This window comes from Myodes glareolus, chromosome 6, assembly GCF_982192425.1.
Source record: "Myodes glareolus chromosome 6, mMyoGla1.1, whole genome shotgun sequence".
Taxonomy (NCBI): Eukaryota; Metazoa; Chordata; class Mammalia; order Rodentia; family Cricetidae; genus Myodes; species Myodes glareolus.
In genome coordinates, this window is record NC_142031.1 from 43,313,205 (window position 1) to 43,385,293 (window position 72,089).

The following is a 72,089-nucleotide window of genomic DNA, read 5'->3' on the forward strand; positions in this document are numbered from 1 at the left end:
TTGCTCACGTTCTCTTTCCTCCTGCTTCTCGTTTGGACCTAGGGAGTTAAGTCCAGTGTTCCAATGTGGGTCTCTGTCTCTATCTCCATCCATCGCCAGATGAAGGTATGGTTATGGGCCAAGGTGGTTCAGGCACCCTCTCCTCTGTCCAGAGAACAATCCGGGGATCTCTCGTTGGACCTGGGATCCCATTTATAATCAAGTCTCTTGTAAACCCAAAAATGACTCCCTTAGTTGAGATATATTCTTCCCTGATCCCATATCCATCCTTCCTCCCTACCCCCCATCCCAGTCCCCCGAGCTTTCCCCATTCCTCCCCTACTCCCTTCTCTCTAACCCTCTCCCCTTCCAACAACCCTCCCCCCCCCCATGCACCCGAGGTTTCATGGGACTCTTGTCTATTTCCAATCTCCAGGAGGATAACTACATGAGGGGTGTGATCACCCACTGATACAAGGGGACAGATCTAATGAGAGTTCACCAAGGCCAGTTGGACTGGGACTGAATGAGCACGTGATTCAACCAGATTCTCTGAATGTGGCCGGATTCTCTGAATGTGGCTGGCTCAGAGTCTTTCTGAAAAACCATTGACAATGACACTGGGACTTGTTTCCTCTGCATATACTGGATTTTTTGGGATCCAGTCTGTTTGGATACTCACCAAACTCCAGTCTGGACCTGGAGGGAGGGGGGAGGAACTTGAACTTGCCACAGGGCAGGAAACCCTGACTGCTCTTAGGGATAGAGAGGGAGGAGGAGAGGGAGTGGGGGGAGTGGGAGGGTGTTGGGAGGGGGGGCAGAAATGGAAACTTTTATAATTTAATAAACTTTGAAAAAAAAACTTAATAAAATGGGAAAAATTATATCCTGGTCAATGTTGAAATAGAAAAAAAAGTGTTGAAACATCATTGAGAAAAAAAATTAACAGGACTCTAATGTCTAAGAATTTTAGCAAATGAAAAAATAGACCAATACCAAGATTCATAAGACAAATGAAAAATGAGATAAAAACTAAAGAAATAGGGAACATATTGAATGGAATAAGAACAAAAAAATTTGTATCTCTAAGTATTTTTGTAAATACAAAAGATCATTTAATTCCCCAAATTGCAAGCACCAGAGAGAATTTCTTCATGTCATAGACTGTGTCCATAATGTAAATAATGAAATATAAACCATCAATTTCAGAAGATATTATGTAAAAATAACTCCAAAGACAAACGCATCAACATGATACCTGAACTCTATTTCAAAACTTTAAAGACAAAAAAAAATCAAACAATATATTTCATGATAGAAGGTCACTGTCAAATATGTTAGCTATGTCCTACAAAAATCACTTTAGGAAAGAGAACGTGAGCAAGGAAGGCAAGATCAGAGGGAACCTTCATCCGACAATGGATGGCGATACAGACGGAGACCCACATTGGAGCACCGGACTGAGCCCCCCAAGGTCCAAATGAGGAGCAGAAGGAGGAAGAACATGAAAAAGGAAATCTGGACTGCAAGGGATGCTATCACCCACTGATACAAGGGGACGGATCTAATGAGAGTTTACCAAGGCTAGTTGGACTGGCACTGAACGAGGAAGTGATCCAACCAGATTCTCTGAATGTGGCCGGATTCTCTGAATGTGTCTGGCCCGGAGTCTTTCGGAAAAGCCATTGACAATGACACTGGGACTTGTTTCCTCTGCATATACTGGATTTTGGGGATCCAGTCTGTTTGGATACTCATCTTCCTGGAGCTGGAGGGAGGGGGGAGGAACTTGAACTTCCCACAGGGCAGGAAACCCTGACTGTCCTAAGGGACAAAGAGGGAGGAAGAGAGGGAATGGGGGGGAGTGGGAGGGTATTGGGAAGAGGGGCGGAAATGGAAACTTTTATAATTTAATAAAATTACTTTCAAAAAAAATACTTTAAATTGAAAGAGGAATAAGAACATTACAAGAAGATCACAAACTCACGCAGTTCAAGACCATGATGGCAATATTGCAGAAGGTATTATAAAAATACAAATATTATAGACACAGAGAAAAGAAAGATCTTCTCAATCAAGAGAACACAGAAAAAGTTAATGTTATAAGAGGAGTAGATGAATACTTACTATCAAAAAAACAAATATTAGTATGTCCAACAGTATTAGCCAGAAACTTCAATATAGTTCAGGAGTAAGGGAAAAGAAAAACAAACATCAATATAATATACCATGAAACATGACCAAATTATAGAAATTACAGTTCCTGCTCTTGCACTGAGGCTATCCACCCAGAGGGGTGAGTGTGCACCCGCCCAGTAGAAAGGAAGTGCAGGGCACCTTCAGCTCCTGCTGCAGGGGCTTCTTTGCTGCACATGACCCTCCCATCCCCCCAAGATTGCCCTTTTATGTTCAGGGCCCATGGACTTCCAGGTGTCCCTGTCCCTGTGCTGAGGAGAACCATTCAGACCAGTGAGTGAGTGTCATCATGAGGCGGGGTAGACAGTCCAGGAAAGGAGCAAAGGGCACATCCAGCTTCTACTGCAGGGGCTTCTGTGTTCCACACGACCCTTCCTCCCCCAGGCCTGCCCTATTGTCTGACAGGTCCTTGGCCCAGGAACAGTTCCTGCTCCTGCACAGAGGGGATCCACAAAGAGTGTAAGTCACAGGAAAGATTGGACCAAGACACCATAAACCTCCTGGTTGAATTTGAAGGAAGAGATGGGCAGATGCCAATGCAAGAAATTGAGGAGGATACCAGAAAATGGAAAGACCTCCCTTGCTCTTGGATTGGGAGAATAAACATAGTAAAAATGGCAATTGTACCAAAAGCAATCTATAGATTCAATGCAATCCCCATCAAAATTTTTCACAGACCTTGAGAAAACAACAATAATAAACTTTATATGGAAAAACAAAAAACCCATAATAGCCAAAAAAATCTTATACAATAAAGGAACTTCTGGAGGTATTACCATCCCTGACTTCAAACTCTATTACAGAGCTACAGTATTGAGAACAGCTTGGTATGGGCATAACAACAGAGAAGTCAACCTATGGAATCGAATAGAAGACCAGGATATTAACCCACAACCTATGAACACCTAATTTTCGACAAGGGAGCTAAAGGTATACAATGGAAGAAAGAAAACATCTTTAACAAATGATGCTGGCAGAACTGGATGTCACCCTGAAGAAGAATGAAAGTAGATTAATATCTATCACCATGCACAAAACTCAAGTTCAAATAGATTAAAGACCTCAACATTAATCTGACCATTTTGAACCTTTGAACTTTGAGAAAGTGAGAAGTAGTCTACAAGACATAAGCACAGGAGACCACTTCCTAGGTAGAACTCCAGTAGCACGAAAATAAGAGAATCAATGAATAAATGGGACCTACTGAAACTGAGAAGCTTCTGTAAAGCAAAGGACACCGTCAGTAAGACAAAAAGGCTACCTTCTGACTTGGAGAAAATCTTCACCAACCCCTCATCAGACAAAGGTCTGATCTCCAAAATATATAAAGAACTCAAGAAACTAGACACTAAAACTTTAATTAACCCAATTAAAAAATGGGGTGCTGAACTGAACAGAGAATTCTCAACAGAAGAACTTCGAATGGCCAAAAGACACTTAAGGTCATGCTCAACCTCCTTAGTGATCAGGGAAATGCAAATCAAAACAACTTTGAGATACCATCTTACACCTGTCAGAATACCTAACTCAAAAACACCAATGATAGCCTATGCTGGATAGGATGTGGAGAGAGGGGAACTCTCATCCATTGTTGGTGGGAATGCAAACTTGTGCAGCCACTGTGGAAATCAGTATGGTGGTTTCTCAGGAAACTGGGAGTCAACCTACCTCAGGACCTGGCAATTCCACTCTTGGAAATATACCCAAGAGATGCTCTAACATACTATAAAAGCATTTGTGCAACTATGTTCATAGCAGCAGTATTTGTAATAGCCAGAACTTGGAAACAACCTAGGTGATGCTCAATAGAAGAATGGTTAAAAAAGGTGTGGAACATATACACATTAGAGTTTTACTCAGTGGTTAAAAACAATGACATCTTGAGTTTTGCATGCAAATGGATGGTAATAGAAAATGCTTTACTGAGTGAGGTAACCCAGACTCAAAAAGAGGAATATGGTATGTAATTACTCATAAGTGGATTCTAGTCATAATTAAAAGTTTTTGAACCTTTTCAAAATTTTTCGGATTCGTGATCCGAGAGAATCTAAATAAGAAGGTGAACCTGAAGAAAATCATATAGTTATCCTCCTGGATATTGGAAATAGACAAAATTACCAGGCAAACTTGGGTGCACGAGAGTGGGGGGTGGAAGTAAGGGGAGATGGTTAGAGAGAAGGGAGAAGGGGAGGATGGTGGATAGCTTGGGGGAATTGAAGGGGGGAGGGAGGAAGGATGGGTATGGGAGCAGAGAAGTATATATCCCAACTAAGAGAGCTACTTTATGGTTTGCAGGAGACTTGATTCTAGAGGGGTTCCTAGGTCCAAGGAGTGATCCCTAGATTTTTCCCTGGGCAGCAGAGGAGAGGGTGCCTGAACTAGCCTTGGCCCATAACCATACTGATGAATATTTTGCATATCACCATAGAACCTTCATCTGGTGATGGATGGAGATAGAGACAGAGACCCACACTGGAACACAGGACTTAACTACCTAGGTCCAAGAAGAAGCAGAAGGAGGAAGAACGTGAGCAAGGAAGTCAGGATCAGAGGGAACCTTTATCCGACGACGGATGGAGATTGAGACAGAGACCCACACTGGAGCACTGGACTTAACCCCCAAGGTCCAAATGGGGAGCAGAAGGAGGGAGAACATGAACAAGGAAGTCAGGAACGGGAGGGGTGCGTTCACCCACTGATACAAGGGGACTGATCTAATTAGAGCTCACCAAGGCCAACTGAACTGGGAGTGAATGAATATGTGATCCAACCAGATTCTCTGAATGTGGCTGACATGGGGGCTGTCTCAGAAGCCATTGATAATGGCACTGAGACTTGTTTCATCTGCATGTGATGGCTTTTTGGAATCCTAGTCTGTTTGGATGCTCACCTTCCTAGACCTGGAGGTAGGGGTGGAGGATAGTCAACTTCCCACAGGGCAGGAAACCCTGATTCCTCTTAGGACTGGAGAGGGAGGAGGAGAGGGAGTGGGGCGAGTAGGAGGGTATTGGGAGGAGGGGAGGAAGTGGAAATTTTTATAAATTAATAATAAAAAAAAGAATTCCTCCAACAACCTGAAAGGCAACATGACATCACCAGAATACATGGATCATGCAACAAGAAGACTTGAACACCCTATTCCAGAAGAAGTAGAAAAAAATGACTTTTCACATAACATTATGAAAATAATAGAGGACCTTAAACAAGATATAAAAAAAATTACTTTAAAGAAATGAAGAAGACAAACAAGATGGTAGAAGAAATGAATAAATCTCTCAAAAATACCCAAGAAAACCAAGAAAATATATCAAACAGGAAATGGAAACAATACAAGACTTGAAAAATGAAATGGTGGTAATGAAGTATACACAAACAGAAGGAAGGCTGGATATGGAAAATCTGGGTAAATGAACAGGAACTACAGAGACAAGTATAACCAACAGAATACAAGAGATAAAAGAAAGAATATCAGACACAGAAGATACTATGGAATAAATAATCTCATTGACTAAAGAAAATAACAAATACAACAATTTCTTAACTCAAAACATCCAGGAAATCTGGGACACCATGAAAAGACCAAACATAAGAATGTTAGGGGTAGAAGAAGGTAAAAAAATTACAGCTCAAAGGCCCAGAAAATATATTCAATAAAATTATAGAAGAAAATTTTCACAGCCTAAAGGTACAAGAAGTATACAGAACACCAAATAAACTGAATAAAAAAAAAGTCCCCTCACCATATAATAATCAAAACACAAAACATACAGCACAAAGAGAGTACATTAAGAGCTGCAAAAGAAAAGGTCAAGTAACGTATAAAGGTAACCATTCCGAATTACATCTGACTTCTCAATGGAAACCATGAAAGCCAGAAGGTCATGGACATATGTGCTGCAAACACTAAGAGACCATGGATAAAAGCCCAGACTATTATACCCAACAAAGTTTGCATTCACCATTGATGGATAAAACAAGATATTCCAGGATAAAAACATTTTTTTTGTAATTTTATTAAATTATAAAAAGTTTCCATTTACGCCCCTCCTCCCAACGCCCTCCCACTCCCCCCCTCCCTCTCCTCCTCCCTCTTTGTCCCCTAGGGAAGTCAGGGTCTCCTGCCCTGTGGGAAGTCCAAGTTCCTCCCCCCTCACTCCAGGTCCAGGAAGGTGAGCATCCAAACAGACTGGATCCCAAAAATCCAGTATATGCAGAGGAAACCAGTCCCAGTGTCATTGTCAATGGCTTCTCGGAAAGACTGCAGGCCAGCCACATACAGAAAATCCGGCCACATTCAGAGAATCTGGTTGGATCACATGCTCGTTCAGTCACGGTCCATCTGGCCTTGGTAAACTCTCATTAGATCCGACCCCTTGTATCAGTGGGTGATAGTATCCCTCGCAGTCCTTCGTCATTTTCTTCCTCCTTTTGCTCCTCGTTTGGATCTTGGGGGGCTCAGTTCGGTGCTCCAACGGGCCTCCATCTGTATCGTCATCCAACGCCAGATGAGGGATCTATGGTGATAAGCAAAATATTCATCAGTATGGTCACGGGCCAAGGCCGGTTCAGGCACCCCCTCCTCTGTCCAGAGAACAATCTGGGGATCTCTCCTTGGACCTGGGATCCCATATATAATCAAGTTTCCTGTAAACTCTAATATGACTCCCTTAGTTGAAATATATTCTTCCCTGATCCCACATTCATCCTTCCTCCCTTCCCCCCATCCCGGTCAACCGAGCTTTCTCCATTCCTCCCCTACTCCCTTCTCTCTAACCCTCTCCCCTTCCATCAACCCTCCCACCCACCCCCCCCATGCACCCAAGGTTACCTGGGACTCTTGACTATTTCCTACCTCCTGGCGGATAGGTAAATAATCTTCATCAGGTTCGTCTTCTTATTTAGCTTCTCTAGGATCACGAATAATAGGCTCAAAGACCTTTAATTACGGTTAGAATCCACTTATGAGTGAATACATACCGTGTTCCTCTTTTTGGGTCTGGCTTACCTCACTCAGTAAAGCGTTTTCTATGTCCATCCATTTGCATGCAAAATTCAAGATGTCATTATTTTTTACCGCTGAGTAAAACTCTAATGTGTATATGTTCCACACCTTTTTTAACCATTCTTCTATTGAGGGGCACCTAGGCTGTTTCCAGGTTCTGGCTATTACAAATAGTGCTGCTATGAACATAGTTGAACAAACGCTTTTGTAGTATGTTTGGGCATCTCTAGGGTATATTCCCAAGAGAGGAATTGCTGGGTCCTGAGGGAGGTTGACTCCCAGTTTCCTGAGAAACCTCCACACTGATTTCCAAAGTGGCTGCACAAGTTTGCATTCCCACCAACAATGGATGAGTGTTCCCCTCATTCCACATCCCCTCCAGCATAGGTTATCATTGGTGTTTTTAACTTTAGCTATTCTGACAGGTGTAAGATGGTATCTCAAAGTGGTTTTGATTTGCATTTCCCTGATCGCTAAGGAGGTTGAGCATGACCTTAAGTGTCTTCTGGCCATTCGAAGTTCATCTGTTGTGAATTCTCTGTTCAGATCAGTACCCCCATTTTTTAATTGGGTTAATTAGAGTTTTAGTGTCTAGTTTCTTGAGTTCTTTGTATATTCTGGAGATCAGACCTTTGTCTGATGAGGGGTTGGTGAAGATCTTCTCCCAGTCAGAAGGCAGCCTTTTTGTCTTACTGACAGTGTCCTTTGCTTTACAGAAGCTTCTCAGTTTCAGCAGGTCCCATTTATTCATTGTTTCTCTTATTGTCTGTGCTGCTGGGGTCCTACTTAGGAAGTGGCCTCCTGTGCCTATATCTTGTAGACTACTTCCCACTTTCTCTTCTATCAGGTTCAAAGTGGACAGATTGATGTTGATGTCTTTAATCCATTTGGACTTGAGTTTTGTGCATGGTGATAGATATGGATCTATTTTCATTCTTCTACAGGTTGACATCCAGTTATGCCAGCACCATTTGTTAAAGACGCTTTCCTTCTTCCATTGTATAACTTTAGCTCCCTTGTCAAAAATTAGGTGTTCGTAGGTTTGAGGGTTAGTATCTGGGTCTTCTATTCGATTCCATAGGTCGACTTCTCTGTTCTTATGCCAATACCAAGCTGTTTTCAATACTGTAGCTCTGTAATAGAGTTTGAAGTCAGGGATAGTAATGCCTCCAGAAGTTCCTTTATTGTATAAGATTGTTTTGGATATCCTGGGTTTTTTGTTTTTCCATATAAACTTAATTATTGTTCTCTCAAGGTCTGTGAAGAAGTTTGATGGGATTTTGATGGGGATTGCATTGAATCTGTAGATTGCTTTTGGTAGAATTGCCATTTTTACTATGTTGATTCTCCCAATCCAAGAGCAGGGGAGGTCTTTCCATTTTCTGGTATCCTCCTCAATTTCTCTTTTCAAAGGCTTAAAGTTCTTGTCAAATAGGTCTTTCACATCCTTGGTTAGAGTAACCCCAAGATATTTTATGGTGTTTGTGGCTATAGTGAAAGGTGATGTTTCTCTGATTTCCCTCTCCGTTTCTTTATCCTTTGTGTATAGGAGTGCCACTGATTTTTTGGAGTTGATCTTGTATCCTGCCACGTTACTAAAGGTGTTTATCAGCTGTAGGAGTTCTTTGGTAGAGTTTTTGGGGTCGCTTATGTACACTATAATATCGTCTGCAAATAACGAAAGTTTCACTTCATCCTTTCCAATTCGAATCCCCTTGATCCCCTTATGTTGTCTTATTGTTATTGCTAGAACTTCAAGCACTATATTGAAGAGGTATGGAGAGAGTGGACAGCCTTGTCGTGTTCCTGATTTTAGTGGAAAGGCTTTGAGTTTCTCTCCATTCAATTTGATGTTAGCTGTCGGCTTGCTGTATATTGCTTTTATTATATTTAGGTATGATCCTTGTATTCCCAGTCTCTCCAACACCTTTATCATAAAAGGGTGTTGAATTTTGTCAAACGCTTTTTCAGTATCCAATGAAATGATCATATGATTTTTTTTCTTTCCGTTTATTTATATGATGGATTACATTGATAGATTTGCGTATGTTGAACCATCCCTGCATCTCTGGGATGAAGCCTACTTGATCATAATGGATGATTTTTCTAATGTGTTCTTGGATTCGGTTTGCCAGTATTTTATTGAGAATTTTCGCATCGATGTTCATGAGTGAGATTGGCCTGTAATTCTCTTTCTTGGTTGTGTCTTTGTGTGGTTTTGGTATTAGGGTGACTGTAGCTTCATAAAAGGAGTTTGGCAGTGACTTTTCTTTTTCTATATTGTGGAATACATTAAGGAGTATAGGTATTAGCTCTTCCTGGAAGTTCTGGTAGAATTCTGCATTGAAACCATCTGGTCCTGGGCTTTTTTTGGTAGGGAGATTTTTGATAACAGCTTCTAGTTCTTCACGACTAACAGGTCTATTTAGATTGTTCACCTGGTCTTGGTTCAACTTTGGTATATGGTACTTATCTAAAAAAATGTCCATTTCTTTTACATTTTCCAACTTTGTGGCATATAAACTTTTGTAGTAAGATCTAATGATTCTCTGTATTTCCTCTGTGTCTGTGGTTATGTCCCCCTTTTCATTTCTGATCCTATTAATTTGCAAGTTCTCTGTCTGCCGTTTGATTAGTTTGGATAGGGGTTTGTCAATCTTGTTAATTTTCTCCAAGAACCAGCTTTTTGCTTCATTGATTCTTTGAATTGTTTTCTGTGTTTCTATTTTGTTGATTTCAGCCCTCAGTTTGATTATTTCCAGTCTTCTACTCCTCCTGGGTAAATCAGCTTCTTTTTTTTCTAGAGCTTTCAAGTGTGTTGTTAAGTCTCCAATGTGTGCTTTCTCTGTTTTCTTTAGGTGGGCACTTAGTGCTATGAACTTTCCTCTTAGCACTGCTTTCATTGTGTCCCATAGGTTTGAATACGTTGTGTCTTTGTTTTCATTATATTCAAGGAAGGCTTTAATTTCTTTCTTTATTTCTTCCTTGACCCAGGGGTGATTTAGTAGTTGACTGTTCAACTTCCATGAGTTTGTTGGCTTCCTGGGGGTACCATTGTTGTTGAATTCTAATTTTAATCCATGGTGATCTGACAAGACACAGGTGGTCACTAATATTTTTTTGTATCTGTGGAAGTTTGCTTTGTTACCAAGTATGTGGTCAATTTTCGAGAAGGTTCCATGAGCTGCAGAGAAGAAGGTATACTCTTTCCTATTTGGGTGGAGTGTTCTATAGATGTCTGTTAAGTCCATTTGATTCAGTACCTCCAGTAAATCTCTTATTTCTCTGTTAGGTTTCTGTCTGATTGACCTGTCCATTGGTGAGAGAGGAGTGTTGAAGTCTCCTACTATTAGTGTGTGTGGTTTGATGACTGCCTTGAGTTCTAGAAGAGTTTCTTTTACATATGTGGGTGCCTTTATATTAGGGGCATAGATATTCAAGATTGAGACTTCTTCCTGATGAATTGTTCCTGTTATGAGTATGAAATGTCCATCTCCATCTCTTCTGATTGATTTTAGTTTGAAGTCGATTTTGTTAGATATTAGAATGGCCACACCCGCTTGTTTCTTAGGTCCATTTGCTTGGAAAACCTTTTCCCAACCCTTTACTCTGAGTAGGTGTCTGTCTTTGTGGTTGAGGTGTGTTTCTTGTAGACAGCAGAATGTTGGATCCTGTTTTCGTATCCAATCTCTAAGTCTGTGCCTCTTTATAGGTGAGTTGAGACCATTGATATTAAGTGATATTAATGACCAGTGATCGATGACTCCGGTCATTTTTTTTGGGTAGTAGAGTGTATGTGTTTTCCTTCTTTGAGTTGTGCTTGTGGAGGGTCGCTAAATGTCTGAGTTAATGTAGGCAGTGTTGGGAATGTTGGATTCCTTGGGTTGTGATTTTCCTTCTAGTATTCTCTGTAAGGCTGGATTAGTAGCTACGTATTGTTTAAATTTGTTTTTATCCTGGAATATTTTGTTTTCTCCGTTGATAGTGAACAATAGCTTGGCTGGGTAAAGTAGTCTGGGTTTGCATCCATTGTCTCTTAGTTTCTGCAGTACCTCTGTCCAGGACCTTCTGGCTTTCATGGTTTCCATAGAGAAGTCTGGTGTAAGTCTGATAGGTTTACCTTTATAAGTTACTTGACCTTTTTCCTTTGCAGCTTTCAATATCCTTTCTTTAGTCTGAATGCTTTGTGTTTTGATTACTATATGACGAGGGGATGTTTTTTTCTGATCCAGTCTATTCGGTGTTCTGTATGCTTCTTGAACCTTCATAGGAATATCGTTCTTTAGGATGGGAAAGTTTTCTTCTATAATTTTGTTGAGTATATTTTCTGGACCCTTGAAATGCAATTCTTCTCCTTCTTCTACTCCTATTATTCTTAGATTTGGTTTTTTTATTGTGTCCCACAGTTCCTGAATGTTTTGTGATGAGAATTTGTTGGATTTGCTGTTTTCTTTGGACAGAGTGTTTAATTTCTCTATGGTGTCCTCAGAGTCTGAGATTCTTTCTTCTATCTCTTGTATTCTATTGGTTAAGCTTGTTTCTGAAGTCTCTGTTCGTTTACCCAGATTTTCCATAGCCAGCCGGCCCTCGGTTTGTGATTTCTTCATTGACTCCATTTCAGTTTTCAAATCTTGAACTGTTTCTATTACCTGTTTGATTGTTTTTTCTTGGTTTCCCAGAATTTCATTTACGGATTTACTCATTTCTTCAAACTTTTTGGTATATTTCTCTTCCATTTCTTTACTCATTTCCTCAATTTTTTTGTTATACTTATCTTCCATTTCTTTACGGCAGATTTTCACCTCCTGTTTAATTTCCTCTATTATTTTCATAAAGAAGCGCTTAGAGTCAATTTCTTCTATTTCTTCTGGCGTAGGGTGTTCAATTCTTCTAGTTTCGAGCTCCCTGGATTCTGGCGGTGTCATGTTGCCTTTCAGGTTGTTGGAGGAATTCTTGCATTGGCGCCTGCCCATCTCTTCCACTCTGGATGAAACTCCTCAGCACTTTCTGGATAGATCCTCAGCACTCTCTGGGTAGGACTTCACAGCACTCTCTGGATAGAGCTCCTCAGCCCTCTCTGGGAAGAACTGCTCAGCAGGGCAACAGGGCTAGCTGGTCTTCCCAGGACTCAGGAGACAAAGGGCCCGCAGCAGTGGGGGGAGGGGAGGGGTCCCTTGAAACACCAAAGACCCTGCTGCAGATGCTGGGGGGGGGGCTGTGCTCTCTTCCTGGGCAGTGGTGAGCACCCACTCACCTCTCTGGGAAGAACTGCTCAGCAGGGCAACAGGGCTAGCTGGTCTTCCCAGGACTCAGGAGACAAAGGGCCCGCAGCAGTGGGGGGAGGGGAGGGGTCCCTTGGAACACCGAAGACCCTGCCGCAGAAGCTGAGGGGGGGAGGGCTGTGCTCCCTTCCCAGACAGGCAGGCAGGCTGCCCAGGCTAGCACCCACTCACCTCTCTGGGAAGAACTCTAAAAACATTTTTAAACAATATGTAACTCAAATCCAGCCTTACAGAAATTATTAGAAGGAAAATCACAAACCAAGGAAGCCAACAACACCCATAATAACACAGGAATCAGACAAGCGTCCTACAGCACAACTCAAAGAAGGGAAACACACAAGCACTACCACCAAAAAAAATAAAATAAAATAACTGGAGTTAACACAATCACTGGTCATTAATATCACTTAATATCAATGGACTCAATTCACCTATAAAAAGGCACAGGTTAAGAGTGCCTAATTTCATAATGGATATGAAATTAGGATCCAACATTCTGCTGCCTACAAGAAACACACCTCAAACACAAAGACAGCACTACCTTAGAAGAAAGGGTTGGGAAAAAGTTTTCCAATCAAATGGACCAAAGAAACAAGTGGGTGTGGATATACTAATATCTAAGAAAATTGATTTCAAGCTAAAATCAATCAGAAGAGATGGAGATGGACACTTTATACTCATAGCAGGAATAATTCATCAGGAGGAAGTCTCAATCCTGAATATCTACGCCCCTAATATAAAAGCATCCACATATGTAAAAGAAACATTACTAGAACTCAAAGCATACATCAAACTCCACTCTCTAATAGTAAGAGAGTTCAACACTCCTCTCTCACCAATGGACAGGTCAACCAGACAGAAATTTAACAAATAAATAAGTGAACTAACATATGTAATGAACCAAATGGACGTAACAGACATCTATAGAACACTCCACCTGAAAGACCTGGATAAATCCAGATCCCCCTAACAGGAAAATAGAGCCAAAAATCTAGCAGGAAGAGAAGAATCAGAAATCTAAGGTTAACCAGTTCCAGGGTTCCAGGAACTAGCTGAAGATAAAGATGGATTGTAATCTTGAGAGTAATCTTGAGAGACAAAGAGATTTCCCCCTAGTAATTCTCACCCCCTAGTAATTATCACCGGAATAGGAACTAGCTGATTACGACCTTTGAGAATGATCTTGAGAGGCAGGGAATTGCCCCTTTGTAATCACCACTGGAATTTTCGGAATCTTCTGTGACATCCTCCCTGCCCCCCCTTTCGGATTACTGGGCTATGTGGTTTCTTCCTATAAAAACTACTTCTCCTGGTCACTCGAGGTCGAACTCTTCCCCTGCATGGGTTATGAGTCTCGGCCCCAGTGCACTGGTCCCCATCTTGTCGTCTTGTCATTAAACCTCGTGTGATTGCAGCAAGGACGGTCTCTCGTGAGTTACTGGGGGGTTTCGCATCTTCCCGAGGCTAGAGTGAGAGTCTCCCCAAATCAGAGGTCTTTCACACTCAAAAAGCATATACCTTCTCCTCAGCATCTCATGGAACCTTCTCAAAAATTGACCACATACCTAGTAACAAAGCAAACATCCACAGATACAAAAAAAATTGTAGTAACCACCTGTGTACTATCAGATCACCATGGAATAAAGTTAGAATTCAACACCAATTATACTGCCAGAAAGCCTACAAACTCATGGAAATTGAACAGTCAACTACTGAACCACCTCTGGGTAAAGGAAGAAAGAAAAAAAGAAATTGAAGTCTTCCTTGAGTTCAAGGAAAATAAAGACACAATATACCCAAACCTATGGGACACTAGCAAAGCAGTGCCAAGAGTATAGTTCATAGCACTAAGTACACATATAAAGATAATGGAGAAAGCACACATTAGAGACTTAACAACACAGCTAAAAGCACTAGAAAAAGAATGGATAAAGAAGGTATGGCACAAATGCACAATAGAGTTCTACTCAATGATTAAAAAAAATGACATCTTGAAATTAGCATACAAATGGATGGAAATAGAAAACACTTTACTGAGTAAGATAACCCAGACCCAGAAAGATTAATATGGAATATACTCACCCATAAGTGGATTCTATCCATTAACAAAGAACATTGAGCCTATAATTCATGATCCTAGAGAAGAAAAATAAGAAGGTGAACTCAAAGAAAAACATGTATTTTTTTTTTCTCCTGGATATTGGTGTTGGATGGCAGGCTTTTCCTCTGCTCCTGGAGGCCAAAGCACAGAATGGTTTATGCTAAACCAGTTTAGCTTCCTGTTAACTTCTGTTGGATTCTGCCAGCCTGGGGGATTAGCATAGAGCCTCATTTCGTCTTTGACATGGTAATTTCACCTGCAGAGGAGGATTCCTGTGACGCCTAAATATTCTCTTAAACTGTCTGTCACAGCTCCCAGCCCAGTACTCCCTGCCAGGAAAAGCCTGCCACTTGGCACCAGATGCTCAACACTGTGATCTCACACCCGGCTGGGAGGGAGTTTGCTCTTCTTGGGAAAATAGTATTTAACCTGGCGAAAACTAAATAAAACTTGGCATTCACCTCTTGACGAATGACCCGGACTCCGTGTGTGTATGTGTGTGTGTGTGTGTGTGTCTGTTGTGTTTAACCCCTAGGCCCTTGCCCAGCTCGTGAAAGGTATAGAGCCACGGTCCATACTGGGTGGGTGGTGATGCAGACTCGGGAGTGTCTCCCACATATTGGAGGTAGACAAGATCCCTGGACCAAAGTGGGGAGCACAAGGGTGAGGGGAAGGGGAGAGGGGGAGAGAGAAGGGCAAATGGGAGGATTGGCGAGAGCTTGGGACAATGGGATGGTTGAGATGGAGCAAGAGTGGATATGGGAGCAGGGAAGAAGATATCTTAACTAAGGGAGCCATTTTAGAGTTGACAAAAGACTTGACTCTAGAGCGGTTCCCAGGTGTCCATGAAGATGTCTCCAGCTAGGTCCTTGGGAAGCAGAGGAGAGGGTACTTATCCCATAGCCACACGGATGAATATCTTGCATATAACCATAGAACCTATATCCGGAGATGGATGGAGATAGAGACAGAGACCCACATTGGAGCACTGGAGTGAGCTCCCAACGTCCAGTTGACAAGCAGAAGAAGGGAGAATATGAGAAAGGAAGTCAGGACTATGAGGGGTGCGACTAACCACTGAAAAGGTGCCACTGATCTAATGGGAGCTCACCAAGACCAGCTGAACTGGGACTGAACAAGCCTGTGATCAGACCGGACTCTTTGAATGTGACTGACTATGAGGGCTGACTGAGAAGCCAATGGTAATGGCACTGAGTTTTGATTCTACTTCATGGACTGGTTTTTGGGAGCCTAGTCTTTTTGGATGCACACTTTCCTAGACCTGGATGGAGGGGGGAGGTCCTTGGACTTCCCTTAGGGCAGGCACCCTGACTTCTCTTAGGACTGGAGAAGTAGAGAGAGTAGGAGGGAAATGGGAGGAGGGGAAGAGATGAATTTTTTAATAAATAAATAAATTTTAAAAAATATAGAAATTAAAAACATTTCTTAATTATCTTATATTACTTGAACACTTATAGTTGGACTTGTTTAATAAAACTGTAAAAGACTGTCTGTCTTATCTGGTAATGATATACACATACTGAGTGTCAAATGATGTAAGTAAATCTACCAAGAGAATGAAGGCCCATAACCAAGCTGACACTGTTCTGTTGATATCTGATACATTAGAATCTGGACAATGTTGAATCTAGCAGATAAAGACAGCCATAGAGGAAATGATTCAACAAACATATATTACAACTCCAAATATGTACAAATAATCTATGGGATTCAAGTTTTATAAAACAAACCTGGATAGATGTTGGGATGCCCTGCTTGTTGTCGCTTTCAGTCTACAATGGCCTAACAGCACCCTCTGAGCTTGTCAACATGGAGAAGTAATCCACCTCACTCACCTCCCTAGTGAAAGATGCCATGCTATCTACTTGACTTTATCTGGAACTTTCTCTTAGTCTGGATACCTGACTTATCTGTGTATGACCCTTGAAACAGTTCCCTGAAGCTTTCCCCCTGGTGCCCAAATGGTAGTTAGACATTGTGCTAGGAAGTTTTTGATAGAACTGTGCTTCCACAGATGATAACTAAGATCTGTACTGGGAGCTTTATGATAGTATTGTGCTACTTAATGCAAATTATATAATGCCTCAGGTACTGTCCCTATCTGTTTGGCCTTATGAGGCCTCGGCGTGAGGTCTAGTGTAACTTCCCAACCCTAACTTGAGTATGATAGGGCCTAGTGTAACTTCCTGAGCCTAGCTCAAGTTTTAAGACCTGTCTCTAGTTATCTTACCTAGACAAAGCTCTGCCCAGCTACCTCCAGCATGGCCCTTGTTTCTTGCTACACCTTGTCCCATCTCAGCATCCTACATCCCCATTACAACCCTATATAAGTCCCTGCTTGATACCAATAAACAAGTTTCTGTTTTGACAGACTCCCGACTCAGTGAGTGTGTTTTTCCCCATTGCCAGAGGGAAGGCTGAGTTGCAATTCTTGCCATCCCATTCAGCCCCAGGTAGAGTCTGGCAGGCCTGGCTCTACCCCTGCTCTTTCTGCCAGAGAGCCTGGCACCCATCCTTAACATCTCTCCTCACTCTACAATTAAGTAGAGATTCCTCACTGAATCTGCATCCCAGAAGATTATGAAGCTTTCTGATGCTGTTTCTGTACTTTTGTCCTCGTGGACTGGTAGCCAACAGACCACAATGAAAAAGGGGGCCAACAGACAGAATGGTCACAGATGGTCAGATTTGTCCTGAACAATAGCAGAGGATAATTTCACACATGTCTGTCTTCTTTTTATTCAAACTAAAAACTACCAGATAAATTTTATATGCAAGCTGCATGAGAAATGAATGGTCACCATGACATCCAAAATACATCCCATATATAATGGATATATGTATATTATCTATCATTCTTAGCATTCCATCAACCTTCCCATGAAAAATAGAGTTCATTTTAAGCCACAATGTAAGTATTAAAAACTATGAAAAAATCTAAATGAAATTAGAAACCAATACAGAGAGAAATTACAGAGTTGAATAGATAATGGGAGACTGACTAGTAACCTCTTGAATGACCACTGATTGAGAAAGTCAGGAAGAAAAAAAATCCTAAAATCAAATGAAAATGACATCACAACTTCCCTATATCTTTGGGTGGTAGCTATTTGAGCTGAAAGGAATGTTTATGATTTTGAATGCCCACATTAAAAGTCAGAATGATCTCTAGTATATTACCAAATTCAGAGAGATCTTAAATAAGCACCTAATTATGGGTTTGAGGTCTAAGAAATGATCAATCAAACACAATGGCAGTCAATGTTAAGGTGAGAAATATTATATCAGAAGTTAATGAAATGGGGATTAAAAGAACAATACATGCAATTGTTCTAAGAGTTTGTTCTTTGAATAAACAGATGGACAACAGGATACAAATAAACCTAGAGAAAAAGATACATATCTAAATTAATAAAATCATAAATAGAAGAGAGGAGCTTGCAACAGATTCAAATGAAATAAAGATGATAACTAAGTAGTACTCAGAAATCTATATTTCCTCCTCAAACTGAAATATCTAGAAAAATAGGCATTCTTATATATAACTGTTATAAAATTAAATCAAAAGAATAATAACAGCTTCAAAATGGCCATAGTGAGCAACACTGTTAAATTGTCAATAAATTTTCTCCCAAAAGCACTTAAGACAGAATTTGGCAACAAAAATGAAGTTTAAGACATCACTATAAAAAAGCTGGAATCAGAAATTGATTTCTTTAAACTTGAAACTACTAAGCCAGAAAAAAAGATGTTAGCAAAAGTGATTCAGAATGCCCAGTCTGTAAAATTCCTGATGGAACAACGCATGCTAAAGCAAAGCTGGTGAGATTCAACTAAGAACTGGAAGAAAAGAAGAGTGAGATACAAAATCTTTACAAAACTGTAAAGAACCTTCATAAGAAAAGAAGTATTGTGTCTTGGCACAGCCCCAAGAACAAAGACAAAACTTCTGCCAAATCTTCCCTGTCTGCATCTCTGGAGACAGTAACCATCCTTTGCAAGGCTAGTGAGGAAGACATTTATTCTGGATCATCATGATACTGGCAGAAACCAGAGTCAGAAGGTCCCTCTTCCTCAGAAAAGTGGTTCAGGATATCATGAGAAATAGCATGCTTGAGTTGAAAGTGGGAGGACTGAATCCATATAGTAAGGTTACTGGGAACTGATGAACGGTTTTCTCTTGGTTAGGAAAGGACAAGGCTATAGGTTGCCTGGTAGAGGAAGTCTTCACAGATGTGGAACCAAAGTACTCACTACAAAGAATGTTTTCAACCACCCAGGAGTCCACCTATGGGGAATATGCATGCCAAGATTTAATAAAAGAGGATGATGAGGAAGGCAATGAAGGAGCTGTATTATCCTTTGCTTAATAGGCAGCTGATCTATTCACAGGTGTTCTGGGTGAATAAAGGCTATTTCCAGTTCAAAATGGGAGAGTGCACAAAAGAGCCTTCTGCAACTTCATGACCCTGAAGCATATTATGAGAGCTAAGGGAGTTGTGTTGGCAATGACTCAGAAAACATAATCTATGACCCTGGATCTGTATTACTGATCCAGAGACTAGGGTCTTGTAGCAGAAGAGATGGTGGAGGATGACAGATTGACAGATCTGGGCAATTCTGAAACAGGCTGTTTTTACTGTGTCTGCTAGACAATGTTGTAGTTGATTGACAAGCCAATTTAAAATGAGATTAAAAAATAGTAGCAAGAGCAGAAGATCCATCAGAGGGGTGAGTTTGCCCCTGATCCACGGCAGAAGCCTGGCAAGGAGGAGCTCAGTCATTCCCTCACCCCCTTGACTCCCTGGACATTTTGCAGGGGCTGCTCCACCCTGCTAAGACCTCTCGCCTCCTATCCCAACCCAGCTTTCACCCAGAAACCCCTTCCCTTATTCTTCCATTCCTCGGGGCCATAAAATCCCCCAGCTCACTCTGCTTGGGTGCTGGGACTGGACGGTAAGTGCAACCCGGCAGGAGGGAGTTCCTGTGTTTCAATAGCCTGCCTGCAGAAAGGTAGGCCTTTTCTCAGCTCAGAGGGATTCCTGGCCAGCAAGGGGCACTGATCCTGTAGCAGAAGATCCATCAGAGGGGTGAGTTTGCTCTTGACCCATGGCAGAAGTCCGGCAAGGAGGAGCTCAGACATTCCCTTAACCCCTTGACTCCATGGTCATTCTGTAGGGGCTGCTCCACCCTGCTAAGACCTCTCACCTTCTATCCCATCCAAGCTTTCACTCAGGAATCCTTTCCCTTATCCCTCCATTTCTCACGGCCATAAAATCCCCCAGCTCAACCTGCTTGGGTGCTGGGACTGGGTGGTAAGTGCAGCCCTGCAGGAATGGAGTTCCTGTGTTTCAATAGCCTGCCTGCAGAAAGGTAGGTCTTTTGAAGTGAGTTCCCTGGCCAACAAGGAAACATGACCCTGTACCAGAAGATCCATTAGAGAGCATTTGAAGGAAGAGATGGGCAGATGCCAAGGCAAGATTTCCTCCAACAATCTGAAAAACAATATGAAAACAACAGATCCCAGCAACCCTACAACAGAAGGACTTGAAACCCTAATCCAGAAGAAGTGGGAAAAAGTGCCATTATCAAAGCAATAGAGTCCCTTAAACAGGATATTAATAACTCCCGTAAAGAAGTGGATGAGAAGTAGAACAAAAAGTTTGAAGAAATGAGTAAATACGTAAATGATACCCTGGGAAACCAAGAAAAAAACAAACAAACAGGTAATGGAAACAGTTCAAGAATTGAAAACTGATATGGAGGCAATGAAGAAAACACAAATCGAGGGCCGGCTGGATATAGAAAATCTAGGTAAATGAACAGAGACTACAGAATCAAGCTTAACCTATAGAATGCAAGAAATAGAAGAAAGAATCTCAGATTCTGAAGAATCCATAGAGAAAATAAACTCTCTGATCAAAGAAAACAGCAAATCCAACAAATTCTCATAACAAAACATTCAAGAAATCTGGGACACAATAAAAAGACCAAACCTAAGAATAATAGGAGTAGAAGAAGAAGAATTGAGGATCAAAGGCCCAGAAAATATATTCAACAAAGTTATAGAAGAAAACTTTCCCAACCTAATGAACGATATTCCTATAAAGGTTCAAGAAGCATACAGGACACCGAATAGACTGAATCAAAAAAATCCCCTCATCATATAATAATCAAAACACAAAACATACAGATTAAAGAAAGACTATTAAGAGCTACAAAGAAAAAAGTTCAAGTAACTTATAAAGGTAAACCTATCAGACTTTCACCAGACTTCCCTATGGAAACCATGAAAGCCAGAAGGTCCTGGATAGAAGTACTGCAAACACTAAGAGACCATGGATGCAAAACCCAGACTACTATACCCAGCCAAGCTTTTGTTCACTATCAATGGAGAAAACAAAATATTCCAGGATAAAAACAAATTTAAACAATACTTAGTCACAAATCCAGCCTTATAGAAAGTAATAGAAGGAAAATCACAACCCAAGGAATCTAACATTGCCAACACTGCCTACAATAACTCAGACATCTAGTGACCCTTCACAAGCACAACTCAAAGAAGGAAAACACACAAACTCTACTACACAAAATAAACAATAAAAAAATAACTGGAATCAACAACCACTGGTCATTAATATCACTTAATATTAATGGACTCAACTCACTTATAAAAAGGCACAGACTAAGAGATTGGATACAAAAACAGGATCCAACATTCTGCTGTTTACAAGAAACACACCTCAACCACAAAGACAGACATCTACTCAGAGTAAAGGGCTGGGAAAAGGTTTTCCAAGCAAACGGACCTAAGAAACAAGTGGGCGTGACCATCCTAATTTCCAACAAAATTGACTTCAAACTAAAATCAATCAGAAGAGATGGAGATGGACATTTTATACTCATAACAGGAACAATTCATCAGGAGGAAGTCTCAATCCTGAATATCTATGCCCCTAATATAAATGCGCCCACTTATGTAAAAGAAACACGTCTAGAACTCAAGGCAGTCATCAAACCACACACACTAATAGTAGGAGACTTCAACACACCTCTCTCACCAATGGACAGGTCAATCAGACAGAAACCTAAGAGAAATAAGAGAATTAATGGAGGTAATGAATCAAATGGACTTAACAGACATCTATAGAACATTCCACCCAAATAGGAAAGAATATACCTTCTTCTATGTATCTCTTAGAACCTTCTCGAAAATTGACCGCATACCCAGTAACTTCCACAGAAACAAAAAATATTAGTAACCACCTGTTTTTTGTTGAATGACCATGGAATAAAGTTAGAATTCAACAACATTTCCTACCTCAGAAAGCCTAAAAACTCATGGAAGCTGAACAGTCAACTACTCAATCACCCCTGGGTCAAGGAAGAAATAAAGAAAGAAATTAAAGTCTTCCTTGAATTTAATGAAAATAAAGACACAACATACTCAAACCTATGGGACACAATGAAAGCAGTGCTAAGAGAAAACTTCATAGCACTAAGAGACCAATTAAAGAAAATGGAGAGAGCACACATTAGAGACTTAACAGCACACCTGAAAGCTCTGGAAAAAAAAAGATGCAGACTCACCCAGGAGGAGTAAAAGACTGGAAATAATCAAACTGAGGGCTGAAATCAACAAAATAGAAACACAGAAAACAATCCAAAGAATCAATGAAACAAAAAGTTGGTTCTTGGAGAAAATCAACAAGATTGACAAACCCCTATCCAAACTAATTAAACGGCAGAGAGAGAACACACAAATTAATAAGATCAGAAAAGAAAAGGAGGACATAACCACAGCCACAGAGGAAATTCAGAGAATCATCAGATCTTACTACAAAAGTGTATATGCCACAAAGTTGGAAAATGTACAAGAAATGGACTTGTTTTTAGATAAGTACCATATACCAAAGTTAAATCAAGACCAGGTAAACAATCTAAATAGATCTGTTAGAAAAGAAGAAATAGAAGCTGTTATCAAAAAACCTCCCCTACCAAAAAAAGCCCAGGACCAAATGGTTTCAATGCAGAATTCTACCAGAACTTCCAAGAAGAACTAATACTTATACTCCTAAATGTATTTCACAATATAGAATCAGAAGAGTCATTGACAAATTCTTTTTATGAAGCTACAGTTACCCTGATACCAAAACCACACAAACACACAACCAAGAAAGAAAATTACAGGCCAATATCACTCATGAACATCGACGCAAAAATTCTCAATAAAATATTGTCAAACCAAATCCAAGAACACATTAGAAAAATTATCCATTATGATCAAGTAGGCTTCATCCCAGAGATGCAGGACTGGTTCAACATATCCAAATCTATCAATGTAATCCATCATATAAATAAACTGAAAGAAAAAACCATATGATCATTTCATTGGATGCTGAAAAAGCTTTTGACAAAATTCAACACCCATTTATGATAAAGGTGTTGGAGAGATCTGAGATACAAGGGTCATACCTAAATATAATAAAAGCTGTTTACAGCAAGCTGGCAGCTAACATCAAATTGAATGGAGAGAAATTCAAAGTCATTCCACTAAAATCAGGAGCACGACAAGGCTGTCCACTCTCTCCATATCTCTTCAATATAGTGCTTGAAGTTCTAGCAATAACAATAAGACAACATAAGGGGATCAAGAGGATTCAAATTAGAAAGGAAGATGTTAAACTCTCATTATTTGCAGATGATATGATAGTGTATATAAGCGACTTCAAAAACTCTACCAAAAAACTCCTACAGCTCATAAAGACCTTTAATAATGTGTCAGGATACAAGATCAACTCCAAAAAATCAGTTGCCCTCCTATACACAAAGGATAAAGAAGTAGAGAGGGAAATCAGAGAAACTTCACTTTTCACAATAGCCACAAATAGCATAAAATATCTTGGGGTAACTCTAACCAAGGAAGTGAAAGACCTATTTGACAAGAACTTTAAGTCTTTGAAGACAGAAATTGAGGAGGAAACCAGAAAATAGAAATATCTCCCTTTCTCTTGGATTGGGAGGATCAACATTGTAAAAATGGCAATTCTACCAAAAGCAATCTATAGATTCAATGCAATTCCCATCAAAATCCCAACAAAATTCTTCACAGACTTTGAGAGAACAATAATCAAGTTTATATGGAAAAACAAAAAAACCAGGATAGCTAAAACAATCCTATACAATAAATTACTTCCAGAGGCATTCCTATCCCTGACTTCAAACTCTATTACAGAGCTACAATAGTGAAAACAGCTTGGTATTGGCATAAGAACAGAGAAGTCGACCTATGGAATCGAACAGAAGTCCCAGATATTAACCCACAAACCTTTGAACACCTTGTTTTCAGGATGAAATATGACTTCCCTAGATGTTTATTTAGTGTGGAGTCTATGAAAGAGGGTGCTGTGTCCATTGAGATCAAAATAATCAACATCCTCCTTCCTGGCTCCAAAGCTGTGAACAAGTTAATCTGTGTTGTTTTAAGCCAGTAGGTTTGTAGTGAGTTCACATTTAATCACAGCCTAAGGATTCTCATGTACAAGGTTGGAAACTGGATTTGTGGGAAAAGGAGTAACTAAACATTCTTTGGTTTTTCTACTATACATAAAAGATCATGAATATTGTGTCCTTTTATTCTCTGTGATCTCCCCTTACATACTGTGAAAATACATGTTTAATTGCAGGAGTATTTGGATTTGTAAGACTCAGTCTCCATGTGTTCTATTTGAATGATCAGCAGTAAATGGCATGAGACCCCAATCTGATGTCATTGCAGCTGTTACAAAGCACAAAGTTCTGCAAAGATTGAGAGCATGGCACATCTTGTTAGACACTGACAGGAGTATTTATTCATCTGTCATATTTTTAGACACTGCCTGCAGCAGCATTACTAATCTGTCTTACTTTTACCTTGATATTGGGAATTTCAAAATTCACATGTTGCTTATGTCTCTCTTTTGATTGTGTGACAAATTGACAAAGAGATCAGAATATGCTTATCAGAAATAATTTAACATTTTGTATATGAAAAGTGGATTGATAAAATTATATAATTAATGAAAATAAATAGGAAATGCATGATACTTAAATGTATATTTAATTTTTAATAATAATCTTGGCTTAATGCTAAAATGTTAATGTTTGAAAACTACTTTGATTTAGATATCAAATGTCTAAAATGCCTTGTAAGCACTTGATTAATAACACACATTTTGAAAGATTGTTTCCATTCAGAGATTAGATTGGTCTAGAACTTGTGCCCCAGGCTGATCTAAAATATATAATTCTCCTTATTATGTCTCTCCAAGTCTGATGTCTGAGATTAAAGATATGATTCCAACGTCTTTACATGATGTTTTATTTATTTATTTTTCTGTTTCTTGTACTTTACACATAATATTTACTTTATATTTATTTTTTATATGTTCTTTCATAGTTCACCAACCTGAAGTCCAGATATGTTCTGTGAAATATGTTATTGCTTCTGATTTTCATTCATACCGAAACATCTTTTTCCCTGTATAGCTTTAATCTCTTGTACCATGGTCTATTGATCTCTGTAAAATTATTGCTTGATTTAAGATGACAGTGTTCCCTTCTGAAGAGGATTTTTAGTGTTGACTATGTCAGGAAGACTATTTTCACCCTCTCACAATACTGCTGACATGTAAATAATCTTAGAAAATTCATTATGGAATAAACACTCTTGGCAATTGTTGGTCTACAACAATGAATTTTGAAAAAAAATCAAGTTTGTTTTCTCCTCTTCTATTTCCCACAATTTATCATCTTGTTTCAGTTCCCTAAGTTATGCAGATGACACTTGTTTGTTTCAGCAGGGTGTGTTATTGCTTGAGATTTAAGAGTCTCTCATCACAATCTTAATGATCTCCAGGATTTTCATAGAGTGAATTCTGGGCTGTATTTTTTAAGTTGAGAACCTGGAGTACAATGTTGGTGGGACTGTTCATTGTCCTCTATTAAGTTTGGTTTTAAATATAGGATAATTTGAACAAATTTAACCTCCATTCTCTCTCTCTCTCTGCCTTTCCTTTCTCTATCATTTCTTTCTTTTATTGAATTTTTTTTACTCTAAGTTCCTTTGGTTGTGATATTTTTGAACATAATTGGTCACTTCCATAGTATTGTTAATCTTAGATAGCTTCCTAACATTCTGCAAAACAAAGTGATTTAAAAGTACGGTGGATTTTAAACCAAAGTTGTCATTAGCGTGTCTAAGAGATATCTGTTTGACTGCTGTAAGATGATATCATTCAGTGATTGCTCACACTCCCCATGTTGTTATTTTTGCCTGTTGATTGACACCAGCTATTCACATATACTGCCCATGTATTTTCTTAGATATTTGCTAACTGCTTTGCATAGGCTCCTCCAACTCAGTCCAACCACCTAGAATTTATAAGCCAAGCCTTTTCAGTGAGAACTGACAGGCAGGGGGATCAACATGGTTTCACAAACCCAGCTTCTCCTGTTCCTGCTGCTCTGGGTGTCTGGTGAGAAATTCAAAAGTATTATAATCTTTTTAGAGTCACTTCTTTGTATATAAGATATTTAGAATGTGTGTCATGATAGAATTTGCCTTACACAATAACACTGAAAATATGATATTACAATGATATTAAATTCATTTTTTATATTATGCATCATCATTTTTATTGCTGATTGCAGGTGCCTGTGCAGATATTGTAATGACCCAGTCTCCATCCTCCTTGGCTGCGTCAGCAGGAGAAAAAGTCACCATCAGCTGCAAATCCAGTCAGAGCCTTTCATCTGGTGGTACTAACTACTTGGCTTGGTACCAGCAGAAACCGGAGCAGGCTCCTAAACTATTGATCTACTATGCATCCACTCGGTACACTGGGGTACCTGATCGCTTCACAGGCAGTGGATCTGGGACAGATTTCACTCTCACCATCAGCAGTGTTCAGGCTGAAGATCTGGCAGATTATTTCTGTCAGCAGCATTACAGCACTCCTCCCACAATGCTTCAGCCTCTAACAAAAACCCTCTCTGACATTTTCACCAGCTGGCTGCACCAGACAGTCCTGGACCTGCACACTTCCCCCTGCTGACTGAGACTGATGTGTTCAAACAGTGGTGAAAAAGTTTGAAGAGTCCACCAAAAATAATGGGTTCAATCCCTCATATCTTTAGATATGAAATAACTTTTAAATGGAAATGTAAATAAGAATTTAGTGCTATCTTTCTATTCTTTCTGTAACACATTAACACAAGCTCTGCTGCTTGAATATGTGGGATTTATTTTTATACTTCTGGAATTTCAGTGTCCAACATAAGACTATATGGATAGGAATAATAATTATGGTAGCAGTTTGGAAGCTCTAGGAAAAATGTTTATTGTTCTTTTACTGAATTCTGTGGTGCTTTCTTATTTCCTTTCTGGTGTCCATTTCTTCTGTTTTTTTTCCATAAATTATTTACTATTTATTACATTTTCATTAATTAAGTAGTCTTTTCTGTGCCCTTATGAGTATGGATTTGTTTGTGTGTATGTGTGGGCATATTTCTAGGTATACATTTGACATGGCATAGTGTGGACAAAAGAGAACACATGAACTATACTGATTGCTTGTCATTTGGGTCTGGGGATCAATGTCAGTTATGACATCAGGCTTGTTGGCAAGTGTCTTTGCCCTTTGATGGATCTTTTTGCCCCTTAAAATCTTCAATTGAAATAAATTTATTGTACTCAATTTTTTATTATTTTATGTTTTAAATGATCTTTTCTCATTTCTCAAACCTATTCCAGTTCTTACTCTCTTCATTCATCCTCCTCTTCTACAATCCCACCACTCACTTCTCCTCCACTCCTTAGAGACGGTAATGCTTCCCATGGGAAGTTCACGTAGTTGGACACATCATTTTGTGTCATGACCAAGCCCCCCCCCCATATTTAGGCTGAGCAAGGTATCCCTCCAAAAAGAATGGAATCTAAAAAGCCAGTTCACTCACTAGGGATAAATCCTCATCCCACTGCTAGTGTCCCCACAGACTGCCCAAACCACACAAAAGTCACCAATATTTGGAGGTCCTAGTTTGTTTCTACGTAGGTTCCTCTGCTATCAGTCCAGAGTCAGTGAGTTCCCACTAGCTCATAACAGTTGTTCCTGTGGAAATGCCTATTATGATCTTGACTCCTTTACAGATATTATCATTTTGCTTTCTTTGACTGGTGTCTGGAATCTTGGTACAGTATTTAGCTCTGGATCTCTATATCTGTTTCCATCAGTTGTTGGATTAAGGTTTTGTGATGACAATAGTTGTTAAACTGACTGCATGGACTGACTAGTATAGGCAACCTCTCCACTGTTTCTTAAAGTCTTAGCTGGGGTTTTCCCTGTGGATACCTGGGAATTTCCCTGGTGTTATGTTTCATGCTGGCTCCATAAAGACTCCCACAATCAAGTTACTTCTTTCCTTGTTCTCCCTCTCTGTCCTTCCCCAATCTTGACGAACCCTTTTCCTCATGTTCTCGTCCTTAGTCCCCTTATTCCCCCCTCTGTCCTCCATTAACCCCTATCCCATGCTACCAATTTTTGAAGGAGCTCTTGTCTATTTTACCTTCCAAGGGGGATATATGTATATCTCTCTTGGGGTTCTTCTTGTTGCCTAGTTTTTTTTTTTTTTTTGTGGTCATGGACTGTTTTTCATTGCAATATGTCTAATATCCACTTATGAGGGAGTACATGCCATGTTTGTCTTTCTGGGTCTGAGTTATCTGTCTCAGATCTTTTTCTAGTTCCATCTATTTGCATGCAAGTTTCAGGATATCAATATATTTTTCCACTTAGTAGGACTCCACTGTGAAAAATGTACCACGTTGTCTTTATACATTCTTCATTTTAGCAAAACCTAGGTTGTTTTCAGGTTCTAATCATTTTTAATAATTCTAATATGAAAACAAATGAGAAAATGTGCTGTGGTATGAGTGTGCCTCCTTTGAGTATATGGCCAAGAGTGGTATTGCTGGGTCTTGAGGTATGTTACTTCCTAATTTTCTGAGAAACAGCCGTACTGATATCCAAAGAGGCTGTAAAAATTTGCATTTACACCTGCATTGCAATTGAGGAATGTTACTCTTAGTCCACATCCTTTACAATATGAGCTGTCATTGGTGTTTTTGAGCTTAGCCATTCAGACATTTGTAAGACGGTATGTCAGAGTCGTTTTATTTTCATTTCCCTGATGGATAATGATATTCAGGAATCCCTTAAGTGTCTTTCAGCCATTTGCTATTGTTCTGTTGAGAAATCTCTATTTAGATGTGTATCCCATTTGCTAATTGGATTATTTGGTATTTTTATGTCTGGTTTCTTGAGATCTGTATTTTAGAGATTAATGCTCTTTCCGATGTGGGGTTGCTGTTGTTTTGTCTTAATGACTTTCTTCTTCGCTTTATAGGATCTTCTCATATACAGGAGGTCCCATTTATTAATTGTTTTTCTCCGTGTCTGTGCTACTGTAGTTATATTTAGGAAGTGGTCTCCTGTGTTATGAATTCAAGGCTACTTCCCACTTCCTCTTTTATGCAGTTCAGTTGAGGTCTTTGATCTCTTTGGACTTGATTTTGTGCATGTAGATAGATATGGGTCTACTTGCATTCTTCTGCATGCTGACATCCAGTTACATCAGTACCATTTGTTGAGAATGCTTTCTTTTTTTCCATTGTCTAATTTTAGCTTCTTTGCTAAGAATAAGGTGTTCATAGAGGTGTGGATTAATATCAGGGACTTCAATTTTAAATTTTATTCTATTAGTCAACCTGTTTCTCTTTATGCCAGTACAAAGGTTTTATTTTTTTTATCATAGCCCTATGATAACTCTTGGAGTGAGAAATATGTTGCCTCTGGAAGTTCCTTTATTGTACAGGAGTTCTTTACTTGATTCACCCTCTTATAAGCAGGGTGTTTTCCCAGTAAATCATATGCTTTTGACTCTACCCACAAAATTTCTGCATTTCTTCTTTCCTGTCCTATTATTTCTTCTTCCTTTAGTTCTTCTTCTACATTGATCACTTAATCTCTCATACATATACATTCACACATGCCTATACCTCCTGCATCTCATACATACCTACACCCATAAACACATATATGCATAGATAGACATGTATTCAGAGTACATTTACACATATTTTCACAAGACACACATGTACTCATACAGATATATTTAGGATCTGAAAAGGAGAAAAATTATGATATATATTGACTTTGATTCTTGGGCCACTTCTCCTTCAGAAGTTTCTATATCTGATTTTTGACTGTAGAAACTGATATCTTTCCATACACCCTAATGGTTGATATAACATTTAGTCAACTGATGTTCCCTTCCAGTCTCATATCAATGAATAGAGTTCAGTGGTTTTTTTTGAGGGGGGGGATATTTTTTGTTCCTGTGTGAGCCATATAATAACTAATCATGTCCATGTTTTCATTAAGAAACATTGAATATCTATTTTGGAGATGTGAAAGGGAACAAGTACTACAGATTACAAAATGTTTCTGGAGCTCTCCACATTCCCTAAAGCTGCATAGCTTTCTGAGTGTTTCTAATTAGTGATCCCTTGAGTTTAGAATGTGAAATTTACAAAAGCCTCACATAAATCCAAAAGGTACGTAAACCAACAGGTATGAATCATACACAGAAATTATCCAAAATCATGTAAAAAATGATGTTCCCAAAATAATCATTCACTGGAGGATTCAAATGAAAGATCTGAAAAAGATAAAAGGTTGTGTGAAGATTTTAAAAATGTACTCATAAAATGATCAATTACAACAAAAGATAAAAACAAAAGAATTCATTCAAACAAGGTTGTAGGGTGGAAGGCTGGTGACATATAGCCAAACTTAAAAAGATGGAGAAAACAGTCAGCAACTTGGTCAAATAACTGAGCAAGGGAAATACCACAATTGAAATGTTAAATTAAAATAATACAACACTCAGTGAAGATACACTAACCTTGAGCAAATGACTCATGCAGACCTTCCCCTTCTCCCCAATTTTTTGTATTGTGAACAACCATTAGTTTGCATTCCTAAAACTCTTCACCAAGGTCTATTTGCTTATGTGCCTAGTTCCTTCTCCTGAGACTGACTTCTAAAGTAAAGCTATCAGAATATCAAAAACCATCAATCAAAAGCCCCCATTGATTTACCTAATTAACATTTCCAAATAAGATTAAGTACCTCATCCTAACATTAGGCTTCTACTTTATAAACTACAATTTTACTATGTTCTATGTCTGTCTCTATATTGAGTAGCAGTACTTTTACACTCTAAGACAAATACTATGTATGCCCCCTTTCCCTGTTTCCATACCCCTCCTCCCCCTTCCTCTGTCTCTTCTATTTTCCCTTGTTCCTCACCTCTTTCCCTCTGAAGTAAAGACTTCTCCTTTGTGCTGAAAACTTGGTCTTGTGGGTCCTAAACTCATACCTTTCCTTTTCACAGAGAACAAAGACATCGCCATAAGACTCAATAAAACAGAAGTAAGAATATCCTGCGTCAAGTTTGAAACTGAAGAAACAGCTGGGTGGTGGTGGCACATGCCTTTAATCCCATCACTCAGGAGGCAGAGGCAGCCAGATCTCATGAATTTGAGGCCAGCCTGGTCTACAAGAGCTAGTTCTAGGACAGGCACCAAAGCTACAGAGAAACATTGTCAAAAAAAAAAAAAAACAGAAGAAAAAGAAGATGAAGAAGGAAAAGAAAATGAAGAAACATAGCAAACATAGGATTGAAATGCTATCTGTGACCTGAGAAAGCAATCTTCATGGGAGTGAGGCACATCCAGTCCAGGGACATTGGTGGACCAAGACTGAGCCAGTGACCTGGGCAGAGCAGACCTGAGACAGAGAACTCCGTAGGAACAGGTACAGGGGAGCAACCACTGAATGAATAAGCCAGAGCCAGAGACTGCTGAAGATCCAGACATGAATCTGGGACTTTCAAGCTAGTAGACAATAAGTCTTAGACCTCCAAGGAACTAGGCCTGAGCCAGGACCTCTGTGAATCTGACATGAATCTGGGACCTCTGAGGGTCCAGACATGAATCTGGGACTTTCAAGCTAGTAGACCATAAGTCTTAGACCTCCAAGGAACTAGGCCTGAGCCAGGACCTCTGTGAATCTGATATGAATCTGGGACCTCTGAGATAATAGGCAGGAACCAGAGATCTCTGTGTTTCTCGGTGTGAGTCTTGGACCTTAGAGGGAGTAGGCCTTAGCCAGGAACTCTATGGGTCTAAGCATTGGTCTGGGACATCTAAGGAAATAGTCAGGAACCAGAAACCTTTTCACGTCTGAGCATGAGTCTGGGACCTACGAGGGAGTAAGCCTGAGCCAGGTGCTCTGCAGGTCTGGGTGCACAAGAACCTGAGAAATACGAGGAATTAGACCAGAGCCAGAAATCTTTGCAGGTCCAACTCCAAGCCAGGGACCTCTGCAGAAACATATCCATACCAGAGACATTTACAGAAACAGGTCTGATCTAACCTTGGCTAGAGGAGGCCTTAGACAGCAAACTTCAAGGGTACTCCTGGATCAAAGTCCAGGACCGCTGAGCAACCTCCAGGAACACAGAGTGACCAAAGAGGTAACTAGAAACATGGCACTGACTATACCATGAGGAAGAACCATCTGAACCTTGGATTCACTGACACCTAAAAGATCAATCAACAGAATCACAGACAGTTACAACCACTCCTGTTACTGGAAAAGATGAGTAGAAAAAGAACACATGCAACACCACAAAGAGCAATATGACACCAGCAAAACTTGAAGACCCGACAACACCAAGACTTGAACAACCAAATATTGATGAAGCAGAAGAAAAGTTACCTAAAAAAATAACTTCAGAAGAATGTTTGAAACTCTTTAAAGAGGAAATAAGAAATTCCATCAAAGAAATTGAAGAAAAGTTGAACAAAAAAAATTGGAAAACATCAACAGATCCCTTAAAGAAAACAAAAAAAAAATGATCTAACATTTCAAAGAAACTATTCATGACTTGAAAGCTGAAATAGAGACAATAAAGACAACATAAGCTAAGGAAATTATAGAAACAGAAATCATGAGTAAATGATCAGGAACTACAAACACAAGCATGAACAGCAGAATACAATAAATGGAAGAATGAATCCAAGCACAGAAGATACAATAGAGGAAATGAACTCATCAGTCAAACAAAACATTAAATTTAATAAAAACTTCAAGGAAATATCCATGAAATATAGGACACCGTTAAAAGGTCAAACCTAAGAAAAATATGTATAGAAGAAGAAGGAAAGTTCAACCCAAAAGCACACCAAATGTATTTAACAAAATCATAGAAGAAAACTATCTCAACCTAAAGAAAGATATGCCTATGAAGATACAAGAGGCTTACAGAACACTAAATAAATTGCATCAAAATGTTTCCTCACAAAGTAATAATCAAAACACTAAACATACAATGTAAAGAAAAATATTAAGTACTACAAAGGAAAAAAGCAAAGTAATAAATAAAGGTAGACCTATAAGAATTAGACCTGAATTTTCATTGGAGAAAATGAAAGCCAGGTCATGGTCAGGTGTTCTGCAGGCATTAAGAGACAATGGATGCCAGCCAAGACTACTATACACAACAAAATGTTGAATCATAATAGAAAGAAAAAACAAGATATTCCATGACAAAACCAGATTTAACCAATCCCTAGCCACAAACTCAGCCCTACACAAAATACTAGAAGAAAAACTCCAACTCAGTGAAATTGGCTATATCATCAGAAACACAGAAAATTGATGATCTCATAGCAACAAATTCCAAAGATGGGGAAAATGCACAAATTAACATCACCAATATTGAAATCTAAATTAAAAAGAGATAGCAATCACTGGTCATTAATATCCCTTAATATAAATGAACTCAACTCATGCATAAAAAGGCACAAGTTAACAGACTAGATACAAAAACAGAATTCATCCTTCTTCTGCATAAAAGAAACACATCTAAACCTCAAAGATAGATATTGTCTCAGAGTTAAAGGTTGGGAAAAATATTCCAGGTGAATGGACCTAAGAAACAACTGGGTATAGTTATCCTAATATCTAACAAAATAGTCTTCAAAATAAAATCAAGCAAAAGAGACAAAGGGCATTTCATATTAGTCACAGAAAAACTCCAGAAAGAGGAAATCTCAATACTGAACATCTGTGCCCCAAATACGAAAGCACCCTCATATGTAAAAGAAACACGTCTAAAGCTCAAATCATACATTAACACCCCCCCCCCATAAAGTAAGAGTGGGAGACTTCAACACTCCACTCTCACCACTGACAGGTCAGTCAGACAAAAAAAAAAAAAAAACAGATAAATAAGTGAACTAACAGATGTTATGACTCAAAGGGACTTAACAGACATTTTTGGAATATTCCATCCTGATGCTGCAAAACAATCCCTCACCAGTTAAGAATTATGAATAATAAAAGGGTTTATTTAGTTAAGGGAAAGAACTTATAGATCACTTTCGCAACCAGCAGTTCTCTCATTTCAAACAGGAAACAGAGAGTCTAGACTCCAGAACAAAAAGAGAGAAGCAAGAAGAAAGAGAGAGTGCCCAGTTCCCACTGCTTTTGTTAAAGTTAAAAGAGCACGCACCAGTGGGCTGGTATCTAAAAGGCTATAGCTCCCAGAGCACCTCCCCCTTTTGTTTAAGTAAGAGAGTTCCAAACCCAATACAAAACAATATAGAGTAGGAAAAGATATCAAGTATAAGATTAGAATTGCAATCAGCATAAACAATATTAAGAAAGGAACATATGATAAACATTTAATAAACATTTTATCCTATGGAGTCTAAGTCTTGTATAGGAAATGGCTTGGCTAGATCATAGGAAAATAGTAACTATGACTATCTAATCGTCAATCCCATCAACGACTTATTATGTATTTAAGGGAAAAAACTTACAGACCACCATCCCAAACAGTCCTTTCATTGCAAACAGGAAGCAGAGAGTCAAGATGCCAGAACGGGAAGAGAGAAGCAAGAAGCAATAGAGAGCACCAGGTTCCTGCTGCTTTTTAAAAGTATAAGAGACCACCCAATGGGCTGGTATCTTAAAGGTTATTGGCTGAGGAGTGGAAGGGGCTTCTGCAGCACCATCCAAACATCAAAGAATATACTTTCTTCTCAGCACCTCATGGAACCTTCTAGAAAATTGATCACATACTCGGTAACACAACAAAACTCAACAAATACAAAAACAAAAAAAAATTGGAATAACTCCATGTATCTTATTAGATCACTGTGGCTTAAAAATTGAAGTCAATGCAATACTAATTCCATAAAGCCCACAAACATGTGGAAATTATGATGACCCCATATCTATCCTACATGACCGTATATGGAGGAGAGAATGTTACCACCAGCTCCCAGTCTAGTCAGAGTCTTTACTCAAGCCCTAAGCACTACTTGGCCTGCTACCAGCAGAAACCAGGACAGTCTCCTAAATTGTTTATCTGCTGGTCATTTATTCGGAACACTGGGAACCATGATTACTGCATAGGCAGTAGATTGCAAACAGATTTCACTCTCACCACAAGAAGTGTCCTTGATGAAGATCTGGGAAATTATTACTGTCAACATCATTACTGCACTTAATCTATAGTGCTTCAGTTTTCAACACAAACCTCCTCTAAGATTCTCAACAACTGTCTGCACCACAAAGAGCTGTTAATCTGCACATTCTCCCCTCTGCCTGAGAGCCAGTGTGCCTGATACTCTGATGAAAATGTTTTCAGAGCCCAGCAAAACATAATGGGCTTAATGTCTCTTATGTCTTTTGGTAGGAAAAAGAGCTTTACATGATAATGCTAAGGAGAACTCAACATTACCTTTCTATTCCTTCTGCAACACATAACCACAAACTCTGTTGCTTGAATAAGAAAGATTTCTCATTTTATATGTTTGTAGTTCTATTGTCCATCATAAGAGTCTTTGAGCTGAATTGATGACAAGGCAACCTGTATTTTAGTTTGGAAGTTATAGAAAGAGTGTTTCCTGCTTTTATCAGATTCTAGAACACTTTCTTTCATCTTTACTGGTGTATATTTTATCTATTTCTTTCCTTTTTCATAATTCTTTTAACTTTTGTTATATTTCAGTTAATAATTACCTCTATCTGTATGTATGCATGTGCATGTCTCTAGGTGAATATGTGGCATGTCATGTTTGTAGAGCTCAGAGGACGCTTGGATATTATTGCCTCTTTATCATTTGGGTCCTGGGTAACAAGCTAAAGTTTTCCTTAGTTTTTGTGGAAAATTTCTTAGCCATCTGATCCATCTTTATTCCCCTTATAATATTTTATTGATATAAATTCATTTTGTACAATTTTCTTAAACACTATGTTTTTCTACTATATCTTATATTTTGATCATATGCACAAATCTTCCCCACTTTCCATACCTTTCCTGCTATCTTTTTCCCCTAGGCCTCCTTCAACTTTTATCTCTTTGTCTGTGTCAAAATGCAAACACACTCACCCAACATATGCATATACATACACAAATAACAAATATACTGAAATACAAATATACACATATCCACATACATGCACATTTATATAATGCACACACATGAACTTTACATACCAGAATTGACATACTTAGGATCTGCAAGTGAGAAAAGAATGATAATTCTTGTCCTTGTTGTTGGGTCCATATCTCCCTCTGAATTCTCCATATCTTATTTTTAGTCATGAAAACTGATAAACTTCCCTCCACAATAGTGTTAAATATAGTTTTGTGACCTCAGATGCTGCCTTTCAGTATTTACATTTTATATCAATTGATAAACCTTGATGGTTTTAGAAAGGAGTATTTTGTTTTTTATGTAAAACAATGTACTAACTAATTATGTCCATATTCTAATTAAGAACCTTATTGAGCACCTATCTTGGATACATGACAGGGAACAAGTATGTTACAGACTACATACAACTGCTGGAGATCTCCCAATGCCTTAAAACTGAGTAGTTCACCGAGTGATTCTGTGCAGTAAACAGTAAAAGTCTCAAATAAACCAAATGGAGGTGTTTAAGCCAAGAGATATGAATCATAACACAGGAACACAAGATCCTTAAAAGTTAAACACAAGATCCTTAAAAGTTAAGTTGCACTGTATGTATAGTAAAATAAAAATCTTTGGACTGGAGAGATAGCTCAGTGGTTAAGAGCACTGACTGCTCATCCACAGAACCCAGGTTCAATTCTCAGCGCCCACATGGTAGCTCATAATTTTCTGTATCACCAGTTCCAGAAAATCAGACACTCTTACATGCAAAATACCAACACACTTAAAATAAAAATAAATCATTAAAAAAGAAAAAAATTATAACAAATATTGAGTGAAAAATGACATCCCCAAAGGATCATAATTCTCACAAAAATTCAACTCAAAGATTTGAAATAGGTAAAATTCTGGGTGAATATTTAAAAAACATACTCATAAAATGATGACTCACCAGAAAAGACAGTATGAAAAAATTTATTATCTCAAGGCTGTAATGAGGAAAGCTAGTGATACTAGGCAAAGATAAGCAAAATGCATGAAATAGATACACAGCAGAAAATAGTAGTCAGCTGAAAAACTACAATTGAAATGCTGGGAAATAAAATTTCAATGTATAATAAACAATACACAGATCAAAGAACTTATCAACACACTCAATAAAACAGAAAAAATAGTATCCTGAATCAATTTTGCAGTAGATGAAATGGTATTAGAATATCGCTATATAAGAAATGAGATATCTGGATGGAGGAAGTCATTATGGGGTTAGGGAGAAATGTGGGACTAGAAAAATTCCCTAGAATCCACATGTATGAACCCAGCTAAGACTCTGAGCAATAATGGCATGACTTATGAGCTCAGTACCTATAATCTGAGCAAGTGGTGTCTGGTTCATTTCCTCAGGTCCTCATAGGTTACAGTCACGGTGTTATCAAGGCTACATTCTTGTTTGGAAACTGGAAAACATCTCATTGTAAGACAACTATGGTTTTTGGTAAAAACCTTTTTCTTTCTTTTTTTTTTAATGTGGTCCCAAAATTCCCTTGACTTTCCTAAGGTCCTGATTCAGTCACTCATGTGCCAGGATTAGAAACATAATCCACCCTGTCCAAATGCTGCCACAGTTACTGATGCAATATGCAGAAAGGAAAACATCATGGATGTAGATGATTTCAAGACTACTGTTAATCAGCCTCAACCAGAAGTTGGCTGAATTTTAAATCTAAGACAGAAAAGTAAATATTGTATTCATATATGCAACAAGTCTTTCTGAAATAAATAAATATATATATATATTATATATATATATATATATATATATGTGTGTGTGAGTGTGTATCATACACACATATATATCATATGCATATATATAGCAACAGATAAAAATTCATACATCTATGTGATTTTTATTTTTATGAAAGTTGAGTAAATTTCTTTGTACTTATGTGCCTTTTTATTATTCATTTATAGGTTGGTAGATACTGAATTGATTTAAATTCTTATTATTGTGAATAGTGTAGCCATGGACATGGTTGTGGAAGTATATGTATTTTATTTGATATACACATGTTCAAGGATATATCTAGTGGACCTCTACATGGAAGTTTACCTTGAGTGTACCAGTTTGTATTCACTCCAGCAGCATATACTTCTTGTTCTTTCTGTTCTGTCTTGCCATCTTTTATAGTCATTTTCATGATTTTCTATTGAATAATTATTTGAAAGAAGTGATCTTATGCTTTCACATTGGTTTCTATCTCAAGACCAAACTGAGAAGAATACAGAAGACACAAAACATCTTGTAGCAGTCACTAACTAATTTAAGAAGAACAGGTTATGTATACTCTGAAACTTTCTTTACATTCAATAATATCTACTTATTTTGAAGAGATTGGATAATGTTTATTCTTCTACTGCTTATCTCCATATTGAGCATGGTGGACCAGAAAGAACAATTAAGGTTTTTACTGCTTGAAGGTGTGTTTCCCATGGGGCAGAAAACTCAGCTGTGACTTGATCTATTGTTCTTCCTCTCACAGATTTGAAAGCAACTTTCTATGATGTTGTAAAGGTAAACAACATGCTATAGCAGTTGGACCATCTAAGGAGGGACATTTGTATCTTAGGCTATAGTACTGTAGGTAGAGAATGTGTGATGACAATCTCAGCCCCGATTCTGCTGATTTTGAGAATGAAATATGACTCCCATGGGCCTTCCTTCACAGTGATGTCCATGGAAGTGCATTACTGTGTTCCATGACCTCAAATTCGTCAGCATCAGACTTTATGGCTAAATAGTTGGGAGCAAATTAAGCTGTGTTGTTTGCAGCTAGGAGTTTGTAGTATGTTCACTTTTTTTGGAGGGGCCACAGCAAGACTGAGCCTGTGACATTTTTATTGAGAACAATTAGACTTTTTATCAGAAACTGAGTATAGTGACAGTTGTCAGGATCAATACAGTTGCCAGGATACAATGAAATTTGCAAGCTATGTCAGGTACACAATATTAATACCTAAGACCAACTGTCCTGTTGAGCTTTCATGCTTCCTTGACTTCAAATTTTTTTTTCCACTTTTAATCTAGCTCAAGGAATCAAATGCACCAGGGCTGAAATTTGATTTGTTGTAAAAGCACTAACTAAGGACTGTCTGTTTTTTTCTATTATGCACAAACGAACATGGGAATTTTATTCTTTTAGTCTCCATGTTCTCCCTTTACATACTGTGAAAACACAAAGACAGGAGTCTTTGAATTTGTAAGACTCATGTCTCCATGTGTTCAATCTGAATAAGCAGCAGTCAATGACATGAAATCACAATATGAGCCACTGCAGCTGTAACAAAATAAGTACAAAGTTTGTCTAAGCTAGAGGACACAGCACAAATTGTTAGTCATTGACTTTGGCAGTTTCTCTTCTGTCATATTCTTGACCTTGATATTCAGAACTTCCTTATTCAACATAAAGCTTGTCGCTCTTTTATGATCGGGGATGAGCCAATTACAAAAGAGATCTGAATATGCTTATTAGAAACAATTAAAAATTTGCACATGAAATGCATATGTATAAAATTATATAATAAATACAAAATAAATATGAAATGCATTTACTTAGATGTATACTTAACTTTCAGAAATACTCTTGTCTTAATGCTAAAATCTCAGTGTCAGTTAACTTTGCTTTGGATTTCAAGCATTTGAGTTGTTTTGTAATTCCTTGATAAATGAAGCATGTTTTTGACAGATTAACTTCATGTATCGATTGGACTGACCTAGAATTTGTACCCTAGACTGACCTCAAATTCAGAGTTCTGCTCTTTATGTCTCTCCAGTTTTGGGATTACAGACAGGAATCTCTACTAATTGCTATGACAGTTACTTATTCATTTTTTCTGTTTCTTACACTTTACACAAAATATTGGGTTTGTAATTTATTTCTTGTATGCAATTTCAGCAATCACAAATCTAAATCCAGTCATGGTATTGATTTCTGTTATTGCTGTAGATTTTTATTCAAACTCAAACATTATTTGGTTTCTTTAAAATTAGTACTTGATTTAGCATGGTTTTACCTTTTTCTAGAGAGGCTTTTACTTGTTTACTGTGTCAATAGGACCATTTTTACCCAGTTTCAGTAGTGCTAATTTCAAAATTACTTCAGAACATGTGTTTCTGGAATGAACTTTCTTGGCAGTGTTGATCTACAGCCATGACTACTTGAATAAATCTAATTTGTTTTGTTCCACTCCCATTTCCCCAAATTCAGTGTCCTCTTTCAGTTCACTGAAATTGTGTGAAGGATACTTTTTAGTTTCTGCTGGGTTTGCCTTTGTTTGATATTAATGCTTTCATCTTTATCTTACATTAATGTTCCCCAGAATTTCCACAGAGTGAATTCTTGGCTGTTCTCTGAATCTCTGTGCCTTGTGTAGCCAAGAAACTGGAGCTCATTGTTCATTGTCTTCAGAATAAGAGTAAATTTAAAGATGGGAGATAATAAACAAATTCAGCTTCAATATAAACTTTCTCTACCTTTCCTATTTTCCTCTCTAGTCTTCCTTTTATCTACTTTATATTTTTTACTCTAGCTTTCTTTTGCTGTTGTGAATTTTTAATTTATTTTATTATATACCTAGTACTGTTAATATAAGATAAATTTCCAAACATTGATGCAAAAGCAAACTAACTTAAGTATGTAAGGTATTTTAGCATAAGTTGATATTAGAACAGCTCATTGATTTCTGTCTGTGAAAGCAGTATGTTAATCTCTTTCAGTGATTGCTCACACTACCTATGACTGTATTTTTGCCTGCTCATTGACACCAGTCATCCACACATACTGTCCAAACATTTCTTTATGTATTTGATTACTGCTTTGCATGGGAAACTTCAGACCAGACCAGCTGCTCTGAATGTATAAAGCAGGCCTTTTTGGTGAGAACTAAGCTACATCAGTTAGACAGGGGGAACAACATGGAGTCACAGACCCAAATCCTCATGTCCCTGCTGCTCTGGGTGTCTGGTGAGAAATTGAAATGTATTGTAATATTTTTGGAGTCACTTCTTTGTATAAAAGAAATTTATAATGTGTGCTAGGACACTATTTCTTACACTACTGTAAAAGATGTACACTCTGACAATATGACATTATGGGCTATAAATTGACAAATTTCATCAGTATTAAATTCTGTGTGTTTTTAATTACTTATGACCATTTGTTTTCCTGATTTCAGGTGCCTGTGCAGATATCACAATGACCCAGTCTCCATCTTCCTTGGCTGTGTCAGTAGGAGAGAAGATCACTATCAGCTGCAGGGCCAGTCAGAGTCTTTACAACAGTAACACCAAGAAGAACTACTTGAACTGGTACCAGCAAAAACCAGGGCAGTCTCCTAAACTACTAATCTACTGGGCATCCACTCGGGAAAATGGGGTCCCTGATCGCTACATAGGCAGTGGATCTGGGACAGATTTCACTCTCACCATCAACAGTGTCCAGTCTGAAGACCTGGCAGATTATTACTGTATGCAGTCGTATAGCTATCCTCCCACAGTGCTTCAGCCTCCAACAAAAACCTCTTCCGAGAGTCTCACCATCTGCATTCATCATGCATAGCCCTGGTCCTTTACACTTCCCCCTTCTGCCTTAGAGCCAGTGTACCTGAAACTCTGATGAAAAGGCTTGCAGAGCCCAGCAAATTGTAATGGGTTCAATGTCTCTTTTGTTGGGATATAAAAGTTTTATACAAAACTGCAAAGGAGAACTAATTTACCACAAACTCTGTTTCTTGAATATATGAGGTGTTTAGCTTTTTATACTTCTGGAGTTGTGGTGTCAATCAGAAGACTCTATGGGCAGAGGTGATGATGACTACATGCTGTATTTCATTTTGGAAGCTCTAGGGTAACGATTTCCCTAAATTTATAGATTCTAGAAAGCTTCTTATGTCCTTACTGGCATCCATTTCTTCTGTTTTTTTCTATAACTTTTTATTGTATTCTAGTCAGTTAAGTACTTTTCTCTGTGACCATGAGAGTGTACATTTGTGTGTCTGTATGTAAGTGTGTGCAAATTTCTAGGTGTACATCTGACATGGTATAGATATGAAGTTTGGATGACAGCCTGGACTTGATCTAATATTTGTCATTTGGGTTCTGGGACTCAAATTGAGGTTTGATATCAGGCTTGCTGTCAAGTGTCTTTGACATGTCTTGCTGCCCCTTAAAATCGTTTATTGATTTAAATTCACTGTACACAGTTTTCTTAAAAGCAAGATTTTTCCAGTATGTCATATATTTTGAACATATATACTTAACCTTCCCCATTTCTCCTTCCCTTTCATGCAATCTTTTCTTACAGAGTATCTTCTAATTTTCTCTCTCTCTCTCTCATATTATATCCAGTCCCATAACCACACACCCATGCTCATACACTCATGCCTACACACCCACACCCACATTCACACGTATGTACACTTAAACACATAGATACACATATATCCACATATATGTACATATATACACCTACATTCACACACAGAAACACACTCAAACTCATACAGAAATACATAGACACACACACACACACACACACACACACACACACACATGGCCTTTGCAGATTCTAAATATGTGAATTCTAACTATGTAAAGGAAGGAAATTGTGGAACTTATTGCCTTTGTTTTTGGGATCCCATCTCATTCTGAAGATTCTGATTCTGACTCACAATTTTGAGACAAAGACACCTTCCTGCTCTCTAATATTGATATAATATTGTATCAGTAAATGCTGCCTTCAAGTCTTTATATTTCATATCAATCAATAAAGCTCCATTTTAAGGGGTATATATTGTTATCCCATGTATAAAATATTCTAACTATGTCCACATCCTTATTAAGAAACCTATCCTATTTTGGAGATATGGCATGGAACAAATTTGTTACAGAGTGCATAAAATTAATGAAGATTTACAAATACCTCAATGCAGACTGATTCTGTGGTCAGTGAGACCTTGAATATAGTTTGTTGAATTCAAAAAAGTCTCAAATAAATGAAAATGGGTACCTAAACCCACAGATATGAATTATAATACACAAACATAAGATCACGAAAACTCAAACCAAAATTATATCCCAAAGGATCTTAATTCACTCAAGGGTTCAACTCAAAGATCTGAAATGGGTAAAATATTGGGTGATGATTTCAAAAACATATTCATAAAGGAGTGAATTACCACAATAGATACAAACAAAAAATTTATGCAGCTGAGGATGTACTGAGAAAGGCTAGTAAAATATAGGAAAACATTAACAAGATGAAAAAAATAATCAGCAACATGGCAGAATAAGAAAACAAGGAAAAATTACAATTGAAATGTTAGTAAAATTTCAGTGTATCAAATACAGCACACAGTAAAGGGACACTTATAAGTTCAAGCATGTGGCTCTGGTAGGCCTTGCCCTTTCTCCCTATTTGCCTCTACCTCTGCTAAAACTATTAGATTACATTCCTGAAGCAAGACACTAGGTCTATTTGCCTATATGGCCAATCCCTCATTCAGAGGCTATTAAGGTCCAACTCTCAAAGCACCAAAATCCAGCAATCAAAGTTCTCATTGGTTCACCTAAATTAACATACCCACTAAAATTAAGCATCTCATCCTAAGACCGGGTTTCTGCCTTCATAAACTATCATTTTCCTATGTACTATATCTGTCTCTTTATTTATTTTATTAAAAAGACAGTCTTTTTATTAAAAATTTCCTCCAATTTCCCTCCCTTTCCTCCAGCTCCCCCTCCCCATCTCTCTCCAGTCCAAAGAGCAGTCAGGGTTCCCTGCCCTGTGGGAAGTCTAAAGTCCTCCCCCATCCATCCAGGTCTAGGAAGATAAGCATCCAAACAGACTAGGATCCTACAAAGCCAGTACATGCAGTAGAATCAAAACCCAGTGCCATTGCCTTTGGCTTCTCAGTCAGGCCTCATTGTCAGCCACTTCAGAGAATCTGGTTTGATCACATGCTCCATCAGTCCCAGTCCAGCTGGCCTTGGTGAACACCCAGTAGATCAGCCCCACCTTCTCAGTGGATGGGCGCACCACTCACAGTCCTGACTTCCCTGCTCATGTTCTCCCTCCTTCTGCTCCTCATTTGTACCTTGGGAACTCAGTCCAATGCTACAATGTGATGAATGTTCTATGGTGATATGCAAGATATTTATCAGTGTGGCTATAGGTTAGGGCCAGTTCAGGCCCCCTCTCTTCAGCTTCCCAATGGAAGAATGGATAAAGAAAGTGTGGAATATGTACACATTAGAGTACTACTCAGCAGTAAAAGACAATGACATCTTGAATTTTATGTGCAAATGGATGGAAATAGAAAACACTATCATGAGTGAGGTAACCCAGACCCCAAAAGAGGAATATGGTATGTACTTACTCATAAGTGGATTCTAGCCATAATTAAGGACCTTGAGCCTATAATTCGTGATACTAGAGAAGCTACATAAGAAGGTGAACCCAAAGGAAAACATGGTAGTAATGTCGAAGAATTCTAGCATATGATGGAGTTACCAATACTAAGAAGCATAAGATATAGAAGAGCTGCAAAAACTACAGACATAGAGATTATGTTGAATAAAGCAATAATAGAGAAAAATTGTATTTAGGAAAAAAATGGTAAATAAAAAATAGGCATTATGCTACCCAAATAGAGATCATGGGAGAGTTATCTCTTCATGTCATAGAGTGTGCTTATTATGTAAAAAAAACACAAAATAAAGAAAAAAACATCAAAACATCTAATGGAAAGGTGCTATGTCAAGTTCAAAGACAAACACATGAGAATGACATCTGAACTCTTATTTAAAACATTAAAGACTGCAAAAACATGGAACAATCTCTTTCAGAAATATACAGGAATAATTGAGCTATGTTCAGCCAAATTGTAATTTAAATTGAGGAGAAATAAGGACATTACAAGAAAATCACAAAGTACGGCAGTTCATCATCAAGGAAATAGCACTTTAAAGAATACAACAGCAATACTATGTACATAGAAAAATAAAGATCTTCTCAATCAGGAGAGTACAGAAAAATCATACTTTCAAGAGAGAACTAGATAAATAATTATTATCAGGAAAGGAGATATCAGTATGTCTATCAGTATGTCCAACACTATAAGCCAGAAGCTCCAATCTAGTTGAGAAATAAGGTGGAGGAAGATAAATCAACAATCTATTGAGTTAAGAATCCTCAACAAACTTACAGAAATTAATAAGAATTATTAACTATATGTGATCCCATTTCTCAAGAATGACACACATACTTTTCGACTAGATTGAAACTATATCCAATTGTTTCTTTTGTTCAAGAACCACAACTACCTGTTAACTATACACATGTGCTAAAAGGCAAATGTTGGGAATGGGGGCCCAAAACATAGTTGGCAGAATCATGCTTGTAACACAAATTTCAAATGTTCCTACTTAATAAAACCTTGGAGTCAGCTATTGGGGATGAAAGGTGAAGGATAGGAGAAGCAGAATGTTCAGCCATTAGAGTTCTTACCTCTACCAACTCTTAGATTAAAGGGGTGATCCTGTCTTCACACTGCCTCTTCACGTTGTATTCTCAGAGTGAGTGCTCATCCTGACTGCTCAGATTGAATTTCTGAGCTCCTGTCTCCTCTCTTTGTATTCCTCTCTATGCCAAGCCATATCACTCCTGTCTCCACCTCCCTAGTGTTGAGGTTAAAGGCATGTGATACCAAGTGCGGGGATCACTTTGGTGTGAGCTATTTTTCTTTTAGACTGAATCAATTTTATGTAGCCCTGGGTGGCCTTGTATTAACAGGTATCTGTCTGCCTGTGTTCCCAAAAGCTGGAATTAAAGGTGTGTGCCACACCTTCATATACCTGAATGAAGGGTGGAGGGCACTGGACTTCCCACAGGGCAGGGCACCCTGACTTCTCCTAGGACTGAAGAGAAATGGGGATGGGAGGGGGAGGAAAAGGGAGGAGGGGAGGAGGTGGAAATTTTTAATAAATAAATAAATAAATAACCAAAAAATAAAAAATTAAAGGCGTATACCACCAATGTCTAGCCTCTGTGGTTAACAATTGTGGCTAATTCTGCACTCTGATATTCAGGAAAGCTTTATTTGTTAATGCACAAAAAATTCACCACATATAATAGGAACTATTACATTATAATCTCAACAGTACTGAATCAAAAGGGCCAAGACAGTCATAAAGAAAATGAGTCACCAAGAGTATATAACAGTTCCAAAGGGTAAACATTGACTTTGGACTACAGTGTTATGAGACAAACCTAGATAGATGCTTGGAGGCCCTGTTGGTCAGATGTTGCAATCTAACACGGCCTGTCAGATCTCTCAAACTTTGAAACATGGAGGATCCTTTCCCCAACAACCCTCCTTGGTGGAAAACACTCTGGTCTCTACCTGACTTGACTTGGAGACTGTTTCTAGGCCTGAATGCCTTCATTAGTCTTTATTTTCTTCCTGGGATGGGAGTAAAAAAATATTTTCAATTTTTTTATTGTACAACATTTCAAAATAATAATAAAAACATTTTTTAAAAAGTGAAACACAATGTATTTGGGAGAATTATGGTGACCCTTTAATGAAGAAATAACATTAACACCCCTAGAACTGCTCCATGCAAAGAAAAGAAAGGAATACAACCAGACTTCATGTGGGGAGACAGGATTATCCAGATATCAAAATAAAGATTCAAAAGAAAAAAATACAGAGATGAGAGACAAATTTCCCTGATTAACATAAGGACCTCTTAATTCTTGCAAATGAAATCTAAGACTACATTATGAGGAGTGTAAATAGTAACCAAACTGTTTTCTATGAAGGAATGAAAGGGTGGCCCAAACCCAGAAATATTAAGTCCAATTCAACACAAAGTGCTTCAGAAGAAGAAACCCTGTCATCATCTTGGTAAGTATAGAACACTCAATTAAACTCAGGATAAATCCCAGAATGAGCCAGAAGTAGAAGAATGTTCCCTGAATATAAATAAGAATTTAGGACACAGCAACTGGCATGTGCAGCCCTGTATGCAGTTTCTGCTGGAAGAAGGAAGAATACTTGTTTTTTATTGTCAGTACCTAGAGAGACAATGTCAACTACTCATTTTCTTTCAAAATTGGAGCATGTCATCAAAGAGACAGATGTTTTTTGATTACACAGTATACTGACCCTTAGACAGACTATCTTGATTGAAAACATCAAATAAATCTACAAACAGTGCACAGACGGCTGATGGCTCACACTGTTCTAGAATGACATGGAGGCACAGGAGAAATGTGATGGGTTCGTGGAGAAACTCTTCACTGATATGAATCCCAAGTACTGGATGAGATGAATGTCTTCAACAACCTGAGGGTCCACCTGGTGGGATGGATTATGTCGAATTTCTCCTTGATGGTGGATGAAGATATTAAGAAGGCTGTGAAGGATTTGTACAAACCTTGGATTAATAGGCAGTCTATCCACATGCAAGGGTCTTGGGTGGATAACTTCAGAAAGGTCAGCTGTCTTCAGTTTGAAATGATAGAGTACACAAGAGAGGCTTGTGCAACTTCATGTCCCTGAAGCATCTCCAGAGAGCTATGGGAGCTGTGTGGGAGTCAGCTCAGAAAACATAGATCTAGGTCCCTATCCATGGAACTGCATTACTGATACAGAGTCCAGGGACCTTTTAGCAACAGAGGTCATGGAGAATGAGAGAATGACAGATCTGGACAATTCTCAGTCAGGCTGTTTTTATTGTTTGTCTGTTGGACAGTGTTGTAATTGATTGACAAACCAGTTAAAAAATGGGATTAACAAACAACAATGAAACAAAGATGGGTTTCTGAAAGTAATTTGTAATAACACTGCAAAAGTATTTAAAACAAAACCCAGACTATGAATGAGAGAAATATTCTTATAATTATATTAAGTAGGAAAAAACAGAGCACTGCTTCACAATTCTGAAATGAGAGAAGGACACATGTCCAATCTCACTCTTATTCAGAAAAATGCACAAACATGACTTAGAAAAAAATGTAAAAATCAAATGAGCACAATACATTCATAATCTTAAAGACTCTCAGAATTCAATCAGAAATTTCTTAGTACTAAAAATTCTATCAGCAAAGGGCAGGATATAAACCAAGAGCACTCTATAAAGTCAACAGACAAAAATTACTAGATTTTCTCTGTAATAGTAACAAACTTCCCAAGAAAGAAGTCAAGGGTGAATTCCATTCACAACTTCAAAACAGAATGCCTAAAAACCAATTTTAAAAAAGTTAAAGATACATACATGAAATCATTAGGATGTTAAATATTAATGTTGTAGCAGATAGAGGATGAAAAAAATATTTAACATAAGAGAGAATGTCCTGCAGGATGTGGTAACCATGTGACACAAGAATTCACTCCACATCACTATCTCAGGGCCAATGCTCAGAGAGTTGGAAAAACAATGGTGAAAATCATCACATTACCATCCATTGAAGTGAGTGTTGCAGTGTCCAGCTATACAATAAATTAAGCATCTCTTGGTTTGAATTACATTGAAAGTATGAAGCCTGGTGTGCCTCCCTATTTCAATCACTAGAAGAAAAGAAGATAATGAGTTTAATATTTGCTCATTTGAATGTTCTGCTCAATGGGAGTAAGGCCCTGTGTGCAGCTGTGGTGAGGCATTGGGACAGGAGTCTTTGAAGCAAAGCTAAGAACTTTGTGGAGAGAAAAGAGGGGGAGATCACTGTCACACAGTTCTCCCAAGAACACAAAGTTAGGGACTTCAAAACTTCCTAGAAGACCTGTAATTATACATGTCTTACCAGCAAAAAAACAACATCCTGGAGACTAAGGCTTTACCAAATGGGCCTTCTGGGTACAGTCAAGCTGCAGTGTACTTCTGTCCTTGATTGGAGAATACTGAGCTTCACTCAGTGCTTCAAATTGAATGATACTGTTCAAGGATATCAGGGTCTGAGTCATTTCAGACTGTCAAATACCTTGGAAACTGAAATGTCTGACTTTTTTTCACTTTGTCAGTACCTTCAGTTTAAGTGCCATAGAGAAGGAAAATGTTGATTATGAAAAAGCCTCACTTCCTAGCTAAGTTGAGGTTTTTCTTAAAAACTGAGTCCGAGGCGGAATTGATGGTGTGCTGAGTGTCCACAGGGACACAAACCTAGCATCATTATCTGCTTTGTTTTTTATAGTAGAGACATTGTCAAGGTATTTGTGACTTTGCCCACAGGACAAACTGGGACTCCTTTGCTGGATGCTGATTGACATGAACTGTGGAGTCTTACTGGTTACAGAGTAAAATATGCCTCCACTTGTGAAAACTTTGTGGGGATTCAGTATTGGATTTGGAATGAAAAGAAAGAGACCTGGCTTATATTCAGTGATGCCTGTTTATTGTACGTTTAGGTTTCTATGGTCCTTTTCATCACATTGTCATATCCCGTTGCCTCTTCTACTCCTTATGAAATTTAGTTGAAAGCCTCTTAGTGGAGTCAACATTTCTTTCTCATCTGAACCATGACATATTTTTTCTCTAACTTATTAAATCTAATTGTTTTCTCTTGTAGAGAAGTATCACACTATAAATATGTTGTTGTTATGAGATACAAAAAATTAGTTTAGGCTAGAGACATGGATAAGTGCCCTTCCTGGTCTTGCAGAGGACATAGGTTCAATTCTCAGTATTCATATGGTAGTTCACAGTTTTCTGCCACAGTATTTTAGGGGACCCATGCACTTTTCTGGAATCCAAGGTCAACAGTCACAGATGTGTTACACAGGCATACATTCAGGCAAAACACATATATACATAGAATAAATACAAAGACATCTTTTTAAAAAGCTTCATTTATTTCCAAAATGAATCCCCTTATCACCTTTTGTTGTATTATTTCTCTAATCAGAACTTTAAGAACTATATTGAATAAATATGAAGAGAGTGGACATACTTGTCTTGGTCCTGATTTTAGTGGATTAATTTGAGTTTCTTTCCATTTAATTTGATGTTCGCTGTTGGCTTATTTTATATTGCTTTTATTATGCTTAGGAATATTTCTTGTATTCTCGAACTCTCCAAGACCTTTATCAAAAAAGGGTGTTGAATTTTGTCAAATGTTTTCATCATCTAATGAAATGATCATATGATTTTTCCTTTCAGTTAATATATATGGTGGATGACATTGATAGATTTTAATATATTGAACAATCCTTGCATCTCTAGGATGGAGTCAAACTTTTATTATTTGTAGAAGATATAATAGTATACATACGTGATCCCTAATACTCTACTAGGGAACTTGTATAGCTAATACCATCAGTAATGTGACACGATACAAGATCAAATAAAAAAAAATCAGTAGTCTTTCTCCATACAAATGGTAAAGAAGCTGAGAAAGAAATCAGAGTACTGTCCTTCAGTTTCTGCTGCAGGGTCTTCTGTGTTCCATTCGACTCTGCCCTCCCCCCAAGTTCACCCTTTTGTCTGCGAGGTCCTTGGAATACTAAGCATCCCGATTTTCGTGCTGAGGAGTTCCATCCGGCCCGGAGTCACTGTTTCTCTGCTGAGAAGTTTCATCCAGACCAGAACAGTTCCTGTTCCTGCACTGAGGAGATCCACCCAGAGAGTCAGTCACAGCAAAGATTGGACCAAGATGCCAAGACTATCCTGACTGCCTTTGAAGGAACAGATGGGCAAGCGCCAATACAAGAATTCCTCCAACAACTTGAAAGGCAACATGACATCAACAGGATGCAGGAATCATGCAACACAAATAATTGAACACCCTACTCCAGAAGAAGTAGGTGATGTCAACTTTAAACAGAACATTATGAAAATAAAAGAGAAGAGGGGAACAGAGAAAAATGTATAGCTCAATAAAATCACTAAAAATAGGAACCACATATATGATGGTTTTACACTTGGGTGATTTTAGTAAATGTGTCAACAAGGGGTTTATCATTTTAGGTTCTCCTGGGGACACTGTTCTGCCCCAGTCTCCCACTTCAATATCTGTTTCTGTAGATCTGAGGGTCATTATTGCCTATAGGGCCAGAAAGAGTGTCATGAATATGACATTAGTTATATATATTGAAACCAACAGAGAAACCAGGACAGCCTTCTAAGTTCCTCATCTCTTTTGCATCTTACCTAACATCTGGGTTCCTTGCCAGGTTCAGTGGCAGTGGGTATAAAACAGACATCACCCTTACCTTCCATCCTGTGGAAGCTGAAGGTGTTGCAAACTATTTCTGTCAACAGAGCAATGAGCTTTGGCCCACAGTGCTCCAGGGCTAGGCAAAACCCCCTGGGTTATTGCTCACTGAAGTTCAGTATCTGAGCTATGTCTGTTTGTCACACATCTCAACAATGTATCTGAAAAATCTTGTTTTTTTTTTGAAAAGGGTAAACCTGTTAAACAAAGATTTTTAAAATAATATATGTGATTATCTATCCATGTATGCCTTAAAATTTTTCAATTTTCTTTTTTTTTTTTTTTTTTTTTTTTTTTTTTTTTTTTTAACTATTGAATATCAATTTTTATTCAACAAGAATCTTTTTTAACTGGAAATTTGAGGTGACTTACAGTGACGACTACTAGCAGAAACTTATTTTCCTGTTTTTATTGGTTTGGAGATTGTTATTTTTTTCAAAATTTTACCGTTGAGAAGTTGGCGACACACTGAGTTAATATAGTTTGATTCCCAATTTTTATTTATTTATGCACTGTATCATTTATTGTGTTTCTTACATATTTGCTTGTTTTGATTCCTTTTCTGTGTAAGAGTCCTTTGTAGTATTGCTTACTGGGCATGAATTCTTTCAGTTTACATGTACTTTGAAAGATTTTGAATTGTCTTTCAATTTTGAAAGTCAGTTTTGGTGGCTATAGTAATCTTAGTTACCTATTATGTGCTTTCAGAGCCTGAAATATATTATTGCATGCATATCTGGCCTTTTGATCACCACTTGAGAAATATCCTATTCTGAGTTTGACATTCTGTATGACTTTCCTTTCTCTTATAGATTTTTAACATTTTCTCTTGTTCTATGCTGTTAGGCAATTTATCTATCTTTGGATGGAGAGTTTCTTCTCTGATAATGTCTACTTGGGTTTGTAAACACCTTGTGTATCTGTATGTATGCCCATTTTCTTACCAAATTTCAAGAATTTTCTCCTCTCATTAATTCTTTCTTTATTTAGGATGGCCGTTTATGTTTGTATAAGCCACATACTGTGTAATTTTGCTATGAGTGATTCCTCTGGGATTATATAGCATACAGCTTACGCTGTCTTACAAAGCAAAGATGTGTTTGCAATGGTTTTTGATGTTAAATGTTCCTCAAATTCATGTTTTACCTAAGGTTTGTTGGGTCATCTGTCAGTGACATGACTGGGAAATGGTAAAAGTTTTAGGAGATGGGGCTGAGGTAAAACTCAGGCAGTCAGTTGGAGCATGCCTTTGAACAATATGGGGACTCAATTCATTCTGTTTTTTTTTTTTTTCTAAAAGGAGGGCAACCATGAGATTTTTCTCTTATGTTTCTCATATTATTCTGCCCCAGTGACAAAACATGTTATTATGTTTCCTGAAGATACAAGTTGACATCCTCACTTTAATGCTGCATTTCTACATGTATTAGCTTTAGATTTCAAAATTCCATTTCAGCAGGCCACACACACAAGCTTCCTACAGATGATTTACTGCCTATTTTTTGATCTGCATCTCTATGTCCATTAAAGTAGCTCATCTATGAATTTACAACCATTAGTTGTTTTTCTACTTGCCCAAAACTACATCTTTTTGATATAGCATTTTCAACAATATGGCCACATTATCTCCTTGCTTTCCTTCACTTTTTGCCAAATTCTTAGGTGGAGGAGTATAAAGTCTCACCATATATTTTGAACTGACCTGGAAATTGCTATCTAGTACACAGTGACCCTGAATCTGCAACCCACCAGCCTCTTCACCATGCAAGGTCAATTACATGATATCACACTCATCTCCCTTTCATATTCTATGTGTTGTTCCATTGCAGGTACATAAAATCCAGAGACTCAATAGCGAGAGTCACGACCATGGAAGCATTACTTCATAGAAACTCTGCACTTCTTCATGAATCTCCTTTGGACTTCCATATCATTCCCATATGGAAAAGCTCACTAAAATGATCCTTAGCACCACTTTGTGATGCACATCTTTATGTTTTTCAGGTTTATGGTCAAATTCAGGATACTGAAACTGTACTTCAGAACTTTTTTCATGGTGTTCAAGAAGTTATCATAAATTCAGTGACTCAACATCTATGATCTGAGCAGCATATGTCTGCGTCATTTTCTCAGGCCATTAGAGGTTACAGTCAAAGTATTATTAAGGCTGAATTTTCATTCAGGCATTCAAAAACATCTTGTTATAAGAGCAGCATAAACTTTTTATTTTAATTTAGTCCCACAATGTTTCATAAGATTGCTTTGATTTTAGAAATGTCCTGAATCAACCACTCATGTACCACCCTTCCACACTGTCCAATGACTTTTACAGTTATTGATGGGACATGCAGTAAGGAAAACTTCAAGGATATAAAAGACTTCAAGGCTATTCTTAACCAGCCTGGATGAGAAGTTGGCTGAATTCCATTCACAAACACAGGAGGAAAAGTATTTATAACTTTTCATTAGTGTGCCATGAACTATTGTCATCAACAACAGACTTTATGGCTTCAAAGCTGGGAACAAATTAATCTTTGTTGTTTTCAGCAAATAGGTTTAAAGTTAGTATGCAGGGAGTCTTTTCTGAATTAAATGTATATATTGAGTCACAAAGAAAAAGTTAACACACTTATGTGATTTTCATTTTCATTATAGTTAAACAAACCTCTTTGTATATTTGTCCCTTTTTATTATCTATTCATCTGTTGAAAAACACTGGATTGTTTTAAATTTTGACTAATGTGAGCAATGAACTTAAAAACATATATGTAGAAATACGAGTCTTTTAAGATGACTTTCAACTGTCTCATAAAATTACATATTGCAGAAGTAATTAAATCATGTGATGATTTGATATTACCCCGAGAAGCCTCTATACTGAAGTTCACAGTGTCTGCACCAGTTTGCAATCACTCCAGCAGCATATACTACTTCCTCTTTCTCTGTCTTGCTGTAATTTATTGTCACTTTTATAATTTCATTTTAGTTTATTAAAATCAATTTATCTTAATTCACTATTCAAAATAAGTGATTTTATATTTTTACTTTGGTATCTAATTCACTGCCCAAAACAACAAGAATTCACAAATTACAAAATCATGTAGACATCACTAACCGACTTCAGAAGAACCCAGGTTGTTGATATTTGGAATCAACATCCTTACCTTCAGTCAAACCCATTTATTAAGAAGAGATTGGAGAAGGCTTATTAGTCTGCTTCACAAATCTCTTCTGAGGATGGTGGAGCTGAAAGCACAATATAGGTTTTGTCTGGGTGAAGTGTTTCTTCTCATGGTGTATAGAACTTATCTGTAATATGTTGGTCCATCATTTTTACACTCATACAATTTCAGACACTTTTCTATTATGGTCCATTGTAAAGTAACATGTAATATAAGTTACTATTTTGGAAGTTTACATTTTAGGATATTGTACTGTAGGTGGAGATGGCATTGATTTTACACCATTTTAAAAGGTAACTTCCTCATTTTCTATTATGCTGATTTTTAGGATGAAATATGTGATTCCTGGGCCTTCATTCACAGTGGCATTCATGGAAGAGGGTACTGTGTGCCATGAGCTAATGTCATCAACATCAGACTTTCTGGCTCCAAAGATTGTAACAAATTAAACCTTATTGTCTTCAGCAGATAGGTTTGAATTAAGTTTGCTTTTAGTCACAGCCCAAGGAATCTAATGCACAAGTCTGAAAACTAGACTTCTAGGAAAAGCAGTAACTAAAGATTTTATGACTTTTTCTACTATTCACAATAGAAGACAAGAATTTTTCCTTTTAGTCTCCATGCTCTTCCCTTACATATTGTGAAAATACATGTTCAACTGAAGGAGCCTTTGGATTTATATAACTCAGTCTCCAAGTGTCTTTTGAATCAGCAGCAGTAAATGATATGAATTCACAATCTTACCTCATTGCAACTGTCACAAAGCCAAGTATAAACTTCTGTAAAGATCCAGAGCACAGCACAACTTAGACTCTGACTGGAGCAGAGTTACTTACCTGTTATATTTTTGACCTTGAGATTGGGGACTGCTTTAAGCCACATGCTGTTCCCCTCTTTCTTATGATAGTGTTAGAAGTTGAAAAATGAGATCAGAATATGCCTATCAGAAATAATTTAACATTTTTACTTGAAATATAGATGTATAAAATTATACAATTTATGAAAATAAATGGTAAATACATGCCTCCTAAATCCATATTTAATTTCTAATAATAATATTTGATTAATATCAAAATGTTAATTTCAAATAGCTATTATGATTTTGATATCAAATGTCTAATATACCTTGCAAGTACTTGGTTAATAACACATATTTTGAATGATTGTCACCATGAACAGACTAGATTGGTCTAGAACTTGGACCCTAGGCTGTCCTCAAATGTATAATCCTCCTGTTTATGTCTTTCCAGTTCTGAGAGGTGAATCTTAACTTACCTTAAAGTTTTATTTATTTGTTTTTCTATTTCTTGAACTTTACACATAATACTGGTTGATAATTTACTTTTTATATATTCTTAAAGTCCAAGAGTGTTCTGTGATTTCTATTATTGTTTCTAATATTCATTCCAACTCAAATATTTTTTATTTATAGCATCTATCTATGGTATTGTGGTCTATTGATCTCTCTAAACTTATTACTTGTTTTAGGATAGCTCTGTTCCCTTTTGGAGAGAATTTTTCAGTGTTCACTATTTCAGCAAGACCATTTTCACCCAATTTCACTATTGCATTTTTCAAATAAACACTCTTGGCAAATATTAGACTACAGCAAAGAGTTTTTGAAAAAATCAAGTTTGTTTTCTTCCTCTTCTATTTCCAAAAATTTATCATCTTCTTTCAGTTCCCTTAGTTGTGCACAGGATAACTTATTTGTTTCTGCAGGGCATACCATTGCTTTGAGATTTAAGATTCCCTCATCTCAATGTTAATAATGTTCTCCAGGATTTACAAAGAATAAATTCTGAGCTACTCTTTCTTTAGTCTTGAATCTGGAGCACAGAGTCTTTTGCACTGTTCATTGTCCTCTGTATATGAGTGATTATTAAGATAGGAAAAAATAAGTTTATCCTTAATTCTTTCTTTTCCACCTCCCTCTTTCTCTCTCTCTCCCCCTCTCTGACATTTTTTCTCCACCATTTCTTCCTTTCATTGCATGTTTTTTACTCTAAGTTTCTTTTGTTGTGGTTTTTTAACATATTTTATCATTTCTATTGTTAAACATTAATTTTTATTCTTAGATAGCTTTCCTAACATTTATTCAAAACAAACTGATTTAAAAATATCGTGGATACTAAGGGGAGAGGGTTAGAGAGAAAGGAGTAGGGGAGGAATGGGGAAAGATCGGGGGACTGGGATGGGCGGAGGGAGAATGGATAGATATGGAAACAGGGAAGTATATACCTCAACTAAGGGAGTCATTTTAGGGTTTACAAGAGACTTGAGTATAAAGGGGATCCCAGGTCCAAGGAGAGATCCCCAGATTGTTCTCTGTACAGAGGAGAGGGTGTCTGAACTGGCCTTGGTCCACAACCATACTGATGAACATTTTGCATATCACCATAGAACCCTCATCTGGCGATGGAGGGAGATGGAGGCGGAGACCCACGTCGAAACACTGGACCTAGCTCCCTAGTTCCAAAGGAGAGGCAGAAGGAAGGAGAACGTGAACAAAGAAGGCAAGAGCAGAGGAAACCTTCATCCGACGTTGGATGGCGATACAGACAGAGACCCATATTGGAGCACTGGACGGAGCCCTCCAGGGTCCAAATGAGGAGCAGAAGAATGAAGAAAATGAAAAAAGAAATCAGGACTGCGATGGGCGCCATCACCCACTGATACAAGGGGACTGATCTAATGAGAGTTCACCAAGGCCAGCTGGACTGGAACTGAACGAGCACGTGATCTAACCAGATTCTCTGAATGTGGCCTGATTCTCTGGATGTGGCTGGCACGGTGTCTTTCTGAAAAGCCATTGACAATGACACTGGGACTTGTTTCCTCTGCAAATACTGGATTTTTGGGATCCAGTCTGTTTGGATGCTCACCTTCCTGGACCTGGAGGGAGGGGGGAGGAACTTGAACTTCCCACAGGGCAGGAAACCCTGACTACTCTTAGGGATGGAGAGGGAGGAGGAGAGGGAGTGGGGGAAGTGGGAGGGTGTTGGGAGGAGGGGCGGAAATGGAAACTTTTATAATTTAATAAACTTTAAAAAAAATAAAAATAAACAAAAAAAGTATCGTGGATTTTAAACCAAAGTTGTTTTTAGTTTGCCTAATTGATTTATATTTGAGTGTTGTAAGGTGAAAGCATTCAGTGATTGCTCAACCCGTGATGTTATTTTTCCCTGTTGACTGACACCAACTACTCATACACACTGCCCAAGCACTTCCTTATGTATTTGCTGACTGCTTTGCATGGACTTCTCCAACTCAACCCAAACTCTTAGAATTTATAGACTCAGTAAGCCCTTTGAGTGAGAACTGAGAAACATCAAAGAAACAGAGGGAGCAAGATGGTGTCACAAATCCAGGTTATCATGTCCCTGCTACTCTGAGTGTCTGGTGAGACTTCTTTACATATAAGAAATTTAAAATGTCTGCTATGACAGAATATTCTTACAAAATAATACTCTCATAATATGATATTAAAATGATATTAAGTCACAAATTATGACTGGTTTTTCATATTATTCATCATCATTTTTATTGCTGATTACAGGTACCTGTGTGGATATTGTGATGACCCAGTCTCCAACCTCTCTGGCTGTGTCAGCAGGAGAGAAGGTCACCATCAGCTGCAAGTCCAGTCAGAGTCTTTTAGCTGGTAGCTATAACCTCTTAGCTTGGTACCAGCAGAAACCAGGGCAGGCTCCTAAACTACTGATCTATGATGCATCCTATTGGTACACTGCGGTTCTTGATCGCTTCACAGGCGACAGATTTCACTCTCACAATCAGCAGTGTTCAGGCTGAAGACGTGGCAGATTAGTTCTGTCAGCAGGGTCGCAGTAACCCTCCCACAGTGCTTCAGCCTCCATCAAAAACCTCTCTGAGATTCTCACCAGCTGGCTGCACCACACAGCCCTGGACCTGCACACTTCCCCCTGAGGCCCGAGGCTGTTTTGTTCAAGCAGTAATGTAAAAGTTTGAAGAGCCCAGCAAAATATGAATGGATCAATGTCTCTTATGACATTAGGTATGAAAACACCTTTAAATGAAAATGTTGCAAAGAACTCAATAGTTCTTTCTATTTCCATAGAAATATATTCCATTTCTATAATGGAATCTTTCTATTCCACAAATTCTGCTGCTTGAATAGGAGGGGTTTATCTTTTATATTTCTGGACTTTCAGAGACAAACACAAGATGTTATAGGCAGAAACAATAATGATGGCAAAGGTTTCAAAGTGTAGGAAAAATGTTTTTGTTCTTTTTCTGGATTCTGTGGTAGTATATTATTATTTTACCAATCTCCGTTTCTTTTTTTCTTTCCCTTTCCTTAGATTGTTTTATTTTTATTACATTTTAGTTAATTAAGTAGTCTTTTCTGTGTCTGTGCTAATCTGCATTTGTTTGTCTGTGTATATGTGTGGGCCTGTCTCTAGGTACATATTTGACACAGCATAGTTGTGGAGATCCAAGAACACTTGGCCATGACTGTGTCTTTGTCCTTTGTGTTTTGCGATCAAAGTCAAGTTTGACATCAGGTTTGGTAGCAAGTGTCTTTGCCATCTAATGCATCTTGCTGCCCCTTAAAATCTTTATTTAAAATTAGTTCATTGTACTCAGTTATGTTTTGTCTTTTAACTTATTTATTTAAATATCTTTTCATATTTTACATATCTATCCCAGTTCTGACTCCCTCTCTTCCTCCTGGTACACCCACAATCCTCCTATTCTACTTACCATCCATTCCTCAGAGAAGGTAAGGCTTTCCATTGGGAGTCAACATAGGCTGACACAACACTTTGAGGCAGGACCAAGGCCTTCTCCCTATATTTAGGCTGAACGAGACATACCTATAAAAAATGGGCTACAAAAAGACATTTCAAGCACTAGGGAAAAGTCCTCATTCCACAGCCAGTGTCCCCACAATCTGCTCAAGACACACAAAGGTCATCAACATTAGGAGGACCTAGTTTGTTTTTATGCATGTTTCCCAACCTTCAGTCCAGAAGCAATGAGCTCCCACTATCTCAGGTTAGCTCTTTTTGTGGGTATGCACATTATGGCTATGACTCCTTTACTAAAATTATTTTCTCTCTCTCTTTGACTGGTCTCTGGAAACTCAGCCTAGAACTTAGCTATGAATACTGCTAAGAAGTACTGCTCCTATCTGTTGCTGGATGAAGGTTCTGCGATGACAAAAGTCATTAGTCTGATTGCAGAGAAAGACCAGTTCAGGCACCTTCTCCAATCTTGTTTAGGGTTTTACCTTGGGTCATCCTTATGAACCTGGGAATTTCCCTGGTTCAATGTTTCATGCTACCCAATAATGGTTCCCAAAATCAAAATATGTCTTTCTTTGCACTCCCTCTCTGTCCTTTTTCATCTTAACCAACCCATCCCCTTATGTTCTCCTTATACCTTCCATTCTTAATTCCCCACCCCCAAACTTCCCTTTAAAACTGGCCCATGCTCCCAGTTTTTGTAGTAGATTTTGTCTATTTCATCTTCCCAGAAGATCCATATATGTCTCTCTTTGGGTTCTCCTTTGTACCTAGCTTCTCTGTGGTCATAGACTTTAGGTTATTTGTCCTTTGCATTACATCTAATTTCCACTTATGAGTGAGTACATAGCATGTTTGTCTCTCTGAGTCTGGGTTACCTCACTCATGATGTTTTTTTTTTTTCTACTTCTATCCATTTTCAAGCAAATTACAAGATATCACTTTTTTAAATGACTTAGGAATACTCCACTATATAAATGTACATATTGTCTTTACACATTCATGGACACCTAAGTTGTTTCCAGAACTGGCTGTTATAAATATTGTTCCTATAAATGCAGGAGAGTAAGTGTCCTTGTGATATGAAAGTGCATACATTGGAATTTTAACTGATAGTGGTATTTCAGGGACTTGAAGTAGATCGGTTTCCAATTTTTTTTCTCTCCAAGATTTTTTTTATTTAAATTCTTTTTTTCAAAGTTTATTAAATTATAAAAGTTTCCATTTCCGCCCCTCCTCCCAACACCCTCCCACTCCCCCCACTCCCTCTCCTCCTCCCTATCCATCCCTAAGAGCAGTCAGGGTTTCCTGCCCTGTGGGAAGATCAAGTTCCTCCCCCCTCCCTCCAGGTCCAGGAAGGTGAGTATCCAAACAGACTGGATCCCAAAAATCCAGTATATGCAGAGGAAACAAGTCCCAGTGTCATTGTCAATGGCTTTTCAGAAAGACACCGTGCCAGCCACATCCAGAGAATCCTGCCACATTCAGAGAATTTGGTTGGATCACGTGCTCGTTCAGTTCCAGTCCAACTGACCTTGGTGAACTCTCATTAGATCAGTCCCCTTGTATCAGTGGGTGATCGCATCCCTCGCTGTCCTGATTTCCTTTTTCATGTTCTTCCTCCTTCTGTTCCTCATTTGGACCTTGGGGGGCTCAGTCCGATGCTCCAATGTGGGTCTCCATCTGTATCGCCATCCATCGTCGGATGAAGGCTCCCTCTGGTCCAGCCTATCTTGCTCACGTTTTCCCTCCTTCTGCTTCTCATTTGGATCTTGGGAGTTAAGTCCAGTGTTCCAATATGAGTCTCTGTCTCTATCTCCATCCAATGCCCGATGAAGGTTCTATGGTGATATGCAAAAGATTCATCAGTATGGTTATGGGCCAAGGCCAGTTCAGGCACCCTCTCCTCTGCTGCTCAGGGAAGAATTGAATAAATTGATATTAGCATGAAAACTAACCTAGAGAAAAAGAAAGGTATCTCAATTAATAAAGTCAGAGATAGAAAATAGAGGTTTGATACATAATAAAATAGATTCTAGATGATCACTAAAATGTAGTTAGAAATCTCATATTTCTCCCCGAACTGGAAAATCTACAAGAAATAGGTGTCTTTTACATACAACTGTGATAAAATAAAATCAAAAGGCCATCAAGAACATCAACAGAACCATAGCAGGTAACACTTTTAAAGTGGAAATACAATGTCTATCAAAAAAACTCAAGACAACTTGGGGGACATAAAGGAAGCTCATCATGTAAATGTGAAAAGATGAAATCTGAAACATAGTTTCTAAAGAATCATATTGTTTTTCTTAGTTTTGATAACAGTAATGTAGACAAAAATATTATAACTATAATTCTTGCTTGATACCTATTTTATTATATGTATTTTACTATGTTTAATTTAAACCATTCCACTATAATTAGACAGAAAAGAGTAGATGATGATGTCGGATTCCTCTCTGTATGCTGTAAGTGTTTTATTATCATTGGTTAATAAAGAAGATGCTTCAACTTATAGCATGGCAGAATATAGCCAGGCTGAAAAAGATAGATAGATAAATAGATAGATAGATAGATAGATAGATAGATACATAGATAGATAGATAGATCTATATCAAAGAGATGCCATGTAGCTGCTATAAAGGACAGACACTGAAATTTTTCTGGTAAACAACAGCCTTTTGGCGATACACAAATTAATAGAAATATATTAATTAAAGATGTAAGAGTTTGTTAATTAGAAGCCTAAGCTAACAGGCCAAGCAGTGTTTTAATTAATATAGTTTCTGTGTGATTGTTTCAGGTCTAGTCAGTCTGGAAATGAATGAACAGTCTCTGTCTCTACTGAATGATGCTTTCCCAGTCATTTCTGCCTTATTATGTGTCTAACTTTACATCTTTGATGTTTTGTTCCTTTACTTCTGCTTGCTAAGTTTTTAATTAAACTCATTCATTCAAAACTTAATAAAAGGAGTTTCTTAAGAATCAATATGCTAAAAGAATGACAAAGATGATCAGTACTTCAAGTCTGTAGACGTCAAGGTAGAGTAGGCACATACTACAAATAAGCTGGCAACAATTGAGTAAGAACTGGCAGAGAAAGGGAGAGAGTTACAAGACCTTTTGAAAACTCTGCAAAGGTGGGAGAATGAAAGAATGATGGTGTTTAGGTACAGGCACAGCATCAAGAAGGAAACTTCTGCAGAATAACTGAAGAAAATGTTTTGCACCCAAATAGGGGAAACGGAAAACCCTTTCCCTGGAACCCGACATGCCAAACTGTACCACCAACATGTCTTCAGTGGATCCTGGATTTCAGAGGTTCTATTATAAAACTGTAGATTGAGAAATGAGCTAGACTGATTGATTGCAGAGAGAAATAAAATGAGGATGTAATCTGAAACTTCAGAACAGCGTTTTTAAACTCCATGAAAAGGGTCATGAATGATTGTAGTGGCATTTCAATTGGATTTTAACAAATAAGTCTTGCCTGGGGTTCAGGAAAGTGAAACATACAAACTGATCAGCTTCACAACCAGGCAGTGTTAACACATAAATTTAATCCCAGAATCCACACTAGAGAGTTGCCATAGAAACCAGGCAGGGCATGCCTTTAATCCCAATGTTGCATGCCTTTAATTCTTGAACAGAGAGGATAATAAGATGGGAAGAAATATCTATCAGACACAGTATCATTACGAGAATTTTGGAGGCAGGATTGCCATTTTCAGACGGAGGTCAAGGTAAGAGAAAGTGACTGGCTGCTTTGCTTTTGCGGTTTTCAGGTTGAAGCACAATTTCTGTCCTCAAGTTTTTATATATCAAACATTAGAGGACGTTTCTGCACACATTGAACTCCTCAAGAATCTCATCAGAGAGGAATAGAGAAACTCTTTTACCAAAATGTCTTAGGAAGTTCCTCTTCCAAAGTAGCCAAACTGAATCATAAAATCAGAACTCAAGTAGTACTTACAAAACATTTACAATGTTTTAAATGATTTAAATGATCTGAAGGGTAAACAAGAATTCTTGCATTTCTCAAATTGGAGAAGAAATCCTACAGGACAGCTTGCAAAACTCTTGGGAGAATTGAAAGAACTCAATGGAAACCATACACCAGAAATGAAACATTTCATGGGTTTAGAAAGGATGATTAAGGAGCTGGAGTATAAGCAGAGAGAGCAAGACCTCTAGCAGCTCATATAGCATACACAGAAAGTAGTAGAAACTTAGTAAATCAAGGAAATAGAAAAATGGAAGAAACTTTCACAGTTAAAGAATCAGGAACTGGAAAGACTCTGCACAGAATTATACTCCATACTTGATGCTCTGTGGGAATGGCAATAATAGTTGTATATGTGTCAGAAGCTCTTGCAGATATACTGAATACAGCAAGAATATTGGCTGGAACTTGGATATTAGTAATCTTGTTGGAGGTGAGATGAAAATGACTGCAGCCAGAGATACCAGTTCCAGTACTGTACTCACGGTAGCAGAAAGAATGCCTTCAGTATAGCTGAGACTTAGAACAAGTTCTTATCTATCTGATGGATAGACTTTTATTTCTGTGAGTAAAAAAATCAAATATACATGTTTTATGATGGCACCTTTTTCATTTTACTTCCTCTTGAAAAAATCACTTTCTGCATACCCTAAAATGGCTCCCTTAGATGAGGTATAAACTTCCCTGCTCCCATAACCATCCTTCCTCCCTCCCCCCTCCCATTCCCCTAAGCCATTCACGATTCTCCCCCTCTCCCTATTCCTCTCCCCATACTTCCACCCCCCCACCCCCACCCCCGTGCACCCAAGTTTGCCTGGCAATCTTGCCTACTTCTAATATCCAGGAGGATAACTATATGATTTTCTTCAGGTTCACCTTCTTATTCAGCTTCTCTAGGATCACAAATTATAGACTCAAAGACCTTTAACTATGATTAGAAACCACTAATGAGTGAGTATATACCAAATTTCTATTTTGGGTCTGGGTTACCTCACTCAGTAAAGCGTTTTCTATTTCCATCCATTTACATGCAAAATTCAAGATGTCATTGTTTTTTACTGCTGAGTAAAACTCTAATGTGTATATGTTCCACACCCTTTTTAACCATTCTTTTTTTTCAAAGTTTATTAAATTATGAAAGTTTCCATTTCTGCCCCTCCTCCCAACACCCTCCCCCTCTTCCCCTCCCCCTCCTCCTCCCTCTCCATCCATAAGAGCAATCAAGGCTTCCAGCCCTGTGGGAAATGCAAGTTCCTCCCCCCTCCCTCCAGGTCCAGGAAGGTGAGTATCCAAACAGACTGGATCCCAAAAATCCAGTATATGCAGAGGAAACAAGTCCCAGTGTCATTGTCAATGGCTTTTTAGAAAGGTTCCAGGCCAGCCACATTCAGAGAATCCGGCCACATTCAGAAAATCTGGTTGGATCACGTGCTTGTTCAGTCCCAGTCTAACTGGCCTTGGTGAACTCTCATTAGATCCGTCCCCTTGTATCAGTGGATGATCGCACCCCTTGCCGTCCTGAGGTTTTTTTTTTCATGTTCTTCTTCCTTCTGCTCCTCATTTGGACCATGAGGGGCTCAGTCCGGTTTGAGGGGCACCTAGGTTGTTTCCAGGTTCTGGCTATTACAAATAATACAGCTATGAACATAGTTGAACAAATACTTTTGTAGTATGATAGGGCATCTCTTGGGTATATTCCTAAGAGTGGAATTTCTGGGTCCTGAGGGAGGTTGACTCCCAGTTTCCTGAGAAACCGCCACACTGATTTTCACAATGGCTGCACAAGTTTGCATTCCCACCAACAATGGATGAGTGTTCCCCTCACTCCACATCCTCTCCAGCATAGACTATCATTGGTGTTTTTGAGTTTAGCTATTCTGACAGGTGTAAGATGGTATCTCAAAGTGGTTTTGATTTGCATTTCCCTGATCGCTGAGGAGGATGAGCATGTCCTTAAGTGTCTTCTGGCCATTCGAAGTTCATCTGTTGTGAATTCTCTGTTCAGTTCAGTACCCCATTTTTTAATTGGGTTAATTAGAGTTTTATTGTCTAGTTTCTTGAGTTCTTTGTATATTTTGGAGATCAGACCTTTGTCTGATGAGGGGTTGGTGAAGATCTTTTCCCAGTCCGAAGGTAGCCTATTTGTCTTACTGACAGTGTCCTTTGCTTTACAGAAGCTTCTCAATTTCAGTAGGTCCCATTTATTCATTGTTTCTCTTATTGTCTGTGCTACTGGGACTCTCCTTAGGAAGTGGCCTCCTGTGCCTATATCTTGTAGACTACTTCCCACTTTCTCTTTTATCAGGTTCAAAGTGGACAGATTAAAGTTGACGTCTTTAATCCATTTGGACTTGAGTTTTGTGCATGGTGATAGATATGGATCTACTTTCATTCTTCTACAGGATGACATCCAGTTAAGCCAGCACCATTTGTTAAAGATGCTTTCCTTCTTCCATTGTATACGTTTAGCTCCCTTGTCGAAAATTAGGTGTTCATAGGTTTGTGGGTTAATATCCGGGTCTTCTATTAGATTCCATAGGTCGACTTCTCTGTTCTTATGCCAATACCAAGCTGTTTTCAATACTGTAGCTCTGTAATAGAGTTTGAAGTCAGGGATGGTAATGCCTCCAGAAGTTCCTTTATTGTATAAGATTGTTTTGGCTATCCTGGGTTTTTTTGTTTTTCCATATAAACTTGATTATTGTTCTCTCAAGGTCTCTGAAGAAGTTTGATGGGATTTTGATGGGGATTGCATTGAATCTATAGATTGCTTTTGGTAGAATTGCCATTTTTACTATACTGATTCTCCCAATCAAAGAGGAGAGGAGGTCTTTCCATTTTCTGGTATCCTCCTCAATTTCTTTCTTCAAAGACTTAAAGTTCTTGTCAAATAGGTCTTTCACTTCCTTGGTTAGAGTAACTCCAAGATACTTAATGCTATTTGTGGCTATCGTGAAAGGTGATGTTTCTCTGATTTCCCTCTCTGCTTCTTTATCCTTTGTGTATAGGAGGGCAACTGACTTTTTGGAGTTGATCTTGTATCCTGCCACATTACTAAAGGTGTTTATCAGCTGTAGGAGTTCTTTGCTAGAGTTTTTGGGGTCACTTATGTACACTATCATATCGTCAGCAAATAACAAAAGTTTAACTTCATCCTTTCCAATTTGTATCCCCATGATCTCCTTATGTTGTCTTATTGCTATTGCCAGAACTTCAAGCACTATATTGAAGAGGTATGGAGAGAGTGGACAGCCTTTTCATGTTCCTGATTTTAGTGGAAACGCTTTGAGTTTCTCTCCATTCAATTTGATGTTAGCTGTCAGCTTGCTGTATATTGCTTTTATTATATTTAGGTATGGTCCTTGTATCCCCAGTCTCTCTAACACCTTTATCATAAATGGGTGTTGAATTTTGTCAAATGCTTTTTCAGCATCCAATGAAATGATCATATGGTCTTCTTATTTCAGTTTATTTATATTATGGATTACATTGATAGATTTGCATATGTTGAACCAGCCCTGCATCTCTGGGATGAAGCCTACTTGATCATAATGGGTAATTTTTCTAATGTGTTCTTGGATTCGATTTGCCAGTATTTTATTGAGAATTTTCACGTCGATGTTCATGAGTGAGGTTGGCCTGTAATTCTCTTTCTTGGTTGCTTCTTTGTGTCGTTTTGGTATCAGGGTAACTGTAGCTTCATAAAAGGAGTTTGGCAATGACTTTTCTGTTTCTATATTGTGGAATACCTTAAGGAGCATAGGTATTAGCTCTTCCTGGAAGTTCTGGTAGAAATCTGCATTGAAACCATCTGGTCCTGGAATTGTTTTGGTAGGGAGATTTTTGATAACAGCTTCTAATTCTTCATGACTAACAGGTCTATTTAGATTGTTCACCTTTCTTGGTTCAATTTTGGTATATGGTACTTATCTAAAAAAGTGTCCGTTTCTTTTACATTTTCCAACTTTGTGGCATATAAACTTTCGTAGTAAGATCTGATGATTCTCTGAATTTCCTATGTGTCTGTGGTTATGTCCCCCTTTTCATTTCTGATCTTTTTAATTTGCATGTTCTCTCTCTGCCGTTTGATTAGTTTGGATAGTGGTTTGTCGATCTTGTTGATTTTCTGCAAGAACCAGCTTTTTGTTTCATTGATTCTTTGTATTGTTTTCTGTGTTTCTATTTTCTTCATTTCAGCCCTCAGTTTGATTATTTCCAGTCTTCTACTCCTCCTGGGTGAATCAGCTTCTTTTTTTCTAGTGCTTTCAAGTGTGCTGTTAAGTCTCCAATGTGTGCTTTCTCCGTTTTCTTTAATTGGGCACTTAGTGCTATGAACTTTCCTCTTAGCACTGCTTGCATATTGTCCCATAGGTTTGAGTATGTTGTGTCTTTATTTTCTTTAAATTCAAGGAAGACTTTAATTTCTTTATTTCTTCCTTGTCCCAGGGCTGATTTAATAGTTGACAGTTCAACTTCCATGAGTTTGTTGGCTTCCTGGGTATAGCTCTGTTGTTGAATTCTAACTTGAATCCATGGTGATCTGACAAGACACAGGTGGTTACTAATATTTTTTTGTATCTGTGGAAGTTTGTTTTGTTACCAAGTATGTGATCAATTTTTGAGAAGGTTCCATGGCAGCAGAGAAGAAGGTATATTCTTTCCTATTTGGGTGGAATGTTCTATAGATATCTTTTAAGTCCATTTGATTCAATACCTCCAATAATTCTCTTATTTCTCTGTTGGGTTTCTGTCTGATTGATCTGTCCATTGGTGAGAGAGGTGTATTGAAGTCTTCTACTATTAGTGTGTGTGGTTTGATGACTGCCTTGAGTTCTAGAAGTGTTTCTTTTACATAAGTAGGTGCCTTTATATTAGGAGCATTGCTATTCAGGATTGAGACTTCCTCCTGATGAATTGTTCCTGTTATGAATATGAAATGTCCATCTCTATCTCTTCTGATAGATTTTAGTTTGAAGTTAATTTTTTTAGATATTAGAATGGCCACACCTGCTTGTTTCTTAGGTCCGTTTGCTTGGAAAAACCTTTTCCCAGCCCTTTACTCTGAGTAGATGTCTGTCTTTGTGGTTGAGGTGTGTTTCTTGTAAACAGCAGAATGTTATATCCTGTTTTAGTATCGAATCTCTAAGTCTGTTCTTTTTTATAGGTGAATTGAGTCCATTGATATTAAGTGATATTAATGACCAGTGGTTGTTGACTCCGGTTATTTGGGGGGGGGGGGTAGTGGAGCGTATGTTTTTCCCTTCTTTGAGTTCTGCTTGTGAAGGGTCGCTAGATGCCTGAGTTATTGTAGGCAGTGTTAGAAATGTTGGATTCCTTGAGTTGTGATTTGCCTTCTAATACTTTCTGTAAGGCTGAATTTGTAGTGAAGTATTGTTTAAATTTGTTTTTATCCTGGAATATTTTGTTTTCTCTGTTGATAGTGAACGATAGCTTGGCTGGGTAAAGTAGTCTGGGCTTGCATCCATGGTCTCTTAGTTTCTGCAGTACCTCTATCCAGGACCTTCTGGCTTTCATGGTTTCCATCGAGAAATCCTGTGTAAGTCTGATAGGTTTACCTTTATAAGTTACTTGATCTTTTTCCTTTGCAGCTCTTAATATTCTTTCTTAAGTCTGAATGTTTTGTGTTTTGATTATTCTATGGCGAGGGGATTTTTTTTTGATGCAGCATATTCGGTGTTCTGTATGCTTCTTGAACCTTCATAGGGATATCATTTTTTAGGTTGGGGAAGTTTTCTTCTACAATTTTGTTGAATATATTTTCTGGACCTTTGATCTGAAATTCTTCTCCTTCTTCTACCCCTATTATTCTTAGATTTGGTTTTTTTATTGTGTCCCACATTTCCTGAATGTTTTTTGATGAGAGTTTGTTGGATTTGCTGTTTTCTTTGGTCAGAGCGTTTGATTTCTCTATGGTGTCCTCAGAGTCTGAGATTCTTTCTTCTATCTCTTGTATTCTGTTAGTTATGCTTGTTTCTGAAGTCTCTGTTCATTTACCTAGATTTTCCATAGCCAGACGGCCCTCGGCTTGTGATTTCTTCATTGACTCCATTTCAGTTTTTAAATCTTGAACTGTTTCCATTACTTGTTTGATTTTTTTTTCTTGGTTTCCCAGAATTTCATTTACGGATTTACTCATTTCTTTAAACCTTTTGGTATATTTCTTTTCAATTTCTGTACTCATTTCCTCAATCTTTTTGTTATACTTATCTTCCATTTCTTTGCGGCAGATTTTCACCTCCTGTTTAAGTTCCTCTATTATTTTCATAAAGATCTGCTTAGAGTCAATTTCTTCTATTTCTTCTGGATTAGGGTGTTCAATTCTTCTGGTTTCATGATCCCTGGATTCTGGAGATGTCATGTTGCCTTTCAGGTTGTTGGAGGAATTCTTGCATTGGTGCCTGCCCATCTCCTTCTCTCTGGATGAAACTCCTCAGCACTCTCTGGATAGAACTCCTCAGCACTCTCTGGATAGAACTTCTCAGTACTGCAGCAGGGATAGTTGGTGTTTCCAGGACCCAGGAGACAAAAGGGCTGCAGCAGTCTATAGTTTACTTCTTATATATGCTTTCAGAGTCCACAAATCTGAAGTCCAGGTATGTTCTGTGATTTCTGTTATTGCTATTAATTTTCAAAAGTATTCAAACACTTTTTTAGTACAGCAATAATCTTTGATGATGTGGTCTCTTGGTCCCTGTAAAATTATTACTTGATTTAGAATTGCTCCTCCCCATGGGGGAAAGGTTTTTTCTTGTTCACTATGTCAATAGTACTATTTTCACCCAGTTACAGTACTTCTAATTTCTACATTATTCTAGAATATGCATCTTTGGAATGGACACTCTTGTCCGTACTGATTTATATCCATGACTACTTGAAGAAATTCAGTTTGTTTTGTTGCCCTCCCATTTCTACAAATTTAGAATTCTCTGTCAGTTTCCCTTAAAGTGTGTGGGGATAATTATTAGTTTCTGCTGTGCTTTCCTTTGCTTTGAGAAGAAAACTTTTTTCATCTTAATTTTCAATTGATTTTCTTTAGAATTTCCACAGAGTGAATTTTGGACTACTCTTTCTATTTCTGTCCTTTACTTTGTATGAAACAGGATCCCAGTTTTCCTTTTCCTCACTATAAGAATAGATTTAATGTACACTGATTTCTTTATCTATTCTTCAGTTGAGGGACATATAGGTTGTTATTAGGTTTTGTCTTTTAGAAAAAAAAATGCTGCCTGGAACATAGTTGAGAAAATGTCACTGTGGTGTGAGTGTATTTCCTTTGCGTATATTCCCAAAAGTGGTATTGCTGAATCTTAAGATATACTTATTCCTAATTTTCTGAGAAACTGCCATGCTTATTTGCACAGTAGCTGTACATGTTTGCACTTCCACGATCAATGGAGGGGTGATCCTTTTATTCCACCTACTCTCAAGGATAAGCTGTCATCAGTGTTCTTCAACTAGCCATTCTGATCTGTATATGACGGTATTTCAGAATCATTTTGATTTGCATTTTCCTGTACTACTGTTTTTATATTTAGGAAGTGTTCTCCTGTGCTAATGCATTCAAAGTTACTTCTCTATTTCTCTTCTATGAATTTCAGTGTGGCTAAATTTATGTTGATGTCTTTGATCCATTGAGTATTGTGCATGGTGATAGATATGGATTTATTTGCATTCTTTTACATGTTGATATAACACGTGTTAGCACAGTTTGTTGAAGATGTTTTCTTTTTTGCATTTTATAGTTTCAACTTCTTTGTCAAAAATCAGACAATCAGAATTGTGCAGATAAATGTGGGTCTTTGATTCGACTTCATTGATCCACCTGTCTCTATTTTACCAATACCAAGCTGTTTTCATTTTTGTAGATTTATACTAGAGCTTGAACTTAGATATGGTGATGCCTCCAGATGTTCCTTTATCATACAGGATCTTATTGGCTATCCTTTGTTTTTCGTTTCACTATATAAAATTTAGTATTGTTATTTCAAGATCTGTGAATAAATTATTCAGAAATTTTGATGGAGATTGTATTGAATCTGTAGATTGCTTGTGGTAGGATTGACATTTGTATTATATTTATTCTACCTATCCAAGAGCACGGGAGATCTTTCCATTTTCTGATATTCTTTTCACTTTCATTCGTCAAAGACTTAACCTTCCTGTCATGCAGGTGATTAACTTGTTTTTTTAAAGGTATCCCGAATATTTTATGTTATTTTGGATATTGTGATGGATGATGTATCTCAGATTTATTTTCTACCCATTTATCTGTATATAGGAATGTTACTGATTTTTTTTTTTTAGTTAATCTTGCATCCTACCACATTTCTGAAAGTATGAATTACCTGTGTGGAGCTGATTCTCTATGGAGAGATATTTTGTTCAGCCTAGGCATGAGGGGTAGGGAGAGCCTTGGTACTCTCTAAATGAGTTGATGCGACAGACTTAGTTGATTTCCCAGAGGAGTTTTACCTTCATGGAGGAACAAATGGAGTTTTGGGGAGCACATGAGAGGAGGGAGGGGGAGCAGGGATTGGTATGTAAAAATGAGAAATACTTTTTTTTTTAAAAAAAAAAGAGTGTATGATCTGATAGGAGATAAGCAAATTTAGCTCCAATACTCTCTTTATCTTTTCACTTTC

At 38.0% G+C, this 72,089-nt stretch overlaps 1 pseudogene and 1 gene segment (V, D, J or C); both read left to right on the top strand.

The window, feature by feature from the left end:
• Positions 1-25,944: 25,944 nt before the first annotated feature.
• On the top strand, positions 25,945-26,691 carry LOC148121754 (immunoglobulin kappa variable 4-1-like). The segment is given in 2 exon segments: positions 25,945-26,097; positions 26,273-26,691. Coding segments are annotated over 2 exon segments (453 nt in total).
• A 14,445-nt stretch (positions 26,692-41,136) lies between these two features.
• On the top strand, positions 41,137-41,794 carry LOC148121755 (immunoglobulin kappa variable 4-1 pseudogene; annotated as a pseudogene). The gene is made up of 2 exons (XR_015738206.1): positions 41,137-41,200; positions 41,412-41,794. The product of XR_015738206.1 is annotated as an immunoglobulin kappa variable 4-1 pseudogene (transcript).
• The last annotated feature ends 30,295 nt before the right edge of the window (positions 41,795-72,089 follow it).